General features: G+C 46.5%; 2 protein-coding genes and 1 pseudogene across 5 annotated transcripts in view; 2 read left to right on the top strand and 1 right to left on the bottom strand.

Moving 5' to 3' along the window:
* Positions 1-8,590: 8,590 nt before the first annotated feature.
* LOC107148755 lies at positions 8,591-9,162 on the bottom strand (annotated as a pseudogene).
* A 6,649-nt stretch (positions 9,163-15,811) lies between these two features.
* On the top strand, positions 15,812-32,076 carry Calcoco1 (calcium binding and coiled-coil domain 1). 3 transcript variants are annotated; one of them, XM_015493554.2, is made up of 16 exons: positions 15,812-15,945; positions 18,266-18,445; positions 18,774-18,876; positions 19,744-19,934; positions 21,513-21,671; positions 22,057-22,205; positions 24,015-24,105; positions 26,848-27,003; positions 27,212-27,466; positions 27,939-28,064; positions 28,522-28,617; positions 28,990-29,098; positions 29,291-29,490; positions 29,967-30,073; positions 30,306-30,377; positions 31,050-32,076. In XM_015493554.2, the coding sequence occupies exons 2-16, from the start codon at positions 18,290-18,292 to the stop codon at positions 31,225-31,227; spliced, it is 2,148 nt and encodes a 715-aa protein (XP_015349040.1). In that variant the 5' UTR covers positions 15,812-15,945; positions 18,266-18,289; the 3' UTR covers positions 31,228-32,076. The 3 variants fall into 3 exon arrangements, with proteins under 3 accessions (XP_015349040.1, XP_015349041.1, XP_048658789.1); XM_015493555.2 differs by lacking the exon at positions 30,306-30,377 and having other exon boundaries at positions 15,898-15,945; XM_048802832.1 differs by lacking the exons at positions 15,812-15,945; positions 29,967-30,073; positions 30,306-30,377; positions 31,050-32,076 and adding an exon at positions 29,621-29,955.
* Positions 32,077-57,434: 25,358 nt separating this feature from the next.
* Positions 57,435-58,660, top strand: part of Atp5mc2 (ATP synthase membrane subunit c locus 2) — an 8,138-nt gene continuing 6,912 nt past the window's right edge. The window contains exon 1 of one of the 2 annotated variants that reach the window (XM_015493479.2): positions 57,435-57,525. The gene's annotated coding sequence lies outside the window, so the exon portion shown is untranslated. Of the gene's footprint in view, positions 57,526-58,066; positions 58,086-58,660 lie in introns of those variants that run through there. The other variant, XM_048802830.1, reaches the window with a different exon arrangement.

The raw sequence follows: 58,660 nt of genomic DNA, 5'->3' as shown, positions 1-58,660 counted from the left end.
GCCCCCCACCTGTCCCACACACCTTGCCCAGAATCCAGGAGGCACCAGAGAGCCTCCTCCCTGCAAAGGGCTCAGACAAACGCCCATCACGCTGGGGCTTCTCACAGTGCCCATTCTGCTATGAATTCCCAAGGTCAAAACCATTCCGGTGTTATTAAAAACATAAATGTTGCATACCAGGCAGCGGGGGGAAAAAATTATAAGGCAGCCAGACGAGAGGGAGATGGAGGGGCCGGTAATTGTCTTCGTCTTCCCAGAGTCAAGCTCCACGGGGCTGGAGCCGCACACAGAACATTGCTTTTTAATTTAACTCAGTAAGGTCAGCGGCAGCAAATGAGGCAGGGGAGGAACAGCACCTCCGAGGGGGGTGCAGGGCCAGGGCTTCTGGCCAGAATCTCCAAGAAGTACCAGGGGGAGCTGCGAGAATGGCAGGAAGGACTGGGGTGGGCGTGGGCAGAGTGGAGGCGCAGGGAAATCAGAAACTTCAAGAATTCCTGAGAACCTCAGGGGCCCTGGGATTTAGGTAGAGAAAAGGAACTCTAAAGATCAGAGGGACTCAGGCTGCAAGGGACAAAGACCTCTCTCTTTCCTCCCCGCAGTACCCACTCCACAGAAGGCAATAACAAGGCCCATGATTGGAACTCAAGAGGAACCCAGCACCTGTCAATCCTGAAGCCCAAGTAGAACAACTGTCCAGTGGATCACTTTGTCCCGTCCTCCTCTCATATCCAAGGATCCAAGGAGGTGGGGGAAGAGCAGCTGAGACCAAGCTGCCCTCCCTCAGAATCTTCCCCACTTTTTGAGGTGCCAACAGTTCTGCTAAATATATGGCAGCTCTCTCTGTTTTTAGTGCAGCAGGAAGCACTGAAGTTAGACCAGAGAAGCGAATTCCCAGATCAACATTTTGGTCATAGGTACAACCCAAATTGGAGTAGGAAGGCTAAGGAACCTGGAGTTTTCTGAATAGGCCCAATGAACTAAGCGTGGTGAGATTAAGGAGGCTAGAGGGAGTGGGGACTCACTGACGGGATGGGGGTCAGCTTTGAAAAAACTGCAGCTGTCAGAAGCAATAAACTCCAAATGCACTTGAGGACTTCCTTGGGAAGTTCTTCTGCAGGTCAGACCTCAACTCCTCCTACTTCAGCCTCAGACTCTCTCCTTCTTAGGGTTTCTTTTTCGGGAGGGAGGATTACAACAATCTGTTTGAGACTCTGAGGACAGAGTTTCAATTATCTTGCTCCATCTAGAGGTGTCCTTGCTACTTGGCTTTCCTCCCAGGCTTCTACTCCCCTGCCAATTAGGAATTCAGAGGTTCACTGAGGAGATCTCCAGTGTTGGTTAGGAAGTCTGAGGCCCGCTACCCTCACAATACACACCTCTGTCACCATCCCTTTTGCCCTTTCTCCCTTTCTAGAAGGTTCCCCTCTAGGCACCAGGACCCCAGGCTTGCAGTTCTCAGGAACCACCACAAGGTGGCAGTCAACACATCGATAGGTTCTGAGCTGGGCCTGGTGCTTCCCCAGAGCCAGGACCCTGGCCTTCACCGGATCTCCACTTCACCCAGGCAGGGCCCAACCTTGATGGGGTGTATTCTGGAAGCACTCAGGCCTGGGGGCTGGCTGGGCTGGCTGGAGACTGAGCGGGAGAAGGAAAAGGCGGGCAGAGGGAAGCCTGAGAAAGAACCTGAGGGAGGCGCAGGGCTCTAGCAGGTGGGCAGGGGCAGCGAGAAGCCCAAGCTGCCGCTGCAGACCCCAGCCCACGGCCAGGGACCCCGGGCGCCAGTGCAGAACGTAGGCCAGCAGAGGCAGCCAGACAGAGGGAGCGCCAGGAACCAGGGGTAAAGGCTAAACCCGAAGCAAACGTGAGGACGAGATCTCTGTCACCTCCTCCCTCTGTAGGAGGACAGCCAGTTACCACCGCCATTCCCAGCAAAGAGGAAAAGGGGACATGTTCCTCGGTTCTCCTCTGCAGTCCTGGGCTGCCTGGGGCGACGGAGGGGGCCTGCAGAGGCCCAAGAGGCAAGGAGGCCGAGCCACGCGGGAATCAACACTGTCCTGCTCCTGGGGTGGGACCAGACCAGCATGAAGGGGGCAGGGACAAGGCCCAGAGCCAGCAAGGAAGAACAAGAAGAGGCCTCGGGGCACCTTGGCAGTGGTTTAAAAAAGAAAAGTTTGAGATGGGCGCTGCTCATGCCTATGTCCCCATCCCAGCCACTCTGGGGTCACAAGTTCAAGGCCAGCCTCAGCAACTTGACAAGATCCTGGCTTGATGGTAGAGTGCACCTGGGTTCAATCCCAAGAAGAAGAAGAGGAGCAGGTGGAGGAGGGGAGAGAAGAAGGAAAAGGGAGCGTTGGGGATCCTGAATAGGAGGGTTAATCAAGGAGGGCACCCCGGAGGAGGAGAGCACAGGACAATATTGTATAGGGCTGAAGGGTGGGTCTGAAGGAAAGGGAGAGAGACGGTGCAAGCTGCAGAGGACCGTCTGAGGCTAGGGGGACAGAGAGGACTGAACACAGGGGCGGCTGCCCGGAGAGAGCTAAGGGGCCAATCTGAGGGAGATTGCAGAGGAAGGTGGGGGTGGAAGGGAGCAGGAGTGGGGGGGAGACCTACAGGCCCTCCAGGGAGGGGTCACTGCAGGCCTCTCCACGAGGAAGGGGCCGCCCGGCTGTCCAGTGTGTCCCACGCATTCCTCCTCCTCCCCGCCACCCCCAGAAAGCCAGGAGAACCAAATCTAGGGTCCTCCAAATGGGTCACAAGAGGACCCCGAGGCCTGCCAACTGCAGCCACGGAGCAGATACAGGGTAAGTCTTCCCACCCCTGAGGACTGGCTCCTGTCTGTAAAGAGGGCTGGGCTCTGACTCCACTCCCTGAGACTGAGCTGCTCATGACTGCCCTCCTCCCAAAGAACAGTCTGAGCCATCTGTGACCCACCAGCGTTCACTGCTGCGCTCTCTCTCAGTGTCACTATACTCCAGATCCACTCCTCAGTCAGAAACTACTCCACTGCTGGAGACAGGAGGAGGGGTGAGCGTAAGTTTCCGATTTCACCAACTTAGGCTGGGCCTGTTTGGCATCAATTATAAAAGAGGATTTGAAGTTAGACTCATGGAAGAACTTCCCAGCACAAGTGGCCTGAAAACCTCAACTTGTGTGTAAGTCCACGAGAAGACAGACATGACCCTATTAGAGGCTCCAAGAGATAAATTGTAGAGGCCTCTTGGTAGTTAGTGATGATAGACGTTTTCTCTGTGGCAAGGTGTTCCCAGAGTCAGAAGGTTACATGCAAAGACTTCTGAGTACTCCCCACATAAGACAGAGTGCAGTGGGCCTAGAGTTAAGAATTACAGGTTAGGCAGGTGCCACGGCCCATGCCTGTAATTCTAGCAACTCAGGAGACTGAGGAAGGAGGTTGGCAAGTTCAGGGCCAGCCTCAACAATTTAGTGAGTCCATTTCAAACTAAAAATAAAAAAGGACTGGGGTATATATAGCTCAGTGGTTCTGTACCCCTGGTTTCAATCCCTAGTACCACACACACACACTGCAGGCTAAATAGAAGGTAATCCCTAAAACCTATGGAGTGGGGGCAGAGGAGAGTAGACCTAACCTAAACTGGCCATGTGCAATCTCCCTCCCCTCTGCACACCCTCCCTGGTCAGAGCAGGGCCTCTGAGCACTTCCAATCCAAGTCCCCACTCAGCCTCAGACCTGGGACCTTAATGCCATCCCCTTGGACTTGGCAGGGCAAAGGCACCCACTGCTCAGGTTTCCCAAATCTCCTCCACCCCATGCAGAAATAGCCTTTCCCTCCTGACCTTCCACCACGACCCCACCCCCGGGCCCTAACGCCACATCCTGGAACGTGCTAGCCATTTGAACAAATCGCAGAGAACTTCTGTTGAATCTTCAGGGTCCTCCAAGACACGTATGCACACATGCACCTGCACACATATGGATACACACAGACACATATGCTCCAAATACACACCCAGGCACACATACATCACATACATCCTCACAGATATACAGCACAAGCATATACTCATAAATTCATCCATTTATAAGTATACACACAAATTTACACTCATCACTTGTCCACACCCTCCTCTATCCCTTTCTGCTAACTACGGACAGACTCCAGTCCTCTAGATTCTAGAGGCTTAGAATGTCCAGGCAGAGGTAAACCCATAGGGAACTTATTTCCAGTTTCCTGGTCCAAATGGGAGCCTCTCTGCTGTATCTCCTTTCCTGCCACCAGAGTCTCTGGACCAGACCATGGTAGTGGAACCTGCAAAGAGAACTCTATTCATTCATAAAGTGAACATTTGCGCATGCTCATCCACCCTCCCCTGTGCAGGAAGGTGAGGATGACACCTAAAAGAGTCTAACCATCTGCCCCATGGTGTGATGGAAAAAGCAAGAGCTTAGGAATCAAGGATCTGAGTTCAAATTCTGCCTTTGTCTCTTAACAAGCTGTGCTAACTTGGGCCCATTGCATACCTCGCTGAACCTGTTACGTAACTGTAAGGTGGGGTGAATGAAACTTACCCAACAACGTTGTGAGGATTAAAAGACAAGGAAAGCCTCCATCAGCAATGTGCCCACCCATGAAAAAGGACCCCACTCCCTTCCCTAGCCTCTGCGGTGGAGGTGTGGGCACAGCAGCTCCCCAACAACCTCCCAGCCCTGCAGTTGCTCACACAAAAACCCATCTCCTGCGCCTCGGACCCCCCAGGTGCGCACACCTCGGGAAACTTGATCTCGGACTTGGCCTGCTCCATCTGACTCCCCCGCCCTCGGCCCCCGCCCCTCCTGGTCCATCATGCCTCTCGCCAGTTTGCAGGTCGCGTTTTCCGTAATAACCTTTAATGCGGCTGGCCACGGCCCAAATGTTGGCGATGGAGCGCTGGGCCCCGCGCATCAGATGGACGATGAAGTGTTAATCATCCCCCAGGGAGCCGTCCCGCGGAAAGTCGTCATTAATTTCTCTGAATTACACCAATTCCGAGACATTCTTTATGGACAGACAGTGAGGGAGACAGTTATATGACAGGACTTGCTGTGCTAAGCAGATGTGGGAGAGATTGCGTCGCCCCATGAATACTAAACAATCGCTCCGAAGAAACCCCACTAGCTCCTGCGCTCAGAGCTGGGAATGGCGCAGCCCGCCCCGCCCGATGGGCACACCCCTGCAGGTGCCTGGAGCTGGGAGGGCTGGGGCCCGACTCCTGCCGCCCAGGCGGCCCCTCCGCTCCCTGCAACTTCGGTCTCAAAGCCGGAAGTGGTGATGGACCACCTTCCTGGGACCCTCCAAAGACCCACAAACGCCCTTGCTCTCCCTGCCAGGGCCTTTGCTCCCTGGGTTCCTCCCAGGGCCTGAGTGGCTGCAGAGCATCTTGTCGTCTCATCCCACCCCTCGGGCCCTCCTCCAGTTCCATCCAGATACCCAACCACCTGCATCTCTGAGTCTCCATCTAGCATTGCCCACATCCTGGCTCTCCACCTCTCCGCGCTGCCCGTGGCTGCTCAGACAACTTTCCACCCCTCTCGCCTATTTTTTTTTTNTTACCGTGTGCGGGAACAGGACTGAGCCTCCACATGGAAGCCAAAGAGTCCCCGCCGCCGCAGTCTCATCTTATTTTCTGCGCGTTTTCTCGGTGTTTTGCCTCCCGCCCCCCGCCCACCCCCAACACCTTGCTAAATCCCAATACTCAAGGATAGGGCATCTCCTTCTGGGGGTCCTTTTCATTCTCATCCCTTCTAGTGTCAGGCATAGATTTCTACCTCTGCAAACAAGAAGTAGAGCCTGACTGCTCGCTGGAAGTTCTTCCTCTCCTTGCACCTTAATCTCTCTTGCTGCTATGAGGGGTCATGGTGATAGTGGGAAATCCGGGAGGTCTCTAGCCATCTTCTCCCCTCCCCCTATTTCTTCAGGTTTTTCATAGTATTTCTCCCAAATGTCTGGGTTCCAGATTTCCGGTTTCAGAAGAGGCTTCTGAACCTCAAGGTCAACCCAAGGCTAAGGAGTCTATAGCGGTGTGGGCAGCAAAGGGGAGACAGTGATTACTAAGTGGCAAGGGTGCAAAGGCACTTTGGAGCTCTGTGCACACGGTGAGTGTGAAGCCCCTGAGTGAGAAGTGGGCATAGTGTGGTGAGGGACCAGGTGGGAAGAGTCTGAGGGGTCTCCTGCCCATCCCACTCCCTCCCTCAAAGCCACCTGGAGAAGGGATGCTGCAAGATGGGGCCTGAGACCTCCCTTAGCTGGGGGAGGGACGCTGCCTCCACCCAGCCCAGGCCACCAGAGCCCACCCTCTCTTCAGCCAGAATCTCTGATTTCCACTCTCTGGCCCCTAGTCCTGCACTCCAGCCTGCATGCCCTATTCCAACAGGACCTCAGGTCACCCTCCAGCTTTAAGACACCCCCACCATGACCTCCCCCAGCTCCTCCTCATTCCTCGACACCAGAGAAGCGCTAATTAATTAGTGTGTGCAACCAGCCATGGGCACGATCTCGTTACTCACCACAGGGACCCGCTGTTAACACACCAGACCCCTGGGACGCGGGCACACGCCAATTACACAGCCAGCAGCTTGGCTAATCACGGCTCCTGGTGACACTGTGGCTCACAGAGGAATCCCCAGCTTCCCTCCCCCCAAACTCTTTCTATGCTACTGCCTTTGGGAACAGGAGGCTGGAGAGAAGGATATAAAGACAGGTTGGGGAAAGCTGAAACTTGCTGGGAGACAGGCCAGCCACAGAGAGTCATGTGAGAATGAAAAGTTAGAAAGAAAAAAGAATTTTTTATACCACTTTGTGGTACAAGTAGTCACTATAAAATTATTAACTGCAGCAAGAGGGAGTGCTGGTTAGACTATCAGAAGGACTTCCTGGAAAAGAGGTGCTAGAGTAGACTTGAACTTGAGAAAGGGCAGCCTTTCTTTCTACAAGCAGCAAGCAAGAGAAGATGACCACTGACATGGAAGACAAAGACAGAGGAGGGCAGTTCCAGGAACTCAAGTATCTGGTACCATCCTGTCCCCCAGCTTCAGTTCAAGGGTACAGAGAGGAGGCGGTCCCACTGCAGACACAGATAGACGGCTTCCCTCCCACACACGTCCCATTGACTTTGCCATTCTGCTGTCACTCCACAGCTTCTCCGAGATTTAACATATTGACTCTCCCAGCTGCAGAAAATTGAATTTTCTTCATTACGACTGTCTCCTGACAAAAGCAGCTCATAAATTCTCCATCTTTTTCAGGCTTCCCACCCCCTCGCCACCCAACATCTCTTCAGGGGATTCACATATTTGAACATACAGTTCACATGGGTATAAGGACAGGCACGACCGGCATCCCCCGACATACCATCCTCACACACTGGGCATCCGCGCCCACCCCTCACTGCCAGGGCTGAGATCCAGTCCACACCCAGAGCCGGGGCACCGCCACCCAGGATGATGGCTTGTAGCTCCCCCAGCCAGGGTGGGACCGTGCCCCTTACAGCAGATGCCCGGGTCCAGGCCAGGGGACTGAAGGGCCCAGTGCTGCAGCCCACGCCTGCACCCTAACCTCAGGCTCACGCGTGTCACCCACACCCGCAGACATGGGTGGCCTGAAAGGCAATTCACTGCAGGTCCACCTCAGTGCTACTGTGCAAACCCAGGCCCATGTCACAGTGCGGGAGTCCCTGCCTGCACCCACCCTGGGGACAGCCCACAGGCATGAAGTGTAGCCACTCCCAGGCTTTACTCGCACCCAGAGGAAGGAGACATCACCTGCGACCCAGTGGGGAATATTCACACCAGAGTAACCACTCCTGGCCCCCCTGCCCCCCACCCCTGTCCACAGACGCGCTAAGCACCTGGTCGTCCTCCACGGACTGCAGCTTATGCCGCGCGGCCAGGAGCAGCACTGCGGGAGGGCAGGGGCAAGCTCTGTTGGTCCCTGTGCCAGCCTGGCAGCTGAGGCTATAAGAGATGGGCAAGAGGCCAGGCGGATGGCCAGCACCATGTGGCTTGTGCCCAGGGCCAGATCGGGGTGGGAAGTGGTAGGCTAGGTGCCCAGGCACTCCACCCTCCAAAATGCCACACAATCTGTGAATGTAAAGAGACAGAAAGAGGGACCCAGACAGACAGAGACAAGGACATCCTCTGAAACCACACAAGTCAACCCGTGGCCCCTCCTCAGCCATTCCCCCTGCACAACACCGACCCAGGCACCATAGGAAGTTAACATGAGCTGAGAAAGGGGGGCCACCCAGTGATTCTCTTTTCGATTATGACCATCCCAACCAGGTAATAGGGGTGCAACCAGAAAAGAAGATAAAGATGATTCCTCTACGGAGAGAGGGGCTAAGACCCGGGGAGGGGGTTCCCCGTGGATTTTGATGGATTTCTAGTGATCTAATCACTGAGCAAATGTTTGATGTACAATGCGGGTGAACACCTGTGGTCTGCCATTCCAACCCTGCTCCTCTGGGCACTAATGTGCACACACGCATGTGCAGAATCTTTATCTATGATTAGCTCCTCTGTTTCTCCCCAGCGCTTTGGTTTCTAAATCTTCTTTTTGTTTTGATTTGTCTTCAGAATTCAAAATCTCTGTATTAACAGTAAGATCCAGGGTTGGTTTTTGTAGCCAGGGCTGGCCCTCCGGTCGCTGGCATGCTTAAATTTCCAGCCCTTGGAAAGGACATAGGGCTTGGTGTGGCTGTATGGGGTCCTGGGAGCCTCACCAAATGCCCGTACACCTCTCAGGACTGTGCCACGGCCCTTGGGGGAATCCAGGGCCAGCTGGTCGAAGGTGAGGATCTTGCCCACGGCCTTGAAGATGAGGCTGTGCGCTTGGCTGCTTATGCCCAGTGCCCACACCTTCAGTTTGGGCACCGCCTGAACACAGTCCTCATCTGTTATGGTCCCCACAACCACAGCCGTTTTGGTTTCTCCACCAAGATGCTTCATCTTCCCGATCATCCAGGAGAAGGAGAAAGGTCGCCTTTTGATGAGACTCAAGAACAACCTCTGCAGTACAACTCGGTAGAAAGTGGAATTGGCTGGTGTAGCCAGAAACCTGTACAACTTGACCAACAGCCTTAGGTAATGTCCTGGCTCTTGGGTTCCTTGAGTCAAACCTTTCAGTCCTTGTGGTGGATGTCCACTCCCATGATGGCGCTGCAGTTCGGCCTGGTCCAGAAAGCCCTAAATCATTCTTCATCTTCTCCTTTAAGAGCAAATTAATGACAGAAAGGAAGATTGGGCCCACAGCCCAAGGAACGGCTTGCTGAAGACTGAGAGGTACCCAAGCCCCCTTTGTGCAGAGGTAGAAGTTCCAATTTCGTCATGTCAGCCCTCCTCACCAGGCACAGTCCAAACGGCTTCTTCTCCCAGGTCCCCAAGGCAGGAAGGATTGCCATCCATTCAGATGCCCAAGCCAGGAACCTGGTATCAGCCATGATTTTTTCCTTCTCTCTAGGTTGTCAGAATGGGACAAGGAGCCCGTCACATGTATTCGGCAATTTAAGTGACAAATTTTTTAAAAAGTGAAAGTTACTGTTCTTTGGAGTTTTGTTTTTTTTTTTCCCCTCTTAGTTGCATGTCTACAGGCATCAAAATGGCCTACACTTCAGAAATCAAAATGTCCTGCTTCTCCCTCCTTGGACCCCACATCCTGCCTGTGCTAGCTCCTAAATCCCTCTTAAGCCTGTCTACTCTGATCCTTTCTCTTCAGCAGATGAGTCCTTTCTCCTCAAGGTGACTGGCTCCAAGGTCAACCCCCTCCAAGGCCAAGCACTGGGGAGACCAGGGAAGCAGAGGGCACATGCCCAGCCACACAGTCTCCTAGAAAGCAGTATTTTGAAATTGCCAGAAATGCCTAATTCAGGAAACCAGCCACTTACATTGTGACCACAAGACAGGGTAAAAAAAAAAATCGCTTTTCATTGATCAAATATGAAAATAAGGAATGCTATAACTATACGAATAACACTATCCCATAGGGGAGAAGACCACTCCAGCGACCAGTCACCTTGGGACCCAATGCCTCACCCGCACTGTGGTTGGCTGGGCTCCAGTTTGTTCTTCAGCAGGGACTCTCTGCGTGGTTCACAGAGTTGGTGCTCTGTAAATTCCAAGGGAAAGCATGAGGGACAAATAGAGATCCAAGTATGTGGCCAGATTAGAATCACTGAAAAGCCTTCTCTCCAGAGGCATCTTTTTTCTCAAAACAACTCTAATTCTAAAATGTTGGCTCAACCCACTGGATAGAGAGTGGGGTTGGCCTTTGGAACAAGAGACCACAGAGCTGTTTCTTACCAATAGATTCTAAATAGAAGTGATGTGTTACTTTCAAGACACAGAAGGGTGGCTGTGCCCTCTCCACAGGCCAACTCTTCCTTGGATGCTGGTGGGAAGACACCCAGGCAACCTGAAGCCACATCATTAAGATAGCAGATCCACAGCATGAACAGATCTAGATTCTTGAGTCCACTGATCACAAATATCCACACAGGCTTACATGAAATAGAATTCGTTATGGCGTGAAGATATTGCGATCTTGGGGTTGTCCGTTATAGCAGGTACATCTGCCTCGATGCATGAATCGAGACACTGAGGCCAAAATGACAATAAACAAAACAACAAAAAAACAGGCCTGAGGCACTGTTGAATTCAGACTGCGATGGATGTAGAAGATATAGAAAAGCACTTGGGAGTCAGAAATTCTTGATTTGAATCTCATATTAGCTATACGGCTGCAGCCAAGTTATTTAATATTTGTGAGCTTTTGTTTCTTCATCAATAAAAATTACATAACAATAATAATATGATCCACTTCATAGTATTGGTTATAAATACTATGAACATATTCAAGAATGTAGAAAGTTACAAATGTCACTGGCTATGATTCCAACAGTTGACCCATAATGCTTTTTGCAAATTTATTTAATAAAGATGAATGAATGAATGGGTGGATGAACTATCTAAGGGTCACATGTTGCTCCCAAGTAATAAAGAAAGAACTAAAGACATTGCTATGGCTTGGACGTGGTTTGTCCCCAAGGGATCACATCTTGGAAGCTGAGTCCCTGAGTAGCCATGTTGAGAGTGTGAAACCTTGAAGAGGTAGGCCTAGTGTGAAGTCCTATGTCATTGGGGCTGTTGCCTTTGGCACTTGCCTAGCATGTGAGAGATCCCAGCTTTGGTCCCCAGCACCTCAAAAAAAATTTTTTTTTCAGGAAAATAGGATTCATTTTTCAGCAACTCCTTTTACAGTTCCTGAGAGCCCTTCAAATATTATTCCAGGCTGGGAGGCCGAGGCAGAAAGATCATAAGATCAGGGACAGCCTAGGCAACTTGATAAAACTGTCTCAAAATGAACATTTTTTAAAACAAGGGGGCTGGGGATACAGCTCAGTGGTAAAGGGCCCCTGGGTTCAATCCCTAATACTGAAAAAATAAATGTCAGTTTTCCTCAACTCTAAAAAAAAAAGACAGCCCCCAAATCTTTCAAACTCACTCAGAAATATTTGATCCCTATAACTTCCATCTTTCACAGGATTATTTTTTTAAATTTTTCTTTTTAGTTATAGATGGACAGAATGCCTTTATTTCATTTGTTTATTTTTATGTGGTGCTAAGGATAGAACCCAGTGCCTCACACCTGCTAGGCGAGCACTCTGCCACTGAGCTACAGCCCCAGCCCTCACAGGATTATTCTTCTGCTCAAAAATCATTAGTGACTAACTTCCCATTCTGATGAGAATTAAGTTCAAACCTCAAAAAAAGAAAGAAAGAAAGAAAAAAGAAAAACATCGAATTGTGTATTTATTTATTTTTATGTGGTGCTGAGGATTGAACCCAGTGCCTCACACATGCTAGGCAAGCACTCAACCACTAAACCACAACCCCATCCCCAAGTTCAAACCTTGAACTTGATAAATTTATTAAGAAAACATCACCTGCTGTAAAAATAAGCCCCAAATTTAGAAATTGATATATTGGTCAAGTGAAGTACAAAATAATGACCCTGAGGAGTGGGCAGTTCTGTGCCTGGTGAGGATTCAAGAACCATGTCTCTTTTACCCACAGCACCACACCAAGGCCTTGTCCTGGCACATTCTAGGCAAGTGTTCTACCCCCTCAGCTGCATCCTCAGCCCTTTTAATTTTATTTTGGAACAGAGTCTTGCTAAGTTGCCCAGTCTAGCCTCGAACTTACAATCCTCCTGTCTAGCCCTCCTGGTTAACGGGCATGCACCATGCCCCCAGCTCAGCAGCTCTAACATCCTTAACATGTAGCTTTCAAGGTCACTGCACTTAAGATCATATGCATCAACCGCCCAAGGAAAGAACATGAGGGATTTCCCTCGAGAAGTTTCAGAGGCCAGATCTGGGAAGAGAAACACGTCAATGAAATGAGAAATTAGAAAATGTGGTGCAACTCTGTGTTAAAGAGAGAAACGGTTCTGAGAAACACCATAGCAGGCTCCACCTCACTTAGCATTTAAGATGCTCTTTAAGACTATTTAAGACTCTGGTTTAAACCTACCTTTCAAATTTTATCTGCCACTATCTAGCCAAGGCTATTAGGCAGCTTTGCTGCAATAAAATCCAACTCCAAATCTCGGTGACTTACAACAAAGATTTATCTCCGATTTAGGTATATGTGGGCTGTGGGTAGGCTGCAGCTCTGCTCCATAGGTCTCATCCCAGGACCCAGGCAGAAATAGAAAACTTCATGTGCAATATGCCCATTCTCGTGGCAGAGAAAAAAAGAGGAAACTCGGGTGCTTGACTGTAACATGAGTCACATCTGCTCCATTCCATCTGCCAAGACACGAAACATGACCAAGCCCAAAGTCAACGAAATGAGGCATATTACTCCTTCACAAGAGATACTGTAAGTCACACGGCAGTGGGCAGAGGAGAGAGGACATAACTCCAAACAATATCAATCTACTACAACTGACATCTTCCATATAGAGTACATGGCAGACAGTACTAATTAGTCCCAGCACTCTTTCTTTTTCTTTTCTTTTTTTTAAATTGTATTTGGACACAATACTTTATTTCATTTATTTTTATGTGGTACTGAGGATTGAACCCAGTGCCTCACCCATGCTAGGCAAACGCTCTACCACTGAGCCACTACCCCAGCCCCAGCACTCTTTCTTCAGAGTTCTCCTCAATACAGCCATTACCAATAATTTGAGTTTTTTTAAAGAACTAAAATTAGAGCTGTGGCTGTGGCTCAGCAGTAAAGTGCTCATCTAGCATATGCAAGGCCCTGGGTTCAATCCTCAGCACCACATAAAAATAAATAAATAAAATAAAGGTATTATGTCCAACCACAATTTTAATATTTAAAAAATAAATATTAAAATAAAAGAATTAAAATTAATTTTCTATGGGCTGGGGTTGTAGCTCAGTGTAGAGTGCTCGCCTCGCATGTGGAAGGCAGTAGGTTCAATCCTCAGCTCCACATAAAACTAAAATAAAGGTATTGTGTCCATCTACAACAAAAAAATTATTTTTAAAAAATATGCTAATTTATGCACCTCTCTAGACTACGATAAACACTATCCATTCCCATTTCTGAATCTTTGCTTCAACTTAGAATAAGGTTGCCCTTTTTTTTTAGTGTTTATTTAGTTGGACACAACACCTTTATTTCACTTATTTATTTTTATGTGGTGCTGAGGCTCGAACCCTGGGTCTCCCATGTGCGAGGCGAGCGCTCTACCGCTGAGCCACAACCCTAGCCCAAGTTTGCCCTTTCCAGTCCTTATCTTGCCAAACTATCCAAATCCAATCTGTCCTTCATATATCTATATTTTATATTCATTCTTTCAATAAGATTTATTGACTACCTAGCAAGGTACTTGACACATATTTGTTAGATAAATCTGTTTCACATTACCTGTGCCTTGCACTCAGCACATAAATGCTCAGTGAATACTTGTTGCCTGATTAACAGCACTGTTCTTAGAGCAATGGGAATTAACAACACATACCAACCAGGTGTGGTGGCATGTGCCTATAATCACAGCTACTTAGGAGGGTGAGGCAACAGGATCACAAATTCAAGGTCAGCCTCAGGAACTTTGGCAGACCCTATATCAAAATAAAAGTAAAAGAGCTGGGGAAGTAGCTCAATGGTAGAGCTTGCCTAGCACATGAGAGGCCCTGGGTTCAATCCCAGCACCACAAATCAATCAATAAATAATAACACATACCAGAATTTCTTGGGTGTGAACATGGTACACTGACTACTTGTGCTTAAGTCCTGATTCTACCACTCAAGGCAAGTCACTTAACTGTCTGCACCTCAATTTCATCCTATGTAAAATGAGGATAACAATAGGGCCTACTATAAAATGAGGCTGATTAAACACATTGCAGGCATCCAAAAAATAGGTTACTATCATTTTAGCTCTGAGACTGAGGATTTCTGCATTTGTTTTTGGTTTTTGTCATTGTTGTTTGTTTTTTATAAGCCTTTACTTTGAGTGGAAAATGAAAACTATGAATCCGTTTGAGATGTGGGTCCTTGAACAGGCCCTACTCTTAGCCCACCACAGGACTTCAAGCCATCTCCTCATCCAGCAGCTTGCTCCCTAACTCGTAAATCTTGACTAATGACACAGACACGTCACCTTAATGCTTGTACAGCCCAGTAACCTATTAAGTGCTTGGAGATCTTCAGATGAAAGGCACCAAAGGGCAGGCACCAGATACCCTATTCAGTCATAAAAGGGAAAAACAAAAAAACAAAAAACTCGGGAAAGGCAGAAGTCCCATAAGTTAGTGCAGCAGAAAATTAAAGCAGGCAGCTAAGAAGAGAAAAATCAATCCTTAGACTGTAATCCCTTAACACAGAGACAGGGAGATAACTCTGAATGCCTCTGAATAAAGACTTGTAGGAAGCGGACAGGGGGAAAGGATGCTCAAGTCTTTAATGCAACTTGAGGTGTGGGAGGAGTGTAAATCTTTCACTTCTTCCACAGAAAAGCAGAACAACGAACTGTATTGTTATCCTAATTAATTTAAGCCAGTTAAAATGCTTGGGCAAACAGGCCCCTATAAGTGGCTTGTTTGTGAGTGGTGACAGATCCTGAATTATACCAAGTTCCCTATTCAACATCATGTTTCTCATTCCACGGCTTCCACCACCACCTCAGGCAATACATCCTCTTCCTAGACCCAGGGGCCACTCTAGGGGAGCCCTGTCTGGGTGTGGGAGTTCTGTCAGCAACCCCTTAGCACAGCAACCCTCAAGTTACAAGAAAATGGTCAACAGTGTAGAACAAGATGTGTCCCTGAGGTTTGAGCAAAGAGAAAACTACTGCCACAATTTTGAATTTCTCGTGCCCTAAATGGTGACCAGCAGTGGTACAATGACAACACCGAATAAGGATCAGGACAGTTTCAACCGTCGCGAGCTTTATTTTCTTCTCCTGTAAAGTGTGCATAACACTAGACCTATCTCACAGGTGGTTGTGAATACAGAAAGAGGAAGAAATCCCGGAGAGCATTCTTTCCACAGCACAGCAACAGGCAGAACGCATTAGAGCCGTAAATCCTTTCCCCAACACCTCCCTCCAGTTCGTGCTACAAACCAGAAGCCACCACTAGCGCAGCCTGTCCCTCCTGAGGAATTATGGGCCATGAAGTCTTTTGGTGGCCACACCCTCGTGGACCATCACGGAAACGAGGACTACGCCTCCCAGAAGGCCGCGCGGAGGCCGCTGAGCCACCGCCCTCGGCTCCGCCCCCTTGAGCGCAGCATCCTGGGATGTGTAGTCCTAAAAGCAGCAAGCTTAGTTGCGAACCAGCCGCGGAAGAACCACATACTCCAGAAGTCCTCGCGTCCCCTCTCCCCCGCCCCTCCTGGAGTCGGAGTGCTGTTTTTGTTGTTGGTGAAAGGTGAGGGAACAGCTGATCGCCTGTGGGGTAAGAAACTTGGCCTAATTCGGGGGGTGGTCTTATGGTGGGGGGGCGTCACCCCACTTTCCAGCCTGTGAAAGGATAATCCAAGGGAACTGTAGAGGCGGATGCGGGAGCGTTTGGGTTTTAATACTTTACGTACTGGAGAAGCCACCCCCACGTTTTGGGTGTTCTTGGTTTCAAGGGGCCCCTGAGCAAGGGGTCCCCCTCATTGTCCTCAGTCTCTTCTTGGGCCTTCTTTATAAAGCTTGATACATTTACGGAGGGTTTGAGGGGGGCGAAATTTTTACTTATTCTCTTCCAAACAAGGTTTGACCCTCACAAACCCCACTCTCACCCCAATCCAAAGGCCTTCACTACGCAGAATCTCCGAGGGGAAAAACTTCCAAGTTGTGAAACGTCAAGGCATTCTAGAGCCCTAGAGAGTGGAGGGATCGCGCGCGCACCCACACACACACACTGACACCCATACCCATGTGAACATCGGAATCTAACCACATATACTTTGGGTGCCCAGAACTTTTCAGACAGGAAGAATGTTTGCAGCTGTTATGAATCTTCTTTGTGGGGAGTATTTAGAGGTTCCTCAGGCGTAGATCTTTCGAAACAATTTACACTCCCCCTCCCCCCAGGAAGTAATATATTTGGAGAAAATATGGATTAGTTTTAACCAGGGATTTTTTGAAAAATCCAAGCTGTATTCAATCTCTATTTTAGAGGAAGAATGTACACCTTTTTGTATTGCTGACCCACCTTTTCTTCTCCACTGAGTTTCTGTTTTCAGTCTGATGTGGGTTTGTGGTGTTTGGGACATGCACGTGACCAGTAGTGATGGCTAATTGAACACATCAGCTGCAACTGACCCGAGGCAGATTAGTGGGCTGGAGAGAAGAGGCATGGCTCACAGCCTTTGGTTGAGGAGTTCCCTGGATTGTTATTATTGTCAGCTTTCCTCACCCCACCCCCATATTTTCTAATTAACTCTCCCCAGCTACTTGGAACATCCCTTCTTCCAAACCCCATCCCATAGCATGTCTTCAACTACCAAGGTAGATAGATGACAGGTTCGAGCACTTAGCACTGCATCTAAGAGGAGCAGAGAGAAAATGGAGAAGGAAATGTTATAACTGGGTTAACATCCAGTCAGACCAGTAGGTATCCAGTCCTGTTTCAGGCAAGGTCTTCTTGCAGGCAAGAAGAATGATAGGTTCTTTTTAACTATCTCTTCCTTTTCTTAACACTAAATATACATTTCCCTTTCTCAAGGCCCCTTGCTTCCCACTCTCCAGCCTGTCCCCTGTCCAGGGGTGAGGCTTTCCTGGCTCCAGGCCCCCACATTCCATCTCCCCACACTACCACGTTCCTGCTGAGTGTTTCACTCCACCCTTGAAGCTGCCGCCTCCAGAATTCTTGACTTCCTGGAATAATGAAGTTAAGGGACAGAACCTGTCTTTCCTTATATCCTCCCCTTGCCAGTGTTTCTTGGATGAGAAGAAGCCTTCTGCTTCCCTAGAATTTACTGGGGTAGAAATCTCAGGAAGGGGAATGGACTGAGAGCTCGGGGGCCAGGCCCAAACTGTTGGTTCCTTATAACCTCCAGCCATATTCCAGTTCTAAAGACTCAATTATTTCTTTCAGAGATTAATTGCTGCTTTCAGGTGTCATAATTCATTCCTGGGTAAAGTTGGGTCAACAAGCTCAGAAGTAATTAAAGAGACCAGAATGAGAAGGCCCCATATCTCAGTTGGATTTTGAGTTCAAGAGCCAGAGTTGTGGGAATGGGATGGGGAAATGGAGACTGAATAATCTGGAATTCTGAAGGAAGTTAATTAAGAGTCAAAAAGAAGGGACTGATAGGGAGCAAAGCCTGGGATACTGAGACTTGGTCAATGAGGCAGTGAAAAGGGAGTAAAAATTACAGACAACTGAATACTAGGAAGTGCCTATGAGAACAGAGGGTACATCATGACTCCAGGGTGGGGACTGACTTGCAAGGCCAGACCTATGTTCTAGAGATTAAGAGTTATACCTTTAGGGCTGGGGTTGTGGCTCAGCAGTAGAGCGCTTGCCTAGCAAGTGCAGGACCCTGAGTTCGATCCTCAGCACCACATCAAAATAAAATAAAGATATTGTGCCCATCTACAACTAAAAAATAAAATATTTTTTAAAAAAGAGTTATACCTTTAAAAAGTCCCATAACCCTCAGGGGCTGGAAACCAGGTATACCCTCATCTCCAGGTATAGTGACAGGGTTGTGGCTGGGTATGGATAGAGCTGGGGTGATGGGAGTAGAGTGGAGAGACTTTTTCAACTCTTTATTTCATAGGAGAGCAGATATCTTGAGGGCAGAATGGAAGAATCATCACTAAGCCGGACACTGTCCCGGGGAGGAGTCAACTTTCTGAATGTTGCCCGGACCTACATCCCCAACACCAAGGTGGAATGTCACTATACCCTCCCACCAGGCACCATGCCCAGTGCCAGTGACTGGATTGGCATTTTCAAGGTAACTCTGAAACCCCTCTTGTCTCAGGTTTATGGGACATGGGTTGATTAGAATAAGGGGAATGACTAGGTTCTTGGATTCCTTATGTTGATAGGGAAGAAGAGAGAAAGATGTCACCAATGATAGAGGTCATCTTCTCAGCAAACTCACCTTCTCTCCATCTTAGCCTTGTTCTCTCCTTACACAGTAGTGTCCCCCCACTTTCCCTATCTCTTATTATCTTTGACATTGTAACACCACCTACACCCTGTTCCATCCCTCAGCCCCTCCACCATCCTTAGATGGTAGTTCCATTGCTACACCCCTTTCCCATCTTGGACTTTCACAGGTCGAGGCTGCCTGTGTTCGGGATTACCACACGTTTGTGTGGTCTTCAGTGCCTGATAGTACCACTGATGGTTCTCCTATCCATGCCAGTGTTCAATTCCAAGGTATAAGGGAAGATGGAAAACTGGGAGGGTAGAGCTAAAAAGAAGTTGGGATAAGGGTTCCGGGCTCAGAAATGTAAAAAGCACAGAGGATAAGGAAAAGTGAATGCTATAATACGAATACGAGCTATACGCAGTGGCCCATGCCTGTAGTCCCAGCTACTCAAGAGTCAAGGCGGGAGAACCACTTGAGCCCAAGAGTTCGAGGCCAGCCCAGGCAACATAGTAAGACCCCCAACTCAAAAAGAAAAGAAAAAAAATACTCTAATGAGAATATATGTTACAGAGCTCTCAGAATAGACTTAGAGACAGGGACTTAGAGACAGAAGGATCTTTAGAGGGCATCTGATGCCACCACCTACCCAAAGAAGGAACTCCCCTTATGGAACTAGCGGGTGAAAAGAAGGTGAAGTAGCATCATGTATTGAGCGGAGGGTAGTCATAAGATTCTGAAAGTCCTAGATTCAAATCTTAGCTCTGTTACTTACAGGCTGTTGGACCTTGGACAAATTACTTACCTCTTTGTTTCTGTTATATTAACAGTAAATGGGGATGCCAGGCTTGTAGGCACAATATGAAGATTTAAGGTAAAACTGTTAGTGCAGTGTTTGGTACAAGGTGGGCACTCAATACATGGCAGCTAGCATTATGATGATGATTACAGGGGGCAGTGGGCTTGGGAAAGAGGAAGGAGAGTGTCCAAGGAACAGAAATAATCTGTGGGAGGAGAGAGATGGTATATGGGCTAGGGAGCAAGGGTCTGGAGCCAAGAACAATAGAAAATGTGGTACATTAAATGAGGAAAGGACCTGCAGAGCACTTGACATCCTGGATCATACTGGGGTTCTGGGTCCACTCTTTTTCCCACAGCCAGCTACCTGCCCAAACCAGGAGCACAGCTCTACCAGTTCCGATATGTGAACCGCCAGGGCCGGGTGTGTGGTCAGAGCCCTCCCTTCCAGTTCCGAGAGCCAAGGCCCATGGATGAGCTGGTGACCCTGGAGGAGGCTGATGGAGGCTCTGACATCCTGCTGGTTGTCCCCAAGGCCACCGTGCTTCAAGTGAGAAAAGAGCAATAGACTTGCTTGTGGGCAAGGGAGGGGAAGAGAACATTGTAAGGGGCCCTTCCCACTTCCCTCTCCCCTCATTTATGGCCTCAACTAAAGATCTCACCGAGTTTTACTGTCAAGAAAGTTTCAACCTTGCTAGGTACATATGTAGCTCAGTGGACAGTTTCAACCTTGTCATAGACATGGACTTGTGAATCAGGAAAGCAAGCCACTCACAGGCCATGTGACTCACAATTTCGTAAGAATTTTTTGAGACTTCCTTCTGTGAGCACTACATCCTGCCCTAGGCCCTAGAGGAAAATCCAAAGGGTAGATGAGGCCACTGAGAAGCAGTAAGGATGAGGCCTGTCTCCTGGGCAGGTGAGCAGGCAGAGCATATAGGAGTGCCCAGACCTCTCCCATCCAGTAGCACAGGCGCTGACCATGTTCTTGGTACTTTGAATGTGATGACTCCAAGTTGAGATATAATCTATTTTTTAATATTTAAAAAAAAGGACTGTGAAATATCCCAATAATTTTTATACTGATTACATGTCAAAATGATAATATTTTAGACCAGATTAGATAACATTATAAAATTAATTTTACATTTACTTTTACATTTACACTTACTTACTTTTTTAAGTGACTAGTGGAAAATTTAAACATACATGTGGCTTATATCATATTCCCAGTGGGCCAAATAGAGAAGAATTAGGGAGCAGAGGCAGATATTATCCAGAAAGCATTCCTGAAGGAAAGCAAAGGCCAGGGCAAGGTGGGAGCACATTTGTTCCCCAGATGAGAGGAAAGGGCCGAGGAGGCTCAGAAGGTGTGAGTGGATAGCTTTTCTGTGATTTAGACAAATTCCTGCCCTCTAGAATCCCAAGTCTAATAAATAAATAGAATCAAACCAAGAATAGAAAGATGGTCACACCTCACCTAGGTCAGAGATGTGTGAGCTCCTACTTGGTGTTCTGTTTTCACAATCATTACTCTTATTTTAAGCCTCACAACAACCCAGATTAAGGGGTCACATCACAGATGAAGATGCAGAGGCTCAGAGGAGTTCAATAATTTGTTTTAATATACCTATTAAAAATTGTATTGGAGAGGGGCTGGAGTTGTAGTTCAGTGGCAGAGGCTTTCCTGGCACATGTGAGGCACTGGGTTCAATTCTCAGCACTGCATATAAATTTAAAAAAATAATAAAGTCCATCAACAACTGAAAAAATATTTTTAAAAACATTGTACTGGAGATTTGACCCAAGTGTTTCCAAGTCTAGAACAGATTGGGTAAACTTAGGAGACCTCCCTGTTCTTGTCTGTGCCTCAGGCCAGACATGGGATTTTTGCGGCTGCTGGGTGAAGAAGGTACCAGACCTGGGGTGGGAAGGTAAGAGGGGTGGCAGAAGAGTGCCGACTGGTGTGTCTGAGTAGGTGGTGGACAGGGACTCTGCAGCCTCACCTGATCACCCCTTCATGGCTCATATTGCCATGGCTTCCCAACCCTGAAGTGCATCTGGGGAGTGATGGGGCCTTATAATGGGTGCTTTGCAGACACACCCTCTTCTCATTCTGCCCCCGTAGAACCAACTGGATGAGAGCCAGCAAGAACGGAATGACCTGATGCAGCTGAAGTTGCAGCTGGAGGGGCAGGTGGCAGAGCTGAGGAGCAGAGTGCAAGAGCTTGACACGGCTTTGGTGACTGCCAGGCAGGAGCATGCAGAGCTGACAGAGCAGTACAAGGTGGGAGTTGGGCCTGGTCAAGGGCTGGGCTTGGCTGCTCACCCAGCATCTGAAATTGGAACCCAGTAACACGAGGGAAGGAGATGTTGGTGGGCTTTAAAAATGGTTCTGACATCAAGAAAATAGACTTAAGGCTAACAGGTGGGTTTAAACTGAAATACAAAAGATATGTCCCAAATTTGTAGTAAGACTTGGTTCTCTGACCATGGGGATGTAAGATGGGCCAGCTGTCTTCCCAGGTGAGGGAATGTCCTGGGCAGGCTTTTCAGGGAAGGCAGTGGGTGGGTGGGAGTTTAACATATGTATGCTCCTCCTAATTCTTTGTCTTTTTCTTTGAGAGATGAGTCTCAACCTCCCTCTTCTTCTGTGGGACCTTTAATTCCAGGGGCTTTCCCGGTCCCATGGGGAGCTCACAGAAGAGAGGGACATCCTGAGCCGTCAACAGGGAGACCATGTGGCACGCATCCTAGAGCTGGAAGATGACATTCAGACCATCAGTGAGAAAGTGCTGACAAAGGAGGTGGAGCTGGACAGGTTAGGGGACTTTCTGCCCCTTTTTATGCCCTTTATTTCCTGGGACCCCCACCCTCTAGCCTCCTATTGCAGGCAGACAAATCTCTGTCTCACCTTATTTCTCTGTCTCTTCTCAACATCACTCAGAGTATTTCAACTACCATCAGTGTTTCTACCTAGCTCTTTTTCATCTTTCCAAATGCTATTCAGTATTCATTATTTTCAGAAATAATTATGATTACCATTTATTGTGCAGCCAAAGCTCAGCAAGACCTAGGAGTGGAGGATTTGGAAGAAGAGAATGGGTAGAATAGTCAATGCAAGATAAGAAAGGATGGATTTCAAATTTTACCACAGGAAAGATAGGATTAGACTCTGTTTTCACTTAAGAAATTCTAGAGCTAGTGATCCAGGAATCTGGGTCTCTCCCTTGAAAAAAAGTATAAATCTTAGGGGCTTGGGGATTTAGCTCAGTAGCAGAGCATTTACCTAGCATGAGCAAGGCCCTGAGTTTGTTTCTCAGCCCTGAAGAAAGAAAAAATCATAGAATATTAGCATTGAGAGTAATGTAAGGTATATTAGAGGAGGTCGTTCTGAAGAGACAGCCTCTTTCAATTTTGGACAGCTGACACTTTAGTCTTATGTATAGGACCAAACTCTACCTTGATGTACCTTACCAATGGGTCCTGGGTTAGATCTTTGGAGCTATAAAGAATAAATGTTTCTTCTCTCAGAAAACTGTTATTTCTACCAAATAGCATAAATATTGACTATTTTCCATGTTTGTCCTTTAAATTTTTACCAGGTTAAATTCTCCAATTCTTTCATTGATCAAATATACTAATTTTCTTTCAGTACTGGTAGATTTGATATTTTTAAAAACTCTTTAAAGGAAAACGTTCTTCTGCCCAAGGCCCAGAATAAAAAGTGAGTTGATATAAGAGGCTTCTTTAGGATACACTAGTGTTGCCTTTAGGAGACACTCGATGTGTATGTTCTCAGGGACTATCTGGACCAGGGGTCAGCAGACTATGACCCACATGTCAAATCTAGTTTATCACCTGGTTTTGTACAGCCCATAAGTAAGAATGGGTTTTTAGATGTTTCATTGGTTGAAGAATAGATTAAAATAATAATAATATTTTGTGATATGAAAATTACATGAAATTCAAATCCCAGTGTTCATAAGTGAAGCTTTATTATAATACCTGCTTATTTACTTACTGTATACGATGGCTGCTTTCACAGACAGTGGCAGAGTTGAGTAATTATTACAGGGACCACATGGCCTGCAAAGCTTCAAATAGTTACTCTCAGGCCCTTTATCAAAAAAGTCTGCCGGGGCTGGGGATGTGGCTCAAGTGGTAGCGCGCTCGCCTGGCATGCGTGCGGCCCAGGTTCGATCCTCAGCACCACATACAAACAATGATGTTGTGTCCGCCGATAACTAAAAAATAAATATTAAAAAAAAAAAAAAAAAAAGTCTGCCAACTTCTAATCTAGAACAAAAGTTTATAAACAATAGTGACTGCTCTTGATCTAGAAAAAAAACTGGATTCTAGTCTTTCAATTGAGTAAAAATAGGGAGCCTTCAGCAGAACATTCCTTAAAAGTGATAACTTAACAAGAAAAGAAAATGGTTACATTTCTCAGTTTTGCTCAAGAACCAGATATCTTGAGTTCTTGGGACTTGGAATTGGGTCCTTTTGTTGGGGGACTTGAGCATCTGGAGCCAAATGGAGCAGGAACACTAGAAGAAGAGCACAGGACAGAAGTCTGGGTCCTTCTCTGGATGACCTTTTGATCTGACATGTCATTCCCCACTCACAGGGTCAGAGACGCAGTTAAGGCCCTGACTCGGGAACAAGAGAAGCTCCTGGGGCAGCTGAAGGAAGTCCAAGCAGACAAGGAGCAAAACGAGGTAAGCACGGGCTCAGAGCTGGTGTGCTTTCTCAGCTGTTCATGGAGCCCTTTCTGAGTGCTGGGACAAAAATGTGAAGAAGACCCTGTGGGCACTCTATTTCAGAACATAGTACCACACCCAGATTGAAATCAGTGAAAGTGGAATATAAGGAATGTCACAAGGGAAATCTAATACAGTATTATGGGACTCCAAAGAGTTGGATGAGAGCATATCTTAGAAACATTAGAAAAGGCTGTTAAAAGGAAGTCATGAACTAGACTCCTACTTCAAATATTATTGGCTGTAGAGCCCCATCTTCCCCATCCCCAATGAAGTTTTACATCTTATATAGAACCTCACTAAATAAATAAAAGCAATATTTTATTACTATAAATTTATTTCTTATGAATTTAAACATAAACATTAATTTATAAGGTAATGAAAGCAATTAAGTAAGTTTGATGGATACCAAACTTTGAAATTAAGGATTATGGATGACTGTTCTGTCAGCCTTAGCAGCCAATGCATTCCTATGTTCTGTTTGGATTGTACAACATTGAGAACACCTTGAGTCACCACACAAGTAGGTGCAAGCGGTAACAGTTTTTGAACTGTTCATCTTACAGTCTCAGTTTACTCTTCACTTCAATAGAAAATACAATAGAAATTTTATTCTGAGGTTTGCACAAAAATGAATTAACCTAGAAACACAAATTGATGGATTGGTGATCTTCTTCAGTATGTCAACTTGTGAGTCTATGTGCTATTTTTAAACATAATTTTCAAAAAAGTTAGAACAATTTGGGGCTGGAATCTAAGTTGGGTAGAATGCTTATATAGCATGTACCAGGCCTTGCGTTTCATCCCAGCACTAAAAATCATAACAATAATAATAACAAGTTCAGGACTATGGTTATGGCTCAACGGTAGAGTGCTCGCCTAACACATGCAAGGCCCTGGATTTGATCCTCAGCACCACATATAAATAAATAAAGGTATTGTGTCCAACTACAACTAAAAAAATAAATAAATATTTTAAAAATAATAATAACAAGTTCAAATCAAATATTTGCAGAACCCCTCAATTGCTTCCTCAGAATTTTGGACTTCTATAGAGTATGGTTTGAAAACTCTTTGCTCAGAAGTGAGGAATGGGTAGAATTTGAGTAGACAGAAAGGGAGGCTGCTTTAAGAATAGGGAGAGATAGGAGCAAAGGCTTAGAGACCAGAATACATATTCAGAGCAGGTGAATGTGTGAGTGAAGAGTCTGAGACAAGGCTTAGGTCAGATTGTAGAGGATCTTGACTTAATTCTTTAAGCAGTGAGAAGCATTGGTAGTTTTCAAGCAGGGATGATATGTACTTAAAGAATTATATTTAAAGAAGTTTAATCTGAAAATGGGCACGGTGGCGCACACCTGTATTCCCAGCAACTCGGGAGGCTGAGACAGGAGGATTGCGAATTCAAAGCCCACCTCAGCAATGGTGAGGTGCTAAGCAACTCAGTGAGGCCCTGACTCTAAATAAAATACAAAATAGGGCTGGGGATGTGGCTCAGTGGTCAAGTACCCCTGAGTTCAATCCCTGGTACCCCCCAAGAAAAGTTTAATTTGGTTGCCTTGTGAAAAATAAACTAGTTATTGAGGTTATTCAGTCAACCAAGCAAAAAATGACTAGAGCCTAAGCTAATATGGTTGCAACAGTAATAAAAAAAGAAAGCAAGGCTGGTGGCACATGCCTATAATCCCAATGATTCAGGAGGCTGAGGCAGGAGGATCACAAGTTTAAGGCCAGCCTCAGCAATTGAGCAAGGCTTTGAGCAATTTAGTGAGACCCTGACTCAAAATAAAAAATTAAAAGGGCTGGGGATGTGGCTCAGTGTAAAGCATCCCAGGGTTTAAAAAAGTAATTAATGAATTAAATTTTTAAAAAAGAATAGGGCACAGTGTCACTTGCCTGTAATCTCAGACTCAGGAGGATCACAAATTCAAGGCCAGCCTTAGCAACTTAGCAAGACAGCCTCAAAATTAAAAATAAAAATGGCTGGGGAAATATCTCAGTGGTAAAATAGAAGATGGAGAAGCAATAGGCTTTTTGGTAGGCAACTAGAGAGAACAGAACCATGCGTGGCACCAAGGTATCTAGCCTGGGTGGCTTGGGAGCTAGTTTGTTACTGAGAGTAAGAGTAGAAAAGACTAGGGTGAGTGGTAGAATATGTTGAGTTTGAGGGGCTGGCAGGACATTCAGACTGGGTTTTGATTTAAATCAAAAAGCAGGGCTGGGTGCATTGGCACACACCTGTGATCCCAATGACTTAGGAGGCCGAGGCAGGAGGAACAAGGCCAGCCTCAGGAATCTAGTGAGACCCTGTCTCAAAATAAAAAGTTTTGGGAACGTAGCTCATGATAGAGCACTTGCCTAGCATGTTTGGGCCCTGGGTTTAGTCACCAGTAACACACGTGCATATGCACATGTGCATACACACACACAACGTAAAATGGGAAAGCAGAAGTGAGATGTGAGACATCCACATTGAAGACCCCAGGTTGTGATGTTGGAAATCCTTGTTTGGGAGTTGGATGTTCAAGTTCAAGTTCTTACAAGTTGAGAATCAAGTAGGGCTAGGAAGAGGTGAGCATTTGAGTTTGTATTAAGTCTAAGAAATGGAACCTTCTCCTCTATTACAGTGACAGAGGTCACCCTCTCCATGTTCACTCCAACACTTAGACCCCTTTTCTTACCTCTTTCCACTTCCATCAGGCTGAGCTCCAAATGGCACAACAGGAGAACCACCGCTTAAATGTGGAGCTGCAGGAGGCCAAGGGCCGGCAAGAAGAGCAGAGTGCTCAGGCCCAGAGACTGAAGGACAAGTTGGCCCAAATGAAGGACACCTTAGGCCAGGCCCAGCAGCGAGTGGTAAGTGAAGACCCCCAGGCAATAGGAAGCAGTTTATGTTTAAAAAGCTAGTTGTAGAAAAGTCTGGTGGCCAGAGACAAGGGGAAGAGATACAGCTAAAGACTAAACAACACAGTCCTAGGCCCTAATGCCAGGAGTGGGGAGTGGGGACCTGGTTCATAAATGTTTCCAAGGGAACTCTGACCTCCATCTCTTCCTTTCTCCTGAGGCTGAGCTGGAACCCCTGAAGGAGCAGCTTCGAGGAGCCCAGGAGCTTGCAGCCTCAAGCCAGCAGAAGGCTGCCCTTCTTGGGGAGGAGTTGGCCAGTGCAGCAGGAGCCAGGGACCGCACCATAGCGGAATTACACCGCAGCCGCCTGGAAGTGGCTGAAGTCACCGGCAGGCTGGCTGAGCTCAGTCTGCACCTGAAGGAGGAAAAATGCCAGTGGAGCAAGGAGCGGGCAGGGTTGCTGCAAAGTGTGGAGGTAGAAGGGCAGGGGGACCTGGCAGTCTCATGGCTACTGCCCCCACCTCTATGGGGACTCCTACATATGGGCAGGCCCTCTGGGAGAATCTAAGAATACCTAGGGACGAGGAGGGGCTTGGAGGAAGGTGGAGATACACTGCTTTCTAGGCATGATCCACACCAGGGTATCCCAATCCCCATCACCATAGCACCTTCCTTAGTTATCTTCCTTGGTTATCTTCCTTGGTACAGAAACATTACTGTCGTAGGTACCAGGCCCTGACATAATGTCCATTCCCAGTCAGCACAGCACCTTGCTGTCATGTCCTTATCCTTCATCAGGGGGTATAGGAAATGAGGAAGGTAAGAAGGGAAAGTGGCTCAACCATTCCATTCAACAAAAGAAGGGACATGGTGAGAGATGATGCTGTTGCCAGTGGTGTCCCTTTTCCTTCATGACTTCACCTCCCATTCCTTTGACCATCTCCCAGGCAGAGAAGGACAAGATCCTGAAGCTTAGCGCAGAGATCCTTCGGCTGGAAAAGGCAGTTCAGGAGGAGAGGACCCAGAACCAAGTGTTCAAGACTGAACTGGCCCGGGAAAAGGATTCTAGCCTGGTGAGGCACCTGACCTCCATGAGCCCCATCTGTGTCCTCCTGAGGCATTTGTGCTCCTTCACTGTCCTGAGTGTGGGCTCAGACATGCCAGGTGCATGCTTCTTTGTTAGGTGGCACCTCAATTGTACACCTCCCAGCCCTTCTTGGTTTGAATATGCAATATCTGCTCTTGGCCTATATCTGGGCCTATAAAGGGTGACTTAGGAGAATTATAGAGTGCTCCCCTGGTATGACCAAGGCCTCTATACCCCAGACTAGGACAATCTTCTATGTCCACACTCAAGAAGCAGAGACTGAGACTCTGTGGCCAGAACAAAGATCTCATAGAGGAAGAGCACTGTGTGTGTCAGAGCAGAGGTGGGGGAGACCTGGTTCTAGATTGTTGATCCAGATCCCAGAGCCCAAGTTCTTGGATTCACATTCTAGGTCCAGGTTCCATCTGGCCCTTTACCCTCAGGTGCAGTTGTCAGAGAGTAAGCGCGAGTTGACAGAGCTGCGGTCCGCCCTGCGTGTGCTCCAGAAAGAAAAAGAGCAGTTGCAGGTAGAAAAGCAGGTGAGAACCAGAACTCAGCCTCCTGGGTGCCAGATCTGAAGATGTGGGGGCTTGAAATTCTGAATTTTCTTGTCAATTCTTGGCTTAGAAACTGGAATCTCTAAGAGGGCCCAGAGGCTAGAAAGGAGACCCAGGCTCCTCTTATTAAATGACTTGGCAGGGCAGGGGAGAATCACCGGGAGAAGAGAGGGATGTCAGGGTAAAGGAAATGTCCTGGGAAAGGAAATCTAACCTATGTTCCCCTACCTATGGTGAAGGCGCCTCATCCTGAGGAGGGAGGAGTTCATCTTGGAGCCAGCAGAGGCCATTTAGGCCATTAAGATCAGCATCTTCCCAGCCTCAAGCACCTGTCTCTTTCCTCCCCAACTCCAGGAACTGCTAGAGTACATGAGAAAGCTGGAGGCCCGCCTGGAGAAGGTGGCAGATGAGAAGTGGAATGAGGATGCTGCCACAGAGGATGAGGAGACCACTGCGGGGCTGAGTCTGTATACTCCCAATCTTGTGACACCTCTTCCCACTCCTCCTCCCCTTGTTGAGGAAGGAAGTGCCTTCTTCCTTCCCAGGCCCTGGCCCCTATTTAGTGTAACTATCTCCCTCATCCAGAGGAGATCAAGCTGATCTAGTCCTTTAGCAATGCATCCGTCTTTTTCTCTGCCTGTCTCTTTTCCTATAGGCTGCCCAGCGCCTCTCACAGACTCAGAGGATGAGTCCCCAGAAGACATGAGGCTCCCGCCCTATGGCCTGTGTGAGCGTGGAGACCCAAGCTCTTCTCCTGCTGGGCCCCGAGAGGCTTCTCCCCTGGTTGTCATCAGCCAGCCGGCTCCCATTGCTCCCCACCTCTCAGGGCCAGCTGAGGACAGTAGCTCTGACTCGGTGAGCAGTAAGGGGAGCCTGAGCTGAAGCAGTAAGAAGTGGGTAGGGCCACATACACCCAGGAGTCCCAGCCTCCACAGCAGGAAGTCTGTGCCATAGGGCACTCTCTTTTATGTTTTTGTTTTTGCAGAGCCGAGGAGGAACCCAGGGCCTGTTGCTTGCTAGGCAAGCACTCTACCACTGAGCTCCATCCCCAGCCTCCAGGGCTCTCTTTTGTTCTCAGGGGAGAAGAGGCAGACACAGCCTCTTTTCAAGGCCACCAACGGATACTACCCCAAAACCCAGTCCAGCCCAGTCCTCACTTCCAGCCCCTGCTGCTCTTAACCACCTGCTCCCATCAAAATGCCTCTCCTGCCTTTCTCTTCCTACAGCCCTCTGCCCACTGTCCCATCCTTCTCTTCCCTGATCTGTCCCCATGTGCTGCTCCCCCACCTTGGACACCATCCCAAACCCTATCCTATCTCTTTGGTCCCCAGGAGGCTGAGGACGAAAAATCAGTCCTGATGGCCGCTGTGCAGAGTGGGGGTGAGGAGGCCAACCTGCTGCTTCCTGAACTGGGCAGTGCCTTCTATGACATGGCCAGGTGAGTGCAGAAGAGGAAGACATAGGGGAGAGGGGACAAAGTTGGTGGGAAAGAGCGTCCATGTGAATAGTCACCATGCCCTGCTTCAACCTTCCCTTCTTGGCCTCAGCCAAAAGGAGGAGATGCAGGTGTGGTTGACATAGAAAATCACCCAGTACTTCCAGGTAATCTCTCCCCTGCCTTAGCAATGCAGCCAGGGGCCTGCCTTTAACTGGCTTCTGTGTTGTTCTAGCACCATCTTCCGTGGAGCCCAAATTGCCCTGCATCCCCTCTCTCCTGCCCCTACCCCTTCCCCAACCACCAGGTAGGTACCTAGGCTCCTTGGGAGAGAAAGGGAGGTGATCAAGTTCCCCAGGGATAGGAGCAGTAAGGAAAGTGGGACCCAGCAGCTATTTGACTGAACCTGAGATGTTGTCCCTCTTCCCTGACTTCCCTGGGGAACTCTTTGGGAGGGGGACTCCCCAGGGATGTGAGGGGGGTTCAGGTGCCAAATTGCCCCCTTCTGCCTTCCCTTTTCTTCCCTGGGTCAGGAGGGCAGAGTGTGGGGAAGAGAGATTTTATCATCAAGCCCCCAGCTCTGCCTGGATATGACATGGGCTCGGGGCAGGGAGGGGGTGACGCTGTCATCCTTCTCTGCTGGAGCAAGAAGATGAAGGACGATGTCAGCCTCATTTTCAGCCTCATTAGGCAACAGACGGAGATGGAGGGAGGAGAGCAGGAGGTTGGGGGATGGGTCCTGCACTAGAGAGATCAGCGGGACCTCAAGAAAAGAGGCCATGGGGATCTGGAAAACTAAGGCTCCACTGTTGTGGGGAGGAAGCTGCCCTAGGAGAGGCTGGGACGGAAACAACCAGGATGCTGCGTGAGGAGCAGGATGATCTGGGCCAAGGCTTGGGGGTCCTGCTCCCTGAGGTCTGCAGGTCAAGGCGGCAGCAGAGTACACTAACCCTCTCCTTTTCCCTCTGTCCCTCTTTAGTGGCTTTACTGTGGGTCCCCTGTCAGAGGCCAGCACCGGGGGCCCTGCCACCCCCCCATGGAAGGAGTGCCCTATCTGTAAGGAGCGCTTCCCTGCTGAGAGTGACAAGGATGCCCTGGAGGACCACATGGATGGACACTTCTTTTTCAGCACCCAGGACCCTTTCACCTTTGAGTGATTCCCCCACTCTCTAGTATATGCACAGATATACACTTACACACACATGCACACACTCATGCACAGACACACACTTGGGTCTCATACCTGTTTTCCATCACACCAGTTTCCATAATATTCTGTTCCCTAAGAACTGCTCCTCTGTGCCCTGTTTTCATCCCAAGCTTTCTAACTTCATCCTCTCCCGCCTGGCCCTTTTGTCCCAGGCAGGGGTCCTTCTTGGAAGCAGTGGCTGCATTTATCCCCTGAAAGCGGTTTTAGAGGAACCAGGATGGAGAATACCTTCCCCTCTGGGAATGGAATTGTCCACTGCTAGCCCCAGAGGCTCCTGGTATCTAGAGCCACCACACACAGGCTCCTACACACTCCCCTCTCTGTTGCCCCAAAGCCAATTCCTGTGGCGCCATACTTTCTCTTATTTGGGATTTATGTTTGCTTACCTGAGTTTTCTCTGGGGCCTGTATAGAGGCAGCAGCGTGGACATCATGACCTCTTTGGGTCTCAGCTTCAGTGGTTCCTCTTTCTGTTCCCCACTTGACTTCCACACCCCATCCCAGCCTTTCCCATAGCCTTAGATATTAAGTTTGGAGGTTCATTTTGTATTTTTAAGGATTCCTGTCTGTCTCCTGCCACCCCCAACCCCCCACATACACCCATATCCTTACATGGAAAGAAATAATGTATTTGTGCCTTCTGTGAGGGATGGGGGAACAAGTGATTCCAGGTGTCCTCATTTCCTGGCCTCTCCTCCTTCTCAAGGTCCCCCACAGCAATAAAAACTTCCTCCTCCCGCCATATCCCTCCCCTCTTATATGTAGTTTGGACAAATATATTTATATGATATGTGTAACCGTTGTCATAAAATGTGTGTTTAATAGGAGGTGTGACTAGAGCAAAGAGGGTCCAGGCCTGACTCCTAGACCCCGGGGGTGTGGGGGAGAGGGGCAGAGATAACTGCTGAGCAGTCATCTTCTCACTGTTCCTCCTAATAGGCTGGGGGCCGGGGGCTGGCACAGGAGGGAATAGCAGGTAGAAGAACTCTTGTCCCAAAAGGGGAGGTCTGTTTTGGATCACAGTGCAGCAGGGAGGAGGCAAACTGATGGGCCCTGCTCAGGGTGGAGCGTCCGGTGGGGCGCGCCTGGGGAGTGGGGCCAAGGTTTCCACTGCTCACACCATAGCAGCCATCTCTGTGCCTTGTGCCAGAGGACATGCATTACTCCCATCAAGAGTGAACATCATTCAGCACTCACTTAGTAAAAAACACCCTGAGCCCCATACCTCTGAAGAAAATTTTCTATTCCTCCCATCCCTGCCTCTCCCTCTCCCTCCGCTGCCGTCTACACACACCCGCAGTGCACTCTGTGACTCCACAGTCGCAAAAACATATCCATCCACTCTAACCAGCTTCACGAGCTAGACACATCCACAGCATCATAAAGCATTTATTAAGGACCTGTGTGCTCACCAAGGCTCTCAGCAGTGCCCTGCGTGAGCACATGCCTGTGGCCCCCCTGTTCTCCATCCCAAGAGAGCTCTCTTATCTACAGCCTTCCGTTCCCTTTAGGGCTCCTGAGTGGACCATCCCCACCATTCCCTCTTTCTATCTACCTGAAACCCTCCTGTCCGCCCCCCTTCCAGCCCCACCTGGATGACATCTTACATCCTTCCTTCTTCCCTCACGTCTCTGTCTCCTAGCAACACCATCTCATTCCCTGAATCCCTTCCAAGGAAATTAGAGATAATGGATCTCTCCTCTCTCCATCTCAACCCCTCTTTATTGATCCTCCTTTAATGAAAGTTAATTATAACAATGATTTAATTAATAGAATCCCTCTCTTCCTTTATTGCTTCCCGTATTAAAACTATTAATAAATACGAGCTGGGCTGACAGAGGCATCCATCACCCGCCTGGGATTCCCCCCATCCCTCCTTTTACCCTTCCCCTCTCCCCCTCCCTCTCTTGGCCTATAAACTTGCCGGGGTAGTGGGGGTTAATCAGAGAGGAATTATGAGCCAACATACCCAGCAGGAGGTGCATTTAATGAAATCACTTGTGATTTATGTCTGGGGGAGGTTGGGGATGGAAGAATCTGGGACCCACACATCCCTGGATTCCAGTAAGGCAGGCCCCTAGAGCAAAAGAAGAGAAAGAGACAGAAATAGGAGCCCAAGCCCTCTGCTCCCACCCCACAATCCCTGCCATGCCACACATCTGCCCCTGTTGGGAACCACATGGCTAGCTGCTCAAGGCCATCAACACAGAAGCTGTCAGACCAGAAGCACAAGAATCGCAGTGTAGGTTTTATTCTCACCTCCGAAAGTTTTTTCATGGATCCTTCCCCCTCCTTCCTTTCGCCCCAGCTCTGTCCACTATTACCTTCCCAAAGCTGCACCGCACTCCCTCCATAAAGCCCCCACAGTCCCTCACAGGCTCCTCAACATGGACATCTAGAGTTTCCAGCTGCTCCTCTCTCTGCCCTCTGTGTGTCTTTCTGGTGTGTGATCTGCACTTTCACACTGAAGTTCCACAGGAGTTGGAGTCATTTCTCTTCCTTCTTCAAGGTACACCTCACCCAATGTGCAAGGCACAGCCCAGACACAGAGGGAGCTCGGGATGGTAATGGACTGCCTGGGCAGGGAAGAAAGACAGCTGGGTTACAATTCTAGTTCTGCCTCCCACACACTGTGTGGTATTTGGCAACTCAGCCTTTCTACTTATATCCCTCTGTAATAGATCATCTCGTTCTCTCCCTGCTCCCAGCATCCATGCAGAAACTGATAGACCCGACTGGGCTTGAGACCCTGGAGAGAGAAGTCAGACCAAGAAGCAGCAAGTAGGAACTCATGTGTCAGTATTTGGTGGTGGAAGGATGACTCTAAATACATCAGTCTCCACTTATAGAACCTCAATATCTGCCTGTTACCTACAGGAACATGAAGTATATATAGCTTAGGGTGCCAGTTTTTTTACCATCTGGATCCAGAATGCCTTTCCATCTCCCATCCTACCCAGAGGAACCCTGTACTCCAGGTTAACACAACCATTCCACAGAAACAGGCACTGCTCTCACACCTACTTTCCTCTCAGTTCAAGGACACCTCCTCCATGAAGCCTTTCTTGACTTCCCTCAGCTAACTTCTCAGATACCACAAATAGTATATGTGTGAAAACACATTTGTAAAAACATGCTACATCATGTATACAAGTTTTTGTTTACACTATAAGCAACTTGAGGATAAGTTCTGAGTTTATACATCTCTGTGGTCCTAAAATCTAATAGAGGGACCAATATAGATCTAGTCCCCCAAAATAATCTTTAAATTAATTTTCACACATACTTAATATAAAAAGAATAGTAAAATGAGCATCCTGGACTCACTAAACAGCTTTAAATGATTGAACATTATTACTATCATTGAAATACAATTAACAAAATGTGGTGTCAGTTGGGATAGAAATGTTTCTATTGGGGCTGGGGTTGTGGCTCAGCTGTAGAGTGCTCGCTTTGCACGTGCAAGGCCCTGGGTTCAATCCTCAGCACCACATAAAAATAAATAAATAAGCAAATAAATAAATAAATAAATGTATTGTGTCCAACTACAACTACAAAAAAATAAATATTTTAAAAAAGAGAAATGTTTCTATTAACACAAGAAATGTTACAGACTGCTCTTTATGGGTCAGATGCTGGGGAATAAAGAGAAAATAGTTTCAAACCCCACCCTCAGAAAGCCTGTGGTTTATGTAAATCACCAAACACAAGGAAACAAGATAAAGGCTACTACAGAAGTAAAACTTGGGGCAGGGGTACTTCACCAAGACTGGGGAAGATAAAATTTCCCATGGGTAACAACATGGGGCTGAGTCTTAAAGGATGAATCAATGGAACAAAATATGCAAAGATCTAACTTGTTCACAAATGTAAACACTCAGGTAAGACTTCTGAGTGAGGATCAGACACAAGTGTGTAATGAGGCTGGAAATGTAGCCTATTGACATTTGCTCATACACTCACCCAACAAATATTAGTTGGGTGCCCACTATGTGCCAAGTACCACTCTAGGCACCAAGGAAACAGCATAAAAAAAATATAGACAGGAATGCCTGCCCTCAGGCAGCTTACACTCTATTGCCAAATCATGGAAGTCCAGAGAAACAAGTTAGGAACTTACTGTAATAACCAAAGCAAAAGTGGTGAGCAATGTCAAGGGGAAACTTAGGCAATGTCAAGGGGAAAAGAGGAAGAATAATTCAGGATGCAGAATTAATGGGACCTGGTAATAATTAAATATGGAAAATGAATAGGAGTAAAGTTGATTCCAGGTTTTTGGTTTCAAAGGTCATATAACTAATAATGCCATTAACTAAATAAATAATGCTAATGGAGAAATACACATGAGGAAAAGGTGACTGGTGCAAATTTGCCTTTTGGAAGCAATGGGGAATCTTCCAAAAGAGAAAGTGGTTCAATAGTAGTAGTAATTGTTAGATAGATACTTAAAGCCAGGGATCAAGAGAGTGTGCAGCAAAATAGATATATAAGATCCCTGAAAGTAAAGATGATAAAATAAAGCAAAGTCTGAGGGTGTGGTGTGGTAGCAGAGTGATTACATGGCATGCATGAAGCCTGGGTTTGATCCCCAGCACCACAAAAAAAAAAAAAAAAATTTAAAGTTAAAAAGGATTATCCAGGTCTCATAGGTTGAGTGAGGATAAGAGGGCCAAGGGCAGCACTCAGTAGAACATCAATAAAGAAGGGAAGTATGAAGAATGCAGAGTTATGAAGAAAACTGAGAAGGATCAGTCAGGGAGGTAGGAAACAACTCAGAAGAGTTGGGTCAAAGAGAGAGCTAGAAGCAGCCAATTCAGCAGAGCAGCCAGGAAAATGACTCCTGGAAACCACAGGATTAGCAATCAGGGACACAATTCTGATCTGCAGGATTAGGGAATATGTCTTCAGACTCACATAAACTCCAGGGCCCCTGAACCAAGGCCTAAGAAAAATCATGTGTAGGACCTCAGATGTCTGTGACTCCAATATAAAAAATCCTGCTGCTTCTAGCTATCCTGGCATGAGGCACACTCTAATTCCTTTTTTTTTTTTTTGAGACAAGGTCTTACTCTGTTGCTCAGGCCGGTCTCAAACTCTGGGCTCAAGTGATCCTCATGCCTTAGCCTCCAGAATAACTGGGACACCAGGCACATGCCACCACACCCAGCATCTAAAGTAACATAAAACCTAAGACTGCACTGTCTGCTAGGGCAACCATCAGCACAACATCTACCGTACTGAATGCTTGAGATGTGGCTAGTCCAAACTGAGATACTACAAAAAGTAAACTAGATAACAATTTCAAAGAATCAGAACTTAGAAAAAAAGAATACAGTTCAATTTTAGATTGTTTATATTGAAATGATAGCATTCTGGACATACTGACTTAAATAAAATATATTTTTAAAATTAGTTTCACCTAGATCTTTTTACTTTTTAAAATTTAGCTCCTAGAAATTTTTAAATTTCATACTTGATTTATGTTAAATTTCTACTGCATAGCATTGCCTAAACCTTACCACAGAATAAGATACAACAGCCTAGGGCCTAGACACCCCCGTACTCTTTAATCACTCCCAAACTACCAATATGTCTCTGAGCAGAAAGATAAATAATGCCATAACCCTATACTCCCAACCATACAACCTAGGGCAGAGACTTCAGATCCATCTCCAGGGTTTCCCTGTCCTGATCTCTGACCCTTTTTATTTCCTCAGGTCTTTTGATACTAATGTGAGAACAGAGACATCCTATTCTAACTCACAAAAGTAGGTTTTCTCTTCCCGTCCTCGAGTTCAGAATCTCTCTCCCAAACCTCAATTTACAAGCCATGTCTTCCCCCTGTTTCCTCCAAGTATCAACTTCTTCTTTGCCTTTCCTCCTTTGAGAAACTGGAAATCCAATTTGTAGAAGCATGGTTTCATGGAAAGCATCCAGACTTTAATCCCACAGACCTAGTTTGTCATACTTTCTAATCATGTGACCTGGAGCAAAATATTTATCTCTTTGAGCCTAGATCTGCAAAATGTAGATAATATCTACCTGGAAAAGTTTGTTTCTGGGAAGATTAAATGAGATCATGTGTGCAGAATGCCTTATACAGAGGCTGGCTCACAATAGATACTTTGTCATTTGGGGTTTCCCACTTTGCTTCCTACCCTTCAGATTTGAAGAAGGAGGGAAAGACACAGTAAACTCCCGTCTATATATATGGACTCAAACCTCAAAACCAAAAGGGCTCTTAGAGATGTATTTCCAGCTTCTCCTTCAGGGAAGAAATTCCCTGGACCACATCCCTCATTGGTAGTCATCCAACTTCTGCACAAACATCTCCAGGGGGCTTTCATTGGTTCATTCAATCAACACCAACAAAGCACTGGGGGGAGCCACAAAGAAGGGCAGGCACAGATCTTGCCGTTAAGGAGCTTATATTAGCAAAAAAAATAAATAAAAATAAAACATATAAAGAAGTAACTATAAGGCAAATGTGCTACGTGCCAATTGAGGTGCCATGACGGAGAGTTAACAACCTTACAAGTTAATTCATGTTCAACAAAGAGTAGTTCCAATACCAAAATCCCTTCCAAATCTCAGACCTCAGTTTTCCCATTCATTTACTGGAACGTGGGCCACAGATTATCCTTCAGGAGGACTTTTCTACAATAGTTTTAAAGCTCCAGTAGAGTGTGAACGTGGAAGAGGCTAGCGTGAGTAAATGGGAGCACAGGTATGGGGAGCACTGGAAGCAGTAGCAGATGCTCCAACCTGTTTTGTGTCACAGAATGATTTCTGGGAGTTCCTAAAGACATCCAGTCCCCTTCCTTCTATTCAGAATTTCTGTCCTCATCTTGGAAAGCCCTGCACATCCCTCTTCTCAGGACTTAACCAAATATCTTTCTATCTGTGCGTATCTCTCATCATCCCTAGTACATATCCTTCATCTTTTGTCAGCAACTCTATAATTTTCTTTGTGTCCATCTCTGCTTCAATCTGTCCCTCTCGTCATTTTGGTATTGGGTTTCTAACATTCTTGGGATCTTTTTGCTTCTCTCTCTGTCTCCTTGTCTCCCTTTTACTCTTCCATCGTACTCTGTTTCTTGGTTGATTTCCATTTTTCTGTCTCTGGCCTTGCTTTCTCTCCAGCTGCCGCAAAGCCATAAACCTAGCCGGCCCTGCAGCAGGCAGCCGCCAATCACTGGGCTCCAAGAGTTGAGAGGGAGGGGGTAGCAGAGACATGGGGGGATGGAAAAGCTGGGGCACTGTTGCTACAGCAGGGGAGGGGGAAGGTGCAGAAAAGAGCTGAGAGGTGCTCCTCCCAGAAGTCAGCCTCAGCTGCTTCCATAGCTTGTCTGGACCCCCTTTCTACAGAAAACAGACACAAGCCCCTCCATTCTGCTTGAAACAGGGTACCTAGGCCTCTCTCCTATATTCCACAAACCATGATTTGTCATCCAAAACCACTAGCAGAGATCACTCTGTGATAAATCTGCCTTCTGCTTCATTATTAGGCCCTCCCAAGATGAGGGAGTTAAGGGACCCTGGTCATCTAAGCATGCCTGGGACAAATGCATACAGGGATGTTGGGACAAGAAAATGATGGCCAAGACAGGGTGTAGTAGGCTAGATTGGTCTTGGAGAAGCGATGAAAGAAGGGAAGGGTCCTAATCAACCAAGGCTGAACAAAAGGTTGGCACTTCCGGCTATTCCTAAAGTAAAACTGACAGCCAGAGTCCCTGACCCCTGGTCTGGGTTGAGGTTCAGCAACTTAGAATACTACTTGAGGGGCAACTATTCACCTCACTCTCAGAAACCTACAAGGTCTGGGGGATTAGGAGAGGAAGACCGGGAAGGGGAGGGATCAGTGGGAGATTTTAAGAGAAGAGCATAGGAGGAGGAACACTTCCATCCTGCTGGGGCCCTTAAGGAGACAGACCTGGAAAGCAGGAATTCCTGGTGTACCGGCGACCCCTGCTGGCTGCACACACCACCACCTGGGAGATGGAAAGGTACAGCCAGCCTGTGTGAATCTGAATACCTTGGCTGTAACACTGTGTTTTTTGACTGTCACTGTAGAATAATGATGGTGTGTGCAGTGCCGCCCATGATTATGTGAAGCCACCCCTAGGTGAAGGCAATAATGTGACGGAGCATACAAGTCACAAAGTTCAGGCTCTGAATTCCTGGCTCCCTCCTGGGGATTCTGGGTATGTGGGAGGGGTGAGGTCCTTCAGCCCCCCATATCTCCTCACCAATGTTATGTCGGTAGTATAGAACCACTCAGGGAGGCTCTGATGGAGACAAAGTAAAATTAACCAGTCCAGGCAAAGGGGAGAGACTGCTCACTTTGGTATCAGACTTACTGGGCTAAAATTTTGATCCCCTGGTTACTACTTGGATGACCTCAGACACGTTACTTAACTTCTTTCAGCCTAATTTCCTCACCTGTAGGGACAACTTAATACTGATCACGCAGGGCTAATGTGTCGAACATAGTGCCTAGAAATGGCAGGCATTTAATAGATGCTAATTTTCTGCCTCCCCCTTCCTATATTTACCTCCCACCCTCAAGGTCGGGCAGGAATTTCAAAAGGCAAATAAACACGGGATGATGTTGACAATGATGGTGGTGGTGGTTTATATTTACGCCACTCATGCAAATCATTTTAAACATATTTTAATACATGGCTTTTTTCCTTTTTATTAGCCAAGCACATCATGATCGTGTTTTATTGGGATAGAAATATCCTGATGTTATGGCAGGTACCTAGAAGGATGGCCTTATGAAGTGATAACAAGGCATGACAAATCTTTCTTTATTGTGATACATTTTCATTACTTAGGTTAATCAGGAATTACCCATTAGAACAAGGGCTTAAGATAAGTACATGACAGTCATCTGCAGAGATCAAAATCTCCTGATTTTTCAATGGGTATCTAATTGTTATTGCTATTGTGGGGGGACGATTAATGTTCAGACTGAACTGGTCTTAAAACATTAGAATAACTCAAGGAGATATGACAGGTAGTTAGAATTAGTATATTCTGAAATTAAAAAGAAGACAGATATCAATTCCACCAAAGAATATTCTAACCCCTCCAGCTGTCCAGTGACAGGGGCAGACTGTATCTCAAGTAAAGAGCTCCAGCAAGAATCTTGAAGCAGAGGCCAGCTGACTCCTGGGCAGCCTTGCCATGGAAGATATCCTGGAGGAGATTGGGGCCACCCTGGGAGATTGGATAAGAGCCCCCCTAAGGTCCCTCCATAAATACTCAGTGTATGATGAATACCTACTCAGTAAAAATGTCCTTCCAAGCAGCATTACTGCCATACCCACAGTCATTGCTTGTCACCATAGGGTGGGAGTTGGGGGTGGTAATAACAACAATGATATTCTTTCCTTGAGACTTTGTTCTTACCAAGGAAAGGCAAGAGTCCAGGATCATTCCCTCTTTAACCATCCCCACATTTGTCTTGATTTATTCTGTAATCCTCATCTTTTTCTTCATAGGATCCTTCATCGAGTATCTTAAAGCAAACCTTACCTTTTAGTTTCTTGCCTCCAAGAGGTAGGTAAGCAATGAGGAGGGGGATTTGTTTAGCTCCTATTAAATTACACTCCATAAATTTTGCCCTTAATTAAGAGAGGTGTGTATGTGCTTTCTTGCAAGTAAACATGTGTGTATGTATACTGTTTTTACATGTGAATGTAAATGTGAATATATCTGAAGAAATCCTTTGCTGTTCAAGCCCATCTGAGGGATCTTGGTATCTAGCTTGGTATGGGGAGGTCTGTGTGTGGCTCCTTCAATACCTTCCATATGTGCAAGCTAACCAGGAGTTATTCTTCTGACCTCTAGATTGATTGATTGACTGATTGATTTTGCAGTACTGGAATTGAACCCAGAGGAGCTTTACCACTAAACCAATCCCCACTATTTTAAATTTTGAGACAGGATCTCACAAAGTTGATGAGGCTGGCCTCCAACTTATGATCCTTCTGCCTCAGTCTCCTGAGTCACTGGGATTACAGACGGGCACCACAGTGCCTGACTTGGCTTCTAGATCATTGTACATGATCCCAGGTTTGTGTGTCCCCATCCTGAGCAAAAGTGTGTTGACACATCAAGATTTATTGGCCTTAGGCTGAGGTTGTAGCTCAGAGGTAGCGCACTTGCCTAGCATATGTGAGGCACTGGGTTCGGTCCTCAGGACAACATATAAATAAATAAATAAAATAAATATCCATCAACAACCAAAAAAAATTTTTAATTTAATTGACTGTGTGCATGACTGTATTTTCCATCTCTATCCCAGTGTATGTGCAGCTCCATGTACACAGCCTGCCCTTTGTGAAGCCATGTATGTCCCACAGTCCATCTTCCCAAGGAGGATCCTGTGAAGAGTCCTTGGCACCCTCCCCTCCTGGCTACCCCCACTCCCCACTTTCCATGCCAGGAGAGATCTAATTACACAGAAATTAGTACAGAGAAGGATCGTTTGCTTTTATGGCATCAGCGCCAGGGCAGCTGTAAATCTGGAGCCTCTGCTGCTACCGCCTCTGGGCACTGTGCAGCCTATGGGGTGGGGTGCTCTCTCTTCCACACTTCTTTGCTCCTGGGCCTCTACCCTTTCCCAGTTCCTTTTACATACCCATCTCAGCAAAGGTAAGGGTGCAAAAAGGGAGGATGTGGCCAATCAAAAGAAGACACATAATAGGTGCTCAATAAATGTTCACTATGAGTAGAGGGATGAATGCTAACCACTATCAAACTACCCAGACCCAATGACAAAAGGATGAATATTTCTACTAAAATTGCTCTCAAATCTTCAAGTTCTTAAAAAAATCCTCAAGCTCTTACAAGTCTTCTCTACTTTCTTATGAACCCAGACAAAGCATATGGAACAATCAATCACACTAGCTTCTATTTTAGAGCCCTGAACTTCTTCTTAGCCTCATATAGCAAAGGCAGACCCAGTTCAGATCTTGATTCTTCTGTTAACTAGCTAAGTGACCTTGAGGACACCTTCCCTCAACTGAGCCTTGCTTTCCTCATCTGTGAAATGGAAGTCAAGAAACCTACCTCTCAGCTTATTGTGAGACATCAACAAAAAAGCACTCAACCCACAGGAAAGTGTCTACTTATCTTTAAATCACTATTCATATCTTACAACTAACACATCCACCACTACTTCTAGCTCCTCTCTCCCATCATGCACTAGCTTAGCCTTTATCCCAACCAACCCCCACGCAAGTGCCATCATACCCTTTGGGGCAACAAGACATGCAGACAGTCTGTGCCCAACCAGGAGTGAGTGTTTCTTTATGTCTAAGAGTCTTATCAGAAGACAGTGGTGAGGACAAATGACTCCAACAATCCCTGGAGTCAGTGTTTCACCCATAGCCAATGCAATCTATGCTCCTACCTTGGCAGTGATTATTTTGATCTTATTTTCATCAAGGGTATGAATTTGTTCCTTGGGGTATCCAAGCATCTCATTGTAAATGAGAAGAAAAAAAAATCAAGGATTTAGGGAATTAGGAGGGACCAGGAGCTGGGAAACATCTGGGGTGGAGACAGGAGGCTTGAACCCATTCTAGAGTAAATTCAAAGGGCCCTTTAGGGAGTAGCAAAGTCAGAAATCAAATGCCCAGCTCTCGACTTCCTGCCAACACAGTCCTCAAAACCAGAGACTTGAGGATCTTCTTCCTCTTGTCTGTTCCTACTCGGATGTCTCCAGCCTAAGGCACTTGGCCAAGAATTTCTGGATTTATTCCCATGTGGATAAGCTCTAAATGGTGAATAGGTCAGGAAGGGACAAGCCAAAGAAATGCAGGAGTGAACCCCTTCCCCCAGCCTTCCCAGATCTCCAAGCACCACTTGGGCAGGACCCTCCACTCCCACCATTCAGGGCCGGGAAGAGCCGCAGGAGCAATTGGAGGCACATCCTCTGTGTCCGGCTTCTCACCCCCTGATCTGCGTCCCAGGGAGTGTGAGGATTTGGCGTGAAGGGCAGAGAGGCAGGGGGGTCTCTGGCCCCCGCCTCCCCCACCCCACAACCCCAACTCAGGCTGCAGTCTCTCCTCGTTGTAGCAGAGCGAGAGCAAAGGGACGGGCAGTAAAGATGAGTGATGGCGCAGAGACAAGCAGAAATACACCATCATGAAAATGCTAATGACTCCTTGCTCTCTTTCTTTATGGTTGGAGTAATACAGACTTCAATCATAAAAACAATCTCCCAACATTTTAATGGGCTCCATCATGCCCGCACTTGTCGGTATATTTGAAGAATAAATCACCCTCCCCGCTCGGAATGAATTCGCTGTCAAACTCGGCTCCCTCGGAGAAAATGGATGGGGAGAGAGGATGGAGTTTTTTTTTTTTTTTTTTTTTGGGGGGGGGGGGGTCTTCTCCCCCGCTAACTCCCTCCTAAACCGGATTGTCGTGAGAAATGCCTGGATCCAGAGTGGGAGGAGGGGGTGGAGGAAAATTGGGGAAACTGTGCCCGAAGGGAGGGATTTGAGAAATCGGGACCCGGACTAAGGGATTCCACAGCGAGAAAAACCACCCCTTGGACGGGTGTGGAAGAGTGAAAGGGGCAGGAACGGTGGTGGCACTGAAGGGAAGGGGCAAAACCCTGACACTGAACCAAGAGAATGCAAATAAGATGCAAAAAGCATGCAGATCCACATTATTTCTGCGTTATTTGTTTAGATTTCTTTCGGACTGTACCCCAGGCAGGAACACAAAGGGAAAGGGGAAAAGTTCGAGAAAACATTTTTTGGGAAAGTGGAAGAGGGGCAGGAAGCAAGCCCAGGAGTTTCTACTCCGAGCTAGTAGGTTTCAGCGCAGTAAGCCACAGGTCTGCACCACTGAGAAGGGCCTTAGAGTCCGGAGTAATTCTCATTTCCATACAGGTGGCCCTCAGCCAATGAAAACTTGGGATGCGCCTACAGCGAGCAACCAATCCCAGTTAAGGATGAGCTGAGCTGGCAAGTTTAATTGCATCTTGATTGGTTGTGATGTTGCTAGGCAGAAGTCAGGTCTTGGAGATTGATGCGGGCAGCACTGAAAAGCCACGTGAATACGAAACTATCTGGAAACCTAGACTCCTGGGTTGACATTTTTCTTCCCGAGAGCCTTCGTTCTTAAAGGACTGATGGGGTCAGAGGAATGTCTCTCCGTTTTTTCCTCTCGAGTGGGAAAGAGCCAAATAGTTGTCATATTTTTCCCAAAAAAAGCCTTCAGAGAAATCTGGCTACTTCGGGGGTTTTCTAGTCCCAAAATTCCCCGTGGAGTATTCGACCTTACCCTGGGTCTTCCTGAAATCTATGTTCAAGCCTTGCGGCTGCAGTTGAAGGTGGATTTTTTCTAATACTCAGAAAATGGAGAAATTGTGCTCCACATTCTCCCTTCAGACCGTGTGACTTAAAAAGCAAGAGCAAGAGATCCCCATCTTCCTGACCACTCGGCCAAGACCCAGGATGTCCCGTGCACCGTGCCAGGGGTTAGAATTTCACTCCTAAACGTCTAGGAGGTGGCATTCCTGAAATCGGAGCTAGAGCCTTCATTTTCACCTAATTTGCATAAAACTCACCCTCCCTCCCACTCCGGACCAAAGGCACCGGTCCCTCCCCAGCCCTGGCTCTCCTCGCCCCCCACGCCCCACTCCTCTCACAGCCCGCTTGTCCCCACCCTGGCGAACCCCCCTAGAGCTCCCCCCTGCTGGCCACAGGGCCCAGAGATTCCCGCGGCTCGGGAGTCACAGCCTCCCCGGAGGCCGGAGGGGCACGGTGCGGGGAGAGGTAGGGGCTGCCTCCGAGAGCTGCGAACCCGCTGGTCTGAATACGACCGTCCGCCAACAATATGCCACCATTTAAATCTGAACGCGCGCCAACCGCCGATTGTGATGTTAATTCGGCGATGATTTAGGGGGGCGGGACCGAGGGGGGGGCTGGCCGCCTCTCTGTCAAAGTGCTGTCCGGGGGCTTAATATTTGTAATTGAAGCTGATGAGGACTCCGTCTCTGTTTCTACTGATAAAAAAAAAAAAAAGGCAGGGAGGGAAAAAGAGCAACTAAATTATAGGGCAGGGAGAAAAACATGATTAATCAAAGGTTTGAACTGTCGCCGTGTTCGAGGCCCGGTAAATCTCGCCCGGCCGGGCCCCGCGGAGGCCGGAGGATAAATCTGAACCGCCCGGTGTTTGCCGCCCCTCTCGGTTTGCCTCTTGGTTCGCACGTCAATTAATTCGATAATTGGATTTGAAGAGATGTCAGGAGATTGTCCAGGGGGAGGCAGGAGGGAGTGGGTGTGGAGAAAGGGCCTGGGGATAGCGAGAGAGGAGGCGAGACCGGCGGAGTCGGTTTGTGGAGGGACGGGAGAACCGAGCCTGCTTCATCCAGCTCGCCTCCGCTAGGGGTTTTCTTTCTGCTTTTTCTTTCTCTTCTCTTACCTCCTCCCACCCCTCCAGTACTGGAGATAGAATCCAGGGGCGCCTTACCACTGAGCTACATCCCCAGCTCTTTTTATGTTGAGACAGTCTCGCTGAATTGCGGAGGCTGGCCTTAAATTTGCAATCCTCATGCCTCAGCCTTCGAAGTAGCTGGGATTTGACAGGCGTGCCACGCTGCACGGGCTCGGTGCTCGGGATTTTGGAGAAGACCTTGGAACAGATGGCTGGCCTATGCCTTGCCCTTAGCAGCGGTTCGCGACTCGTCTCTTCACACACTGCTCTCTCCAAGAACTTCCCAAATTCTCCCTCTAAATTCTGCCCTTGTTCCACCACCACTTTCCTTTCGAAGCTGATGGGAGTCGCTGGGGGAATGCATTTCCAAGTGTTTGTTGGTGTGTAAATGATGTTTCACTGATCCCCGTCCCAGCTCACAACACGTTTTTCTTTACCCATCCCCCAAGTTAGACACATACTTCACACATTTAGGATTCTAGCCTCCAGTCAAAGCTAACCTTCTGCTAATTGGTCAGGTGTTGCACACCTGTAATCCCAGGGAGTCCAGAAGCTGAGGCAGGATCACAAGTTCCAGGCCTGCCTTGATTTTTACTTAGCAAAACCCTGTCTGAAAATAAAAAGGGCTGGGGATGTAGCTCAGGGGTAGAGTAATAGAGTGCCTCTCTGTTCTATCCCCAGTACAGTGCCTCTGGATTTGATCCCCAGTGTGTGTGTGTGTGGGGGGGGGCACATGATGACTCCTTTACAAACATATCATATACACATGTTCACAGGCACACGGACCCAAAGACAGCTAGTCACTAAGCTCTTGGCTGCAGCCTGACATAGAAGTAGATGCTTCCAAAATTCAGCTCTTCCATAATATCTGGATCTTCCCCCCAAAAAGGTGGATCCAACCCCTAAAATGAGTGTGTGAGGAAGTGGGGATGGATTTGAGGGTTTTCCCCACTGGTCTCTCTAGATTTTCTAGAATGAAAATTTGAGGTTCTGGGGTAGAGTGCTTGCCTAGTATGCATGAAGCTCTGAGTTTGATTCCAGCACTATTTTAAAAAAAGAAAGCAAATCCAAGCCACTCATTCCTCTGTTTAAAGACTCCTTTCTGCTTTCTGGATAGAATCCAAATGCCTTAGCTCGATGTTCAACATCCTTCAGGATCAACTAATCTCCTCTTTGCACCCAGATACACACATAACTGTTTATTCTGGCCACCCTGAATTACTTGCCCTTTATAGAAAAGATCACTTAATCACTCAATTCCAAACCTTTGTACTTATATCTCCTTCTTCAAGGGATATCGTTCTATTCTCTCCCTGTACAGATCCTCTAAGTGTTTCATAAATATTACCTCCTCTTTCCTTGAGGGCTCCAAATGAGACCTTTCTTGATTACCACTCCTCAGCATGGGAATGCATGTACTCCCATAGCACCCAGTACTTACCCCTCTTATAATACCATTGTACTGTGTTTAAATTGTCTTTTAAATCTCTGTATCCCCTGCTAGATCATAAACTTTTTAAAGACAAAGAGTTTATCTTATTTGCTGTTCAATCATTTACAAAACTTCTATTGCAAGCCTAGTAAGTGCCAGGTACTCTTCTTAATGCTGGGGATTCAGTGGTAGACAAGGTCACTGCCTTAGGGAAACTTATCTTTCAATAAGGAAAAAAAGCAATAAAAATAAAATTATAGGGCTGGGGTTGTGGCTCAGTGGTAATGCACTTGCCTAGCATGCGTGACGCACTGAGTTCGATTCTCAGCACCACATATAAATAAAATAAATGTTCATCAACAACAAAAAAAATTTTAAAAAATAAATAAAATTATAATAAGTGTTAAAAAGAAAAACAAAGGAGGATAAGGGATGAAGAAAGGAGGGTGGCTAAGCACAGTGGTGTGCACCTGTAGTCCCAGTTATTTGGGAAGCTGAGACAGGAGAATAAATTGAGTCCAGGAATTTGAGACCAGCCTGGGAAATATAGCCAGACCCCATCTAAAAGCAAAAGAAGAGAGAGTGGTGATTGTTTAGAAATGGTGGAAGAAAAGTCCTGTCTGAAGAGGAGAAGCATTTGATATGGGGCCTAAATTAAATTAGGGTGATCTGGGGATGATCTGTTGCAGGCAGAAGGAACAATCACTAAGTCTTGTGTATCAGGAACAGTAGGAACTATTGTTTGTTTGTTTGTTTGTTTGTTTGTTTTGGTACCTGGGATTGAACCCAGGGTGTTTAACCACTGAGCCACTTCCCCGGCTGCCCCTCCCCCCTCATTTTTTATTATTATTATTTTTTTAATATTTATTTTTCAGTTTTCGGTGGACATAACATCTTTATTTTTATGTGGTGCTGAGGATCGAACCTAGCGCCCCATGCATGCCAGGCGAGCACGTTACCGCTTGAGCCACATCTCCAGCCCTTTTTTTTTTTTTTTAATTTTGAGACAGGGTCTCCCTAAGTTGCTTAGGGCCTCACTTGATTGCTGAGGCTGGCTTTGAACTTGCAATCCTCCTGCCTCAGCCTTCCCAGGTACTGGGATCACAGGTGTGCACCACTATGCTGGCCAGTAGTTGCACCTGGGATTTTCCTTTTTTTTTTCCCCTTTCCTACAAGTAAAGTACTGGAAAGCTATTGGGAGATTATTTGAGGTTTTGTTTTTCCAGTGCTGGAGAATATATATATATATAATTTTTGTTTTGTTTTGTTTTGGTACCAGGGATTGAACTCAGGGGCACTCAACCAACTGAGCCACATCCCCTATCCCTATTTTGTATTTTATTTAGAGACAGGGTATCACTGAGTTGCTTGGCACCTCACTTTTGCTGAGGCTGGCTTTGAACTCCCAATCCTCCTGCCTCAGCCTCCCGAGCCACTGGGATTACAGGTATATGCCACTGTGCCCAGCCTGACCTATATTTTAAAAGATTAGATAAGCTACTTATGTGGAGAACAGACTGTGGAGGGGTCACATTGGAATCAAGGAGAGCAGGTAAGAGGCTATATTGCAGTGATCCAACAAGAGATATCAGTGGTTTGATTTGGCGAGGTGCAGTGGCACAGGTCTATAACCCCAGGCACTCAGGTGGCTGAGGCAGGAAGATTGAAAGTTCAAGGCCAGTCTCAGAAATTTAGTGAGACCTGTCACAAAAGCAAAAAGAAAGAAAGGAAGGAAAGAAGGAAGAAAGGAAGAAAACTGGTGATGCAGCTCAGTGGTAAAGTGTCGCTGAGAAGGGAGGGAGGAAGGGAGGGAGGGAGAGAAGGGAAGAGAAGAGAGAAGAGAATGTGGTTTGGACCACATTAGATTTTGGAAGTAGTAAGAAGTAGGCAAATACAGGAAATGTTTGTGTTCTTCTCAGTGTTGAGCATTATGTCTGACTAGACATTCAGTAAATATTAAGTGAATGAATTAAGAATTAATCCAACTAGGATTATAGGTACTCACCACTGCCCTAGGTCGAAGTGGGGTTTTTAAGCAGAAACCACTTTACAGTTCTCCGGATTTTCTCACTGATGGCAAATCTTTATTTTTGAGGTGCATTTAGTTCCTGACAATAGCCAAAGGGCAATCAGAATACACTTGGGTGAATGTGTTTAAACACAAGGTGTCTAAAACAATGTGCTGCCTTGTGTGGTGGCACATGCCTGTAATTCCAGCAACTGAGACAGAAGCAGGATAGCCAAGTTTGAGGCCAGTCTCAGGAACTTAGAGATGACCTGTCTCAAAATAAAAAATATAAAAGGGCTGAGGATGTATCTCAGTAGTAAAGTGCCCTGGGTTTACCCCAGTGTGCATGTGTGTGTGTGTGTATGTGTGTGTGTGTGTGTGGTGCATATATATATATATATTATATATAATCAATCCAACTAGATGAAGACTCTCAGCTGAAACTGAAATCATCCTTGGAGCCTCTACAAAAATCTCAACCCTTCTAAAATCTGGAAGTACATAGCTGCCACTGACAGCAAATATATATGTGCTTTATATATAATATGTAAACTAGCACACTTATGTATGTATGTGTGTACACATACACACATATGATTTGCTAATTCCTAAAAATCAATGGGGAGATGACTAAAAACCCAATAGGAAAATGGGTTATGACTAGGCATTTCACAGAAGAGGGAACATAAATGGCCAATAAATATATGAAAAGATGTTCAACCTCACTAATAATTAGGCAAATGTAAATTTAAACCATCATGAAATTCCATTTTATATGCAATAGATTAACTAAATATCAATGTTGGCAAGGATAGGATAGCAACCAAAACTCTACCCCAGCACCTCAAATTTTCATTCTAGAAAGATCATTCTAGCTCTAGTGTGGAAAGCTAATGAGAAGGGCAGGACTTGAGGGCACAGACAGCATTAAGGAAGCTATTGTCACAATCCGGGTAGGAGATGGTGGTGGCCTGAGCTCTAGGGTGATAGTTGGCATGAAGAGAAGTAGGCAGAGCTAAGAGAGGTTTAGAAGGAAGAGCTGATGGGCCTCCATGATTGCTGTGGGGATGAGGAAGGACTCATATACTTTGGTGAACATAAATACTGGAAAACAAATTGAAATTTAGCTAGAGAAGTTGAAGACAATTCCTTGTATGTGTGTGTGTTGGGGGGGTGTTTCTGGGGGTCAAACCTAGGGCCCCAGTTATATCAGGTAAGCTCTCTATCACTGAGTTGTAACATCCCCAGCTCTCTCTCTCTCTCTCTCACACACACACATACACACACACACACACATACACACACCTTGAAGAAACACTTGTCCATGTATACCAGGAAACATATACGAAATATTATTAAAAACAGCATTGTTTGTAATAGCAAAAAACAAATAGAAATGAACCTAAATATTCGTCAACAAGGGAATTAATCAACAAATTGGTAAACTATTATATATTAATGAAAATAAACTAGAGCTACCTAAATCAACAGGGATGAATCTTAGAAACATAATATAGAATGAAAAAAGCAAGTTGAAGAAGTCTACAAACAGTATTATATTGTGGTTTAAAAGCAGGAGGGAGGACAAAATAAATAACATACAAAATAAATAATATAAAATATGAAAAAAACCCAGGAAATGAAAAACATAAAATTCAGGAGTGACCATAGGATAGAAGCACCTGGAGGCCCTCAATGGTATTAGTGATTTTTTTCTTTTCTAAATTTTGGGATTATTTAATGGGTGTTCATTTTATTATCATGCTTCATAATTTACATAAAACATCAGCTCTAGGAAGGTAAGGATTTTTGTCTTTTTTTTGTTGATGCCTGGGTTTCAAGTACCAAGAATAATGTTTGGTATATAACAGATGCTCAATAAATATCTGCTGAGTAAATTAATATGTATTACTTGTATTCTTTTACATATAAAAGAATACAAGTAATACATATCAATTGATTCAAATATTTCATAAATTTTTAAGAAGAAAATAAAAGTTGGGAATGGCGGCACATACCTGTAATCCCAGTTACTGGGGAGTCTGAGGTAAAAGGATCACAAGTTCAAGGCCAGTTGCAGCAATTTAGCAAGACCCTGTTTCAAAAAACTAAAATAAACAGGATTGGGAGCCAGGCTCAGTGGCACACACCTGTAATCCTAATGGCTCAGTGATTACAGGAGTTCAAAGCCAGCCTCAGCAACAGTGAGGCACTAAGCAACACAGTTAGACCCTGTCTCTAAATAAAATACAAAATAGAGCTGGGGATGTGGCTCAGTGGTTGAGTGCCTGAATTCAATCCCCGGTACCCCCCTAAAAAAAGGACCAGAAATGTCATAAAGCAACCTGGATTCAATTCCTGGTGAAGAAGAAGAAAGAGGAAGAAGAGGAGGAGGAGGGGACAAGGGATAGAGAGAAAAGGAGGAAAAAGAGGAAGAAGGAAAGAAGAAGGGGGTTGGGGATTTAGTTCTGTGGCAGAGCACTTGCCTAGCATGTGCAAGGCCCTGGGTTTAATCTGCAACACTGGAGGGGGGGAAAAAGAGGAAAAAGACGGAGAAGGAGAAGAGCCTATTTTAATCACAATGCCTCTTGGTTATTCTAGCTGAAAGTCATACTGCTTCCTAAACTACACAGATAGAATTTTAAATCCTGATGCACATTATGGTAATATATGAACATGTCATTCTTAATTATTATGAAAACAAGGGATTATGTTTTATCCTTTTTTATATACCCATGTACAATACCTTATATAGCAAATGCTCAATAAATACTGACTGATTACTTAAAGTCACAGGAAACAAAGGCAGATAAAGAAGGCCAGATCTGTTAGTTAGCATGTATTTAAAGATGAAAAAGAATTTAGTAACATCTAATGTTTTCTGTATTTCGCAGACAAGAAAACTAAAGTCCAGAGAGTTGTTTTTCTCAAAATCACATAATTAATTACTAATATCCCCCAATTTAGACTTTAAACATTTAATTTGCTGCTCTTAACTCTTCACAACACTTCACAATGACACAACACTTCACAATGACGTCTTTTCTTTTCTTTTTTTTTCTGGTACTGGGGATTGAACTCAAGGGCACTCAACCACTGAGCCACATCCCCAGCCGGATTTTGCATTTTGTCTCACTGAGTTGCTTAGCACCTTGTTTTTGCTGAGGCTGGCTTTGAACTCATGATCCTCCTGTATCAGCCTCTGGAGCCATTGGGATTACAGGCCTATGCCACAGTGCCTGGCTCACAGTGACTTTTATTTTTTATTTTTGTCTATGTGTCTTCTTTGGCTTGGGAGGGATCTTTCAATGACAAGGACCAAATCTGTTCACAGATATTTAATCATAACTTTCAGATAAATATGCAGGACATGTACAAATTCCTCATACAGATTCAAAGGGATTTATATTCTCCCACAGCAAAAGCTTCTTTCTGACCATCGGCAACAGTGAGGCACTAAGCAACACAGTTAGACCCTATCTCTAAATAAAATACAAAATAGAGTTGGGGATGTGGCTCAGTGGTTGAGTGCCCTTGAGTTCAATCCCAACTCTCCCACTGATCCCTCCCTCAGAAGCCTGGATACCAGTGATCCTTTCCCCTTTCTTCATTTACTGTTTTCTTTCTCTAGAAGTAGATAGGTTTAATAATGGCTCACAGTTCTGTATCTGAGGAACTGATTTAGCAAGAGAAAGTAGAGAGAGCTATCACTCAGTCCCCACCAGCCCATCAGAGCCCCAAAGTGAAATAAACAATAATATATAGGGGCTTCAGGTGTAGCTCTATGGTGAAGCACATACTTAGTGTATGCAAGGCCCTGAGTTCAACCTCCAGCACAAAAGGAAAAAAGTCCCTCCAAAATAGAGGAGTTCAAGATCTAAAAATAGTCCTTTATTGGAGTGTAAAAATACCACTTCAGCTTGGACAAGAGAATCCTGAAAAGTTAACGAACCACACAGATCACCTGCATCTCCCCCTGATTTTTCCAAATGAGGAAATTAGAACATTGAGAAATAAAGTAACTTGTATAGTTATTCAAACAGTAGTAGGATTGGGATTAGATTCCTAGTCTCTTGCCTTCAAGATAGCTGTTCAGGGGACTGGGATTGTGGCTCAGTGGTGGAGCGCTTGCCTGACATGTTCAAGGCACTGGGTTCTATTCTCAGCACCGCTTAAATAAATAAAATATACATCCATTGACAACTAAACAAAATTAAATTAAAAAAAAAAGATAGCTGTTCAGTTCATTCCATGCCCCATACTCATCTAGCAAAACGTATCATAAAGTAACCTCATCATAAGCCATCTGGAATGCAAAACATACTATTTGAACCCTTCTTTCTCTCTGGCAATTTTTAAAAATTTTTTGATTGACAAATCATAATTATATGTATTTATGGTGTGCAATGCAATTTCTTCTTTCTTTCTTTTTTTTTTTTTTAGGTACCGGTACTAGAGATTGAACCCAGAGATGCTCTACCACTGAACTACATCCCCAGCCCTTTTTATTTTTTATTTTGAGACATGGTCTCACTAAGTTGCCAATGCTGGCCTTGAATTTGTAATCCTCCTGCCTCAGCCTTATGAGTAGCTGGGATTACAGGATTATTACAGATTGCACTACCATGTCCAGCTAATGTGATATTTTGATGTATGAATACATTATAGAAAGATCTGATCCAGCTAATTAACATAATCATCACCTCACCAATTTAATTGTGTATGTGGGTGTGTGTGTGTTAAGAACATTAAAAATTTATTTTAGGAGATGGAAGCAGTGGTGCAGACCTGTGGTCCCAGAGGCTCAGGAAGCTGAGGTAGGAGGATCCCAAGTTCAAGGCAGGAGAATCACAAGTTCGAGGCCAGCCTCAGCAACTTAGTGAGGCCCTGTCTCAAAATAAAACTTAAAAAAAAATGGAGTCGGGGGTGAGGGTGGAGGTAGAGATGTGACTTAGGGCTTAAGCATTACTGGGTCCAATCTCTAGTATCAAAAACAAAAACAAACCAAAAACACCTAAAAAAAAAAACTATTTTAACAATCTTGAAATATACATTAACTGTGGTCACCATGTAGTGCAATAGATCACTAAAACTTATTCCTCCATTCTAACTAAACTTTGTACCCTGTGGTTAACATCTTCCCTTTCCCCTTCTTCCTTCTTCCCCCACTCCCTACCCAATATTTTTTTTCTTTTTTCCTTTGTGTGTCTCTGTATCTTAGTCTCCCTCTCTTTTTCTAATCCCTTTTATGTTTTTCCCTGTGAATCTTCTCCGGGGTTTCAAATTGAACTGTGGGCATGCTTGCATGATTCTTTCTACAAACTGTGTTTCTATCCAAAGGCAAACATGTGCAAGCCAATCAAGACTCTTTCTTGGTGACCTTTGTGGAAAAGAACACTAGGAATTTCGACAGGAAAGATGCTGAACCTCCCTCCTAGCCTATCCAGACAATTAAAATGAGTCTCTGGCTCCCCTGAGGGTTGTTAACCAATCCAAGGAAAGAAAAGATCAATCTCATTTCTTCGTCACTACAGTGCAGGAAAGCTGCTAACCAGTCAGAGTCTGCTACTGGAAGTCATTAGAAAAACTGGCCAATCAGGCCAACCTTGTTACATGGCCTGGTAGGAAAAGAAAGGGACTGATTGGAAAGGATAGTTCTGGCTCCACACCCTTTCCTTCCTGGACCGGTCAGTGATGTGAAGGAAGAACACTTACACAAAGCTCATGGTTAACAGGATCCCTAAACCTTTAGCTAATCTCTTTAATTCTTCTCTCTCTCTCTCTCTCTCTCTCTCTCTCTCTCTCTCTTAAAATTCACTCCTGCTTCATACTACATACAGAACAGTGAGACTACTTTTTTTGTAGTCTCACTGTTCTGCTACTGATGTAATTTCTTGCTTTAAACCTTGTTGCAAAAGCCCCCAGTATTTTCTGGTTCCCCCAAGATCTCTACCCACCAATATGTCAGATAACTTCTTTTGCATGATTTATGTGGGTAAATTTTTGTGACAGTAGTCTCTCTCTCAGGAGATACCATACAAGGACCCTAGTCTCTAGAGACTGCAATAGAGAGCAGTGCAGAATTGAATTGCATTGCTCCTAACCATAATAGTGATGGTGATGAAGATGACAGCAATTATTAAACCATGTACCAAGCACCTAGCTAAAATCTTCACGCATATCATTATCCCAATATTGGCTACAAGGTTAGCACTAATTATTCCCAATTTACAAAGGAAGAAATTGATTTAGAGGGGTTGAATAATCTGCCCAAGGTCACACAGTGATTTGCCAACTCAAGTTTGTCTCAATTCAGAGTCCACCACTGTATCAAACATTGCAGGCTGTGACAACTTTTTTTTAAGAACATTAAAAATTTATTTAATTTTTGAGAAGGGCTAACTTTAGTTTACTCAGAGACCCTCTGGTCTCTGGGATTGTTGGCGATAATTGAGATTGTCTAAATTGTTGCATCAAACAGCTGCAACCACCGTTTGGCGGTGGCTCCAAAGAACTGTGGACTTTCTGCCTCATAGGCTGTGAACTGAGCGCTAAATGAAATTCAGTTTTGACGGGTGCAGGGGTGTCCGTGGATTTCAGGGTATAAACTTCTAAATCCTTGCTCCCCTGTCTTCCCTTTATCCCACAGCATCCTGCACAGTGCCTGGCATAACTTAGTACTTGGTAAATACCTGTTGATTGATTCCCAAAGACCTCAGTTCCGCTCCTACCCTAGTCAACAACTGGAACTGGAGAGAGATTTGGGGATTTCAGTGGAGCCTCTGAGAATCCTAATCGAGTTGAAATCTTGGATTTAGGGAAGGCGGGAAGTCCCCCACCCTCTTCTTCTCCTATTTCTCTTCACTCCTTCCCCTCCCTTTCAGAAGCTCAGGGCCATAAAAATGCAGATGGAGGATCCGTGTGAAATAACGGGCCCATATAAATCCCTCTGCCGCCCGCCTGCAAGATGGATTGGCCGCATTGAAATTCCTCCGCGAGGATAATTAAACTCGGGGCCTCATCCGGGCAAAATTACATTCCTGTAATGGCGTCGCTCGGGGTCCCGGGAAATTGCTCCGTGGGCTTTCAGCGGCGGTTTTTATCGCCGGCCGGGGTGTGCCTGGCTGTGGCTCGCCTCTCCTCCGGGACCGTAAAGCTGCTGCTGTGATTTATCCTCCCCTTCTCCCAAATCCGATTAAATGGAGGAGCTCGGGGCCGGGGCGCCGCGGGGCCGGAGAGCCGGGAGGGGGCGGCGGGAAGGACGGGGCCAAGGAGGGGAGGACAAACGGCCCCTCAGAGGGTGGCGGATTTGGTTTTATTTACAGCCGCGGCTTTCTTTTTATTTTTTATTTTTTTTATGGGGGTTTGGTGAGCTTTTCCCGTCTTTCTCGTGCTGCGTTCAATGAGCACGATGCCTGGACGGCTGGGGTTTGGAACTAGATAGGCCTCGTGCCCTTCTCTTCCAAAGGGCTGGTTAAGTCCTGTCTGAGGGATAGGCATAGAAGCCCCCACCGCTTCCACCAAGGGGAGGCCCCGAAAGGACATCAGAGAGAAGTCGTGGGCTTTCGGGGGAGTGCCTCATGGGTACTGCTTAATCCATATCTCGCCTAGGTGAAACCTGGGCAGAGACCTGGGCTTGCCCAGGGTGACCTTGTACCTTAACTCAGGACACAGGTGATTGTTATTCCTAATCTGCCCCAGGAAAGAGAATTTTGGACTAAGCCCCTAATTTTCTGACTTGTTGATACTGCTTTTCTCATGGCTTATCACAGAGTAGGAAAGGGGAAAAGACAAAGCCAGCTGAACCAGCTGTGGCATTTTGCTGACTATTCCCCCCCTTTAACCAGTTTTCCATCTAATGATGCCGGGAGCCCCAGGGCAACAGAAGGCTGGAATCCCTTGACTTCATTTTCCTCCTGCAACATTTCAGTAACTGAATCACAATCACTATTGTATGCTATTTAACACTGAGTATCTGAAGCTTTCCCCCAATGGGTTGCGCATGCTCAGAAAGGAGACTGGCGGCCAAGATCCCAAACGCTGTACTGATCAAAGGCAGGCCATGTTATGGATCTGCTTACTCTGAAGTTGGCCTATGTCAGCCAACTACAGGGTCGGCTCCGCCTGTAGTTTCTCCTCTCGAACACCAGGTGGGGCCTCTGGCCGGATGCCGCTTCAGAGCTGGCAGGCGGCGCTGTAGAACCTGGGCCGACCCTCGACATTGCATTCACTCTATCCGCGGCGGAGCGACTCGTTGGCCCAGGCGACGCATGCGCCAAGTCTTCCCTTCGCTATTCCCGCCCCCCCCTCCCCTCTCTGTCTTCTGTGCACTGGGAGCAGGTAAGGCGTTGGGGCCTCGTGCCCTCTCTGCGCCGCGCAGGCGCGCAGGGTACCACCTCGCGTGGATGCTGTGCGGCCCTTTTCTTGCTTGTTCCCACCCCGGTGCTTACACCCTCCTCGGTTCCCGCTGTCCCCGCTTCTGAAAGCTATCCCTTCCGCGTGCTAGTGACCTCCAACCGCGCGGGCCTGGCGCCATCTTGGGTGTTTCGTAGGGGAGGGTGCTTTGGAGCTGGCAAAAGTCAGATCCTGTAATGCTGATTTTCATCGGTCTCGACCCAGTCCTTACAGACGCTTTTAGCTCACTTTCTTGCCCTTTCAGAGTTGTCATAGTGCCCTTTCTTTCCCTACTTTCTCATATCTTAACTCTTGCCCCAAATTTCCAGATTCAACCCCAGGACCTCAGGCGCTCCAGCAGTGGAGATAGTACATCGTTCAAAGCCACCAAACCCTCAATTTAAAAAGTGAACTGAGCCGGGCGCGGTGGCGCACGCCTGCAAACCCAGCAGCTCAGGAGGCTGAGGCAGGAGGATCGCAAGTGCAAAACCAGCCTCAGCAACTTAGTGAGACTCTGTCTTTAAATAAAATATAAAAATGGGCTGGGGATGTAGCTCAGTGGTTAAGCGCCCTTGAATTCATTCAATCCCTGGTACAAAAACATAAACTATAAACGTGGTAGAAACTACCAACAGGCATAACATCCTATCCTGTCAGACAGTCTTGGAAGAGCCAGGGCACAAAAGAGTACTGTTACCGGTTGCGTTCCAGTACCTTTACTTTCCTGGCACTCTGGTGTAGTTGGAAAAATCACAAGCAGTAGGCTAGAAATGAAGGTTTCTGTTAGAGACAGCAGGGCCATAAGGCCCAGCTGGTGGTGCCTGCACGAGTCTTTGCTTTACAACTTTTTATTAAGCTCCGCAGATTTCGCCATCAAGAGTAAAAAGAGCTGGGCGCGATGGCGCCCTTCTGTAATCCCAGCAACTCAGGATGCTGAGGCAGGAGGATTGGGAGTTCAAAGCCAGCCTCAGCAATTAAGCAAGACCCTGTCTCTAAATAAAAATATAAAAAAGGGCTGGGGGTGTAACTCGGTGGTTGAGCGCCCCTGGGTTCAATCCCTGCCCCCCCCCCCCAAAAAAAA

The sequence above is a fragment of the Marmota marmota genome, unplaced genomic scaffold (assembly GCF_001458135.2).
Source record: "Marmota marmota marmota unplaced genomic scaffold, marMar, whole genome shotgun sequence".
Classification (NCBI taxonomy): Eukaryota; Metazoa; Chordata; class Mammalia; order Rodentia; family Sciuridae; genus Marmota; species Marmota marmota.
The sequence above is the reverse complement of the archived record's forward strand: the minus strand, read 5'-3'. Positions and strand labels throughout refer to the sequence as shown.

Excerpts from the sequence above, each read along its gene's own strand:
- Calcoco1 (XM_015493554.2), top strand. The coding sequence starts at position 18,290 with ATGGAAGAATCATCACTAAGCCGGACACTGTCCCGGGGAGGAGTCAAC. Across the intron at positions 18,877-19,743 it reads TGCCAGTGTTCAATTCCAAG|CCAGCTACCTGCCCAAACCA; the intron begins GTATAAGGGAAG and ends TTTTTCCCACAG. Across the intron at positions 28,618-28,989 it reads AGTTGCAGGTAGAAAAGCAG|GAACTGCTAGAGTACATGAG; the intron begins GTGAGAACCAGA and ends CCCCAACTCCAG.